Source organism: Centruroides sculpturatus, unplaced genomic scaffold (genome assembly GCF_000671375.1).
Source record: "Centruroides sculpturatus isolate CEXI.00-Female unplaced genomic scaffold, Cexi_2.0 scaffold405, whole genome shotgun sequence".
Taxonomy (NCBI): domain Eukaryota; kingdom Metazoa; phylum Arthropoda; class Arachnida; order Scorpiones; family Buthidae; genus Centruroides; species Centruroides sculpturatus.
Window position 1 is genome coordinate 279,290 of NW_019384578.1, and position 72,089 is coordinate 351,378.

Consider the following 72,089-nt stretch of genomic DNA (forward strand, 5'->3'; position numbering starts at 1 on the left):
ATGGTTTACAACATAAATATCTTTATATTAAAGAATATTGAAGTTCATAACTTTCCGTTTTTTCCAATAAATTCGACCTTACTAAATCATGTTTTGCAAGCAACTAGAACTCAATAGACTCCCAACAACTTGACAACTGTCTTTGTAAATTTGCTTGCAAATTTCGTAGCGATTATTCTCCTGAAAAAAGGAGGCATTTACTCCAGAACTTCGACTATTTATGTTCTATTTTTAGCAAAACACTGTTATTTATTTCATTTACAATAAGAAAAAGTTTGCAAGAGCTCTTGCTCGACTTTCCCGTCACTTGAACAGGAGATTGAAACGACTATTAGCAAGTCAGATAATTTTCAATTAAACTAGGATATAAAGTTTAAATAATAACAAAAGCTTAAAAGGATAAGTAATTTTGTTGAATGGTGATAAAAATTTTTATTTAAAACAATATTTACGTTTAAAACACTATGAGACTAGCTTAAAGTTAAAATTATATGTGACACCATCTGTTATGAATTGTTACTAAAAAATAACTTTTATATTATTAATTATTATAGAAAGGCGAGAAATGGTTAATTTTGGAGATAGCTCAAAAATTTCAGAGGGTCAAATATGACAGGATTACAATACTTTCCCTTACTGTTATAACAGCTAAAAATGTAAAATACTTCTTATAGCTTATATAAAAAAAAGTTGACTTTAATGCTGATATATATTTTTGGGTGAAGTTTTAAAAATTGTAGACCTATAAATTCCTACTGTCGTCAGTCTGTTTGTGTGTCCTTCTCTAATCTCGATAACGGAGTTAGATACATGACCGTAATGACTATATTCTAGCAGGAAAAGTATGATATACAGGGGCAAGACACTATTAATTTGAGGTGGAGAGCATTGCAGCCCGGCATTGTGACGATGTCGCAATAAATAATTGCTCGTTGGAAATTTTTATCTTTTATCTAATTAATTAATAATCTTTCGAATTAAAATAATAGAGCTATTAATTAGTTAGTATCTGAGTAAAGTTAGTTAAAAATTCACTTATTTATTTCAGTTTAGTTATTTTCTAAACTACAACATGAACACAGAAATAAGTTATTTTCAATGACAACGTACAGTACTTTAGATGAGATGTTTATCAGATATGTGAATAGTTTCATCGATTTTAAACTATTTTTATTGCTTAGCTTTAATTTTATATTTTAAGTATATTAATTAAGAATAATGCTTCTGTTTTTCGAATTATGTTCCGCAACATATGACCGTATAGGTTCACTTACGTTCTGAATCAACCGGAATAATCTGACTCGAAATAAATATCCAGAACTGACAGGAATAAATCTATACCTAGGATTTCCACTTTCTCATAAAAATAATGAATATCTCTTTATCTCTTAATAATAAAAATACAATTCACTGCGTAATAATGCGTAGACTTTTGTCAACAGAAAGAAGCAAATTGAAAGGGCTTCAGCCTCCTTTTTCTTTTCAATGTTTGGTCATAAATCACATTTGAGACATACAGTACTTTTTTTCTTTTTTGAAAATTGCCTACCGACGATTAAAGCTTTACACTGCCGGTCTGGGATGGGCTCGGAATAAAATATGGAAGATAAAATATCTTAGGAATTTGTCTGTTGTTAGTGCTAAAAAATTTCTGGGCTCCACCATTTTGGACTTGTCTAAACCCACGATAGTAGGGCTCTCTTAGTGTCCATAGAGAGAAAAAATTATAAAATTTGTTGTCTGTTTCAGTTAATATGTAAAATCGCGATGAAAAAACAAGCATTCATTGGGATCTTCCCTGCCTCGTAAGCACTCGGGTAAGTTATTTTTTTGCTGTTTGTTTATTATTTAATGGTCATTTAGCAATCGCGCCAATCAATCCTCCGTGAAGATATTAATATGAATAATATCTAATTATAAATTATTTGCATTAAATTACTCAAAATAAAAGCCTAAAAACCGCCAGAGCTTTTAAGGCTACTACCACAAAATACTTAATCTATATATATATANGTAAGCAGGTTTTTTATTAAAGAGAACGAAAGTAATACTAATCTTCATTCACATACCACGTATCTATGAAATTTTCATTAATTTTGAAGTAAAATTGATTATCAGTCTCAACTTTAACGATCGTAAAAGCTTGCTGAAATTTAGAATTAAACAAAGAAAAATAAATAGTTGTAGAACCTATCTATACACATTCAGATGGTGTTTATCAGCGGATAATGTATTAAATTGATCAATTGGCTAAGGTCAGCAGCTGAATTTATTACAATATCAACAATAAAATAAGAAAAAATATTAAATTGAGTAAATTTTCATGTATTGTAAGATAACGATCGAAAAAAATTGAAAAACTTCCTATTCTAACTGCTCCATTTCTATAGAACAGCTTCAACTTCGGAATAGGATGAAAAGCGTCGATCTTTCAACATCTTTAATCTTGCATCCATTGACTGTTTGCGAAGAAAAGTGGATTTTATCTTAAATCTTTCCAGATATTATAAGCTTAAGTAGATACAGTCAAACCTCTCTAATCCGCACTCACAAGATCAAAGAATTGTGTGGATTATTGAGGTTGTAGGATTATTGAAACATTACTCTTAAAGGGTTTAAATTGATTTATTAAAAACGTCAGAAATCATATTGTTTTTATGTCAACTATTCGTTTTTCGACGTCTGCTTTTGAAGATAATGCCCGATTTAACAAAGATTGCTCCTTTTTCTTGATAAAACGAAATTTTAATGCTTCACTAAAGGCAATTATATTTTCTTCTTTTCCCTCTTCTTTCACTTTTTTCTCATTGTCTCGTTCATTACTTCAGATTCATTATTGTAATAAACTATCTTCCCAATCTCAGGAACAATTTTCTGTTGCAACTGTTCCTTTAACATTTCTGTTGTGACATTTGTCAAACTCAATGGGTTTATACTATAAACGCACACAGCTTTGTGGCCTTTCACAGGACTGTTTCTGATAGCCCGTAGATGCCTAATTTGACACTATTTCGTAGAACTGTTGTTATATGAAATAGTGTCAGATTAGACAGGTTCGATTATATTGTCATAGAATTAGTTTTCCTTCACTTACAGTCGTCAATTTCCTTCTAATATTTTCAATGGATTTAAGTCTGCCTATATGTCTGATCAAGACAACATATAACCTATACTTCAAGATGACAATTAAACAATTCCTAATTTCACTAGTATGATTTCACTCTTGCGTAAAAGTGAAATTATAATTCTCAAAATAAATACTGAGGTGGAATAGAACAGTATCGATTCATGTTCATATATTCCAGTACGGTAAATCATTTCTCTACCAGGATTAGTTTACCCGAAGAAATAACCCCATTATATATTAGATTTTATTTAAATAACGCATTTAAAAAATTTCCTTCCTCTACTGTACCTAATTTAAAGAATTTTAAAAATGTGTTGATGGTCACTCCGTGTGATAAATCTTTACCTTCGTAGTTATATATATCAAATAGTATAATATAATATAAGGGTTAAAAGTACGAAATATTTTTTGCCCGGGCTTATCTGTAAGTAAAGATATATTTTTCAACCTTCAGAAATTATTGTTAAAATTTTTCGCTCAAATAACAATTTCATTCTCTTAGTTATGTTTAACTCTTAAGAGCAAAATATCTACAATTATAGAATTGTTAATCATGTTTGTAAAAGATGTTATTAACAATGCTATTCTACAATACAATAAGAGATGAAAGTTTTATTAAAGTGTAAATGAACATCATCATATCTTTTGACAATATTCGAAGTTTGATATTCTACAAAAATATAACGTAATTTGAATAGAATAAGTTAAAATTTCTTGCTGTGTTTTACAGACAAATAATAATAACATAATATAAATAAAATAAGATCCAATAAAAATAGCATTATCATGTAAATGTCATAAAGGTTTCTTTCAGAAATTTCAAATAATATAAGAGTGCTTTAAGCACACTTATGCTTTATTTTCACTTGTCCATATTATTAATACCCTCCTTAGATCAACTATATCAGCGGTCTTTCTTTTCTCTCTTTTATATAAGCTACCGACAGGAATTTAACAGGAATGTTCAACTGTTCACATACTACATAGAAATATAGTCATTTTGAAATGAAAAACTAAATTAATAATTTATATAATTGATTTGAAAATTTAATAATTGTTTTGATGTTATATAGATATAAAAAACATTTAGTACCTAATAGCAGTTCCTGATCAGCTGTCAGTTAATAAATTGCCCATAAATTGTCCATTAACTTATAACACTTACTTGACGAGNTCCATATTATTAATACCCTCCTTAGATCAACTATATCAGCGGTCTTTCTTTTCTCTCTTTTATATAAGCTACCGACAGGAATTTAACAGGAATGTTCAACTATTCACATACTACATAGAAATATAGTCATTTTGAAATGAAAAACAAAATTAATAATTTATATAATTGATTTGAAAATTTAATAATTGTTTTGATGTTATTATTACAGAAACAATCAACACGATTGTTGAATTGTAAGACCGTTTATTTCGGAATTTATAGTGTAGAATGTCGTAGAGCCGTTAGATTTCGAGTGTCCGGGAGCACAAAATCCAAGGATTGTTAATATAGTTACGACATCTATTATTACAGAATTGCTAAATGTTTAGCAGCAGATATACCACAAATTATACACTCCGTGTGACCCCGTTTGTAGCGCAATAAGCTTGTCCTCGGCGTAAGGTAAGTATTAATCCGTCAATCGGCACGAATTTTAGACCTAAATGGGTGGATTGCCTAAGAAAAGGGACTGTCGACATTATGGCGGTGTTTGCAGAGGAGTGGCGAAAAGGTAGACATCGAGGTCTTTGGTCCACGACCTAACCCAGACTCCACTGTATTAAAGACGAAGCACGAATTTCATTATTTGAAGATTGGACGATTTCGTCAGTTTCTTAACAACATATCTTTACAAACACCCCTCGCCATAACGTTCACAATTGAACCATTATCTAGTTTGTTCGTCGCATCCAATCATTTACATATCACGCTTCGTTATCGTCACATAACACCAACACTGCTTTCCCAAATCCAACCCCTAGGTCCTCGTCCCGGGAAGTGGAAACGTCACTCGATGATTTCGAGTGGTGGCTAAAGGGGCTCTGGTACACTGGATATGCATACACTAGAGTTGTCTTAATCTTCTCTGTGGAACTTTGTCATCAGAGATGTAAAGATATTTACAAAATTCTAAAATTATATTTTCACTGCAAAGCACGGATGCCGTGTTTAAACTTTTTCACAAAGATGAAGGAATCATCTAATTATCAATAATTTCGATTTTAGGGTACGGAACTGACGGATGATTCCTTTACTCTATTTTTATGGTAAACAGGAAAGAGGTTCGTCTTATTCCCTATTTGCAAAAAATATGACGCTGGAAGTAACGAACCGAATACTTTTGTAGTGTTAATTTGTACTTTTGTTTCCTACGACCCGGACCGCATTAACGCACGAGCATGTTTGGCTTTCCCGTGACCTTTTGAATAGCCTCATATCACTTCTTGCTACTAATATTTTTTTTGAATCTGTAACTCTATTGAAATAGGACTGGAGACATCGTATCTAATAAAAATCGCATTTAAAAATATTTTCTTCGTAAATAAAGTAGCTGTGAACTTTATTCCAACAATGCTAAATATAAATAAATGATAACTCCGCAATGAAGCAATTAAACTTTGAGATATAATTTAGAGATTTCTATAATTATTAATTTATTATATTATATAACTAGCAGGTAAGTCCTGCGTTGCCCGGGCAAAAGATAAAAACAAACATTAAGATTACCATTCTATCATATCATATTGTATTGATAGTATTGATTTATATAACTACAAAGGATATATTACGTAAGGGTTCATCGCACCAAGTGACCAATCTAACACATTTTAAAAGTTCTTTAAAATTACACTCCGGTAACCTCGTATTATGTAATTTTCCTATTCGATTTGAGAAAAAATGTAGACCTATAAATTCCAACTGTTGTTGGTCCGTCTGTCTTTTCATCTGGAGAACGGAGTTAGATAAAAGTCCAGACGATATGGAAAAATGAAGAGCAGGAGACCCGGATTAACTGTAAACGAACTTTTGGTTTCCACCGGAAATCACGTTATTTCAATTCAAATGTTTCCCGGAACAAGTTAGATAGATAACCGACACGACTGTATTGCTAATAGGAAAAGTATGACGTGCGGGAGCAAGACACCACTAAAAGAATTGAGAACACCGTAACGAAAGTTGTAGCCGGCAGTTTGACGACGTCCAAACCCACGACAAACTAAATTACCGGTGTTCGGTTGTTTAAAATTCAATTTGAAATTCATGGCACAAGAATGAAGGAAATATAGTATTAAATTATTACATTTATAAAATGTTATATAAATTTCATAGATAAACATTTAGAAAGTCAATAACTTACATTTTTAAAATTTCACTGTTCTTTATTTTTGAATATAGTAAATGTTTAATAATATGTAAAAATAGAATTATTGTAATAAGATTTTTAATGATATTCAATAAGAAAACTGCTTTATAATGGCGATAAGATTTTTCAACTTCAACACATCACATTGTTTCTGTTTAATTCCAAAATTATCTGTTGTATCATCAGTCATGTAGGATGTTAAATTTTCAACATAAGAGCTGGCTGAAGAATGGATTTCTTGAATTCCATTTATCTTTAATAACTGTTTAATATTGCCTTCATTGACACCTCCGCCTGAAATTATTATTATAAAAGCTAAATTTTAATTTATAAAATAAAAATTTTAAATTAAATTTTTAAAAAATTCTGAGTTTTTCAAACCTGGCATTATTATTATTTTTTTAATTTGATAAAAATTATATACTTCACCTAGTTAAGGCACCTAAAACAAAACCATCTGCACCATTTTCTTTAGCAATTTTAATATCTTCTTTCATTATCTGAAATTCTTCATTAGAATAAGTAAAATCACCACCACGTGGTCGAATCAGTACAAAAATTGGGATCTTTACTTGTAATCTTACAATTTTTAAAAAACCTGATATAAAAATTATGAAATGTGTTAATTGTTATTAATATATGAATAATAATTTTAAGATTATTTACATATGATATTAAAAAGATAAAATTTACAATTTTCATTTGATTATTATAAATTTGAAATTCTGCACCTCTTACATGACAGTTGCAATCTCCTATAGACTAATTAATTCCATAAACAGTCTTCAGTAAGCTACAGGTAACCTCTACCTAGCACAAGTCTTGAATGCAAATGTTGCTTAATTAAACATATTATTAATATCTGCTATAGCCAAGCAGCTTTCTCATATACACTCATGTTTGTGAAAATTGCAACACCATGAAGGAATTGTCGAAAATTAATGAAATTTGTTCCACATATTACTGATAGTGATACAAATAAACGATCAAATTTACAAGACAAAAAACAAAAAGAACGTCACAAATCAGTACTTTGTGTGTCCGCCATGATGAGCGATGAGAGCCTGTACACATCGTGGCATTAAATCATACAGGTTCTGAATGTAATCCTGGGGAATGGCATTCCAGATGGCTTCGACTTGATGCCAAAGTTCAGTCTTATTGCGTGTCCCACCAGCTGTAAGAGTGAGTTGCAGATCAATGAAATCCCAGATATGCTCGATGGGCGACATATCCGGGGAATAAGCAAGCCATGGAAGAAGCGAAACCTGTTGTGCACTGAAGAAGGCTTGTGCAGTCTGAGAAATATGTGTACAAGCATTATCCTGCTGAAATACAGCATCCAGAATGTGTCAAAGAAGGGGGAGGACCTCTGGCTCCACAATTTCCCATATGTAGCGATCACTGTTGAGGTTGCCCACAATGTGCACTAGATGGGATCAACAATTATACCCAATAGCTCCCCACACCATGATGCNTCTATTGCCACTATGACTTTTTTCTTTCTTTGATACCATATTGATTAAATATATAAATCACAAAACTGAAAAAAAGAAGTATAGCACAAACACTCGGAAAAGCAATGCTTAACTCGCGCATGCGTAAAATTTGACACAATATACCGTTACGTTCGTTATCCGAATTTTGTTCGTTATCAGAGACAAAACTTTTGCAAAATAAAAGTTCGTTAACCGATTTGGTCGTTAACCAGGACGTTCGTTAACCGGGGTTCCACTGTAAAAGGTTGGCATTTTGATTTATTTTAACTTTGTGAACAATTTTTTAATCATTTTTATTATTGTCATTTTAATAAGTTTTCTTCAAGCTAACATACTGTTACTTCTGTGGTAGTGTGAAAAAAGATAAGAAAAGACTCGAAAATGTGTTAATTTTTGTAAATAGCCTTAAACTTCAAATTTGTATTATTAGTTTATATTTTAACAACAAATTTTTATAATGCTATAAAAATGAATTTAATAATACAATTTTAATTCTCTATCTTGTGGACATTAATGTAATTAACCATATCAATTTTGGCTTTGACCAAGACTAGAATGATGTCATCCATGGGTGAGAGACAGAGATTACTGTCCTCATCAGGACATATTGTCCATGGAAAATTCCTGGACAGTTGCTGGCCGGGATTCAATCTCATATCCTTAGTGATAGGCTGACACCTTAATTGCCTCAGCCATTCAGCAACCAATTTAATTATATTAAAATTAAGGATTGTTTCAATTGTATCATGATATTTATTCATTTTTATGAAACAATTTTTATTACTTCTGGAAATGGTTAATAAGAATTCATTGTATTTTTTATTTATATTGTATTCACAATTGTAATTATATATATTTTTTTATTTTTTTATTTTAATCAGCTACATAGTGTTCATACTGCCATGTGGCTGAAGTGCATGAAGGTGTTATCCTGCTGCTCTGGGATTTGTAAAATTTCTGAGGACTAACATAGTTTAAAAAATAAACTGAAAACATTCCTAACAAACACTAATTACACAATTGTTAGAGAAATATCTTAAATATAAACCCAATTTAAATTGCTTTCTGACAGTAAAAAAGTTTTATGCTATATAAAGCTTGAATTTAATTTGAATTTATCATTAGAATTTCAATGAGAGTAATGTGAATCAAAAACAACTTTTAACGAGAAATAAGAATTGGTAAATATAATAAAATTTTTTTATAGCTATATCTAAATTTTAATACCGGATAATCAAACAAAAACAATACACACGAGAAATAATGAGTCTGTTGCTGAAAAGATGCTGTGAGTTGAACTTAGTGATGTGAGCTGACTATTTATTGCATTGCTAAATGTGATTTGCAGCATCACCAAATTTCTTAATGCATTTTTCCAGATTTTTATGTTCATTTTATTAGCCTGTGTTTTTTCATTGAATTTATCACAGAAACATTTACTGATTAAATGCAATTAAATGAATGTCATTAAGGATAAAAATCTGCTTATAAAATTAGTTTGTACACTAATTTAAATGGCAAAAAGTTTCAGAACAATCATATTTAAGACTTTATATTCATGTTAATTGAATGAAAACTATTACATAAATGATGTGTAAACATTTATTAATAAAAAATATTTGCTGTAATATAACATATATAATATTTTTGATCATATCAATAAAAAGTAAAAATAATAGTAGTACCTCTGTGAAATGTAACTGGCAAAGGGGAAGCTTCATCTGAAATAATTAAATTTAAGGATTTACTTTTTAAATCAAAGTTAATTACTTTTATAACATAAATAATATTTTCTTAAATAAAAATATATCTAGAAAATAAATCTCATTCTGAGAAGTAATATGAAATGCTTGCATATTTAGATGAATATGTTATTAGAGTTAGACAATTCAAAGAATTGAAATTGGCCTAACTCTAAATGTTCATTTTTCTTCTGCAATGAATAAGTCTTCTGGTCAAAGAAGAAAACAAAAGCATTAACAAGTTAAAGATTTTGGTTATCAAGATGTAGGTTAGTGATAATAGTTGTTCTGACTATATTGAAGATCATTACTTTAGTTTTTCTAGTATTTATTAATAAGTTTTAAAGTAAAGAAATTTATTAATATAGGTGATAAAAATAGATAACTGAGGATAGAGCTTTGGAGAATCACCAATAAGTAGAGAAAATAATTGGAAATAAAAATCAGAAACTTTTATTTTGTGTGTATGCAATATAAAGAAATTATTCTATTGAGCCAAGCCAGAATTTCATTGTTTACATCAAATTTGTGGGATAATTTTTCAAGAAAAATGTTTGGAACTACTCAGTCAAAGACTTTAACAATATCTATGTAGACCAGTGGTTTCCAACCTTTTCTGCAGTATTCCTCCCTCATCAGGGCTCCCATGCAATGGAGCCTCCCCAGCATATATACAAATGCTTATTACTTTATTCAGTATTTATTTTCTTTTATTACAGATTAAATAATACCGATAAGGTTTGATTGAAAATATGAAGAAAAATATAATTGGACTACTAAAAATAAAGATATATCTATCTACGGGCACTTTGCACAAATAAAATGGATAATATCTGTACGTAGTGTACAACAGAAGTTTACTCCTTCTGAATAAAGTTATAATACTGTAATTTAATACCAACAAGATTCAAAACAGCAACCTCAAAGTATAAAAATGGTGAAAGCGAAAAACAAAGAATATAATGCAGTTTTAATATATAGTAATTTCATCACTAATTTTCTTTATTTTCAAGATTATGAACTTAATTATTTTAAATGTATATTAAGACTAACAAATGTGAAAAAAATTTAAAAATACTAAACTTACCAATTAAAAGTTTGCAATTCACTTCATCAACTTTACCTGAACTATTAAAATGAAATAAATTAAATACAAAATATTCTCAGATTTTATTTTTCACTGCAATAAAAAAATGTTTAATTAATATTTAATTGACATTTGTATTGAATATTTTTAATTTTCTAATTAATTACATTAAGTTTAAAAAATAATAAGCTAAATTTAAGTTAAACAATTTATCTTCAAAAATATATATTTTATTTCAGTTTACAAATTTATAGAAAATATAAGTATAATCTTTTATAAATGAAAAAGATATAAAAATTCTTTGAAAATTTCATTGTATCATCTTCATTTTAATTTGATAAAAATTATATACTTCACCTAGTTAAGGCACCTAAAACAAAACCATCTGCACCATTTTCTTTAGCAATTTTAATATCTTCTTTCATTATCTGAAATTCTTCATTAGAATAAGTAAAATCACCACCACGTGGTCGAATCAGTACAAAAATTGGGATCTTTACTTGTAATCTTACAATTTTTAAAAAACCTGATATAAAAATTATGAAATGTGTTAATTGTTATTAATATATGAATAATAATTTTAAGATTATTTACATATGATATTAAAAAGATAAAATTTACAATTTTCATTTGATTATTATAAATTTGAAATTCTGCACCTCTTACATGACAGTTGCAATCTCCTATAGACTAATTAATTCCATAAACAGTCTTCAGTAAGCTACAGGTAACCTCTACCTAGCACAAGTCTTGAATGCAAATGTTGCTTAATTAAACATATTATTAATATCTGCTATAGCCAAGCAGCTTTCTCATATACACTCATGTTTGTGAAAATTGCAACACCATGAAGGAATTGTCGAAAATTAATGAAATTTGTTCCACATATTACTGATAGTGATACAAATAAACGATCAAATTTACAAGACAAAAAACAAAAAGAACGTCACAAATCAGTACTTTGTGTGTCCGCCATGATGAGCGATGAGAGCCTGTACACATCGTGGCATTAAATCATACAGGTTCTGAATGTAATCCTGGGGAATGGCATTCCAGATGGCTTCGACTTGATGCCAAAGTTCAGTCTTATTGCGTGTCCCACCAGCTGTAAGAGTGAGTTGCAGATCAATGAAATCCCAGATATGCTCGATGGGCGACATATCCGGGGAATAAGCAAGCCATGGAAGAAGCGAAACCTGTTGTGCACTGAAGAAGGCTTGTGCAGTCTGAGAAATATGTGTACAAGCATTATCCTGCTGAAATACAGCATCCAGAATGTGTCAAAGAAGGGGGAGGACCTCTGGCTCCACAATTTCCCATATGTAGCGATCACTGTTGAGGTTGCCCACAATGTGCACTAGATGGGATCAACAATTATACCCAATAGCTCCCCACACCATGATGCCAGGCGTTTGTGCAATATGACACTGTGGGAGCAGACGTTACAGAGGGGAACGTCTGCTCCCACAGTGTGTTATCCAGTGTCACATACTCTTCCATCACAGTGACATGTACTCTTTCATCATCGCATTGAGTGAGATTCGTTGGAAAAAACAACTTGTTGCCACTGGGCACGCCACGCGCTGTGTTGCTGAGCCCACTGAAGTCGAAGGCATCTGTGAATCAGCAAGAGGGGAATCCTGCATAGAGGAACCCTTGAATACAGTTTGTGCTGCAGCAGACAGCAACAAACTGTGGAGCTAGACAACAAAACACCTGTAGCCATGCTCCAACATTGTGCTAACACACGAGAGGACACTGTACGGTCTATCACAGCCATGCAGATGAGGTATCTGCTGTCCCGTGCCGTTGTGCTATTGCTTGCCCCACTGCCAGGTTTTTGCCTTATTTGGTTCTCCTCTGTCCATTTCTTCCAAACCACGCATCACTGTTGTGGCATTACACTGTGTACGGGCTGTGATTTCTCAATATGAAAATCCACCCTCTTACATACTGACGATGCGGCCTCGTACGAACTCCGTTAGTTGTTGGTATGGCTTCCTCCACTTTTGACGAGGCATATTGACCACCAATGAAACGTTTACCACTGACAGAGGAAGATAAACGGATTTCAACATATCTTTACAGTCCTTTATGTAACTGGAACAAGCGGCTGATAAGGAGACGGTTCTCGTTCCACGCATGCGCAATTGCTTTGTAATTCTACTCATTTGCATGTCTTACCTCACTTTCCATTTCCTGTAAGTTTGGTTCAATTTGTACAATTCCTTCATGGTGTTGCAATTTTCACAAACACGAGTGTATTTATTTAGAATATGTTAATGGCAAACTTTAATTGTAAGAGATTTAAACTTGTCTTTTTCCCTGATAAATAAAAATATGAATTCTAATTTTATGATTTTAAATCAGAATATATTAAAAAAATTTTTAAAGCCAAGTGCCATAGGTGTAGGGTGCTGAAATGCACTTTTACTGTGAATAATCTATGCTAAAATGAAAGTGCATCTTACATGCCATAAATTATGGTATGTCATAACCATGTGCTAAAATCTGCTATTTCAAGAAGTGTCTAGTCATTTCTTCAGGTGTTAACACATCCTATAATAGACATTTGTTTCAGAATCTGTCTAGTTTTTCTGGTCACTTCTTGAAATGCTAAAGTAGTTTCTGCAGATGTTGAAACCAATGTATATTTCATCTGTCTAATGAAACTAGGCATTTCAAATATATAATGGCTTATTAGCACATGGCATAATTTAAAACATCTGAATGTTTCTATATTTCTGTGTTGCTTCTTCTTTGAATGTGAATTATATGACAATATATATATATGTCAATTACAGCAAAATAATTTTAATAAATACTTAATTTTTGTAAACGTACCAAAAAAAATACATATTTTACATTTTAAATTTAAAAATATTTGATGGCTATAAAATATAGTGGTAAATGAAATAAAGTACAGGAGCATCTTAAAATTATCAAAAAAGTTTCAAAGTATTGGTTCCTCCCAAAATTTTTTCTGGCTACATCACTGGATATTTTGTAACAAAACTGGAAATGACTGTCATATGTTAAATATATCACTCAAAAATCAAAATGTTTAAGGAAAATGCTATTACAGGCAGTCCTCTACTTTTGTACAATTTGCTATTTCGTAAACATTCCATACTTTTGATTTTTATTGATGTATATATGGCAAAACACACATACTTTTATGTAATGATTCTCCCCTTCTCATAAACTATTAGTAACTAGTCCTTCCCCACCTCTCCAACATTAATTATGTCCATTTTTGGTGTCACAGGTTCAGTCTTGAGCAGGAACATCTTGAGTTAGCCTTCATCCATCTTGACAAATTTTTGACCATCATGGAAGAATGTGATCCCAATAGAGAACAAATATCTTATGTATGAAGGGCAATAGAAAAAGAGAACACATTACAAAACTCTATCAAGAAAAGAAAAAGAAGAGTACACTTCAATTATCTCTTGACAAACTTATAAAGAAAACACCAGATACTAATTAATAAAAAAATAAATATTTTTGAAAACCCCTTTTGATGTTTTTTTTAAATTGCTCTATTTTCATAAATTTCAACTTTCATAAACATTTCACAAACCAATTAGGTATGAAAGTAGAGGAACACTTGTATTTTATTTTTATTTATAGTAATTTTAATTGCAAACACGAAATAATAAATCATCAAGCTAGCAATAAAAAAATATATTAGCAACATGCAGCATAAATTTATTTTCTAATGTTGGTAGCATTGTGTGCTACTGTAAATAGACTACTGGGATCAAATTCAGGTGGTCGAAACTTTCTGTAAATTTTTTTGGGTGTAGTCTGTCCCAAAGATGTCAGGCCCTGTACCTAAGCACAGGCTGCCCTATAGTGGGGTTGGACAAGCTTACAATAAGCTTGGAAAAAGGCCTTTTAGTACTGACAGGGCAGAAAGAGTAAAAAACAAAACAAAAAAGAAAAAAAACTGTTATAGAAAAGTTTATATTTATATTCTTCTTAATTTAATATTTTTATATTAAATATTAAATAATACACATTACAAAAGACATCTTATTTTAATATACAGAAAATCTGAATAGTCTTCAAAAATATTTACATATGATAAATGAATGAATGAATTTATGTAACTTTTCAGGTATCTTACCCAAACTTGGTGTCAAACCTCCTTCTGAAAGGCAGGAACATAATTCTAATCGAGAAGCACCTGAATTATTTAAACATCAACACATTAAATTCCTTTCATTTAATTATACAAATATAAATATTTTCAATCTGTTACATTAGAAAAAACCAAATTTACTAATAATTTTAAATATATTGTTTAATCCTAAATTTCACAAATAAATTTTTTTTATCATCAAACCAAAATTACAATCTGTTTGTGTTCCAATTAAAACTAGATATAAAAGAAACTTAAATTTGATGATTTTATTCATGTTTAGTTAAATAAAATAATAGTCTAGTAACTAATGTTAGCTACTTGTTAGTGAATGAATAACTAATATAAATAACTTTTCAACTGAATTTATCACAGATCCTGTTACAAACTTCTCAAAGTAAAATCCAGAGTTCTGTTAGATTAGTTTGGATATAATAAATCAGCTAAAATAAGTCAGGTTAGCAAATTTTAATCTATGGCTGCTAATTAGTGTTACCACCCATCCAGTTTTCACCCGGACAGTCCGGGAATTGACTCACTGTCCGGGTGAACTATTAATTTTGTCCGGGAATTTCATAGAAATTGTGAAATTATGACGAAACAAAGTTTTTGCAAATACTTTTACAAATTTACACTATTTTAACAGCAAAAGAACTCACACTCACTGAAACTCATCTACAATTCTGCCATGTTAGTCTGTTTATTCCAACTTGTGGCGCACAACCTGTCGACCTTTTTTTTTTTTTTGCACGTACGATTGTACATGTCTCCAATATCCAATAGAGCTAAGTCATCTATACCTGTTCTTTCTTAATTTAGGGTTACTTACGTTACTCCTACGCAAGTCCCTAGTCCCTAACTGTAACTGATTTAGAACCAGCTTGCACATTATTCTTCACCTTGTAAAATGACATCGTGCATGCGTCAGGAACTTCTGTTCGAACAAACCTGACCTACCGTCCGGGTCAGTAATTTTGAAAAGGTGGCAACACTACTGCTAATCCACAGAAGCCTGCACTATCTGTAGAAGGTGGTCAAATAATGTTAAAAAAATGTTAGTTTATTCTAACATTTTTTCTTAATAAATATCTTGATATTTTAATATTAAATGTGTATTTAATAAGTCAACAAAACAGAGTACGGACTTATCATCATTTATTAATCATTATTCTTGTTGTTGATATATGGCATCTACTGCAGTAAAACTATATAGATGAGTTAATTTTTATCCATTTAATATAGACAAATTTGCAATGGAGTCAGTATCAAAATAATTGAAAGATAAATTTACTTGGGTTGATCAAATGACACAATAAATTATTGGAGTTAATATAAGATTTGAACACAAAACTCCTACAGCAGTATAACATATATATTATTGAGCAGACAAATTAATATCTAAATTCTCTGTTTCCAAACTCCTGTTAAAACAAATAATGTTCATTAGTAACATTGCGACATCAAAATCAAGCATTCTTAGAACTATATTATAAATTTATTTGAAGGGCAATTATGAGAAATTTAAAGTAGTAACTGTGTGAAGCAGAGAGTAACTCTGTGTTCCCAGCATCTATTTTTGTTTGTTTGTTTTAATGGTGTTGTTCCTTCTGAAGTAAAACAGTTCAGTGATTTTTATATCCTTTATTGCACTTAACAGTTTATTGCAATACGCTCACTACCCTATCCATTTGTTTATTTTCATTGTCGTTTTGCATTTACGAAGTAATATTTTAACATAAAATGTACATCATTATAATATTTCCATCACTCTTTATTGCATATAAAGAAAATGTAATTGATATACAATTTCTAATAGAAGATACTATACAAACTTACTCATTGCATTACTGCTCACAAACACACGCTTTAACGACCTCATTAAGTGGTTTTTTTTTCCAGTAGAGTAATTAAAATTTGTAATGGGTAAAATCATGCTAAAACAGAAATTAAATAGAAGAATAGGCTTTTTTTTTATACTGTTATAATGTTATTTGAAAAAATTGGTCAGGATTATTGAACAAAATGGTATAATTTTTTTCCGTAAGAAGTTGTGGAAAATACTTTTTGGTATTTGAATTGTTTTCAGGATAGCTGTAATTGTAGTTTTAAGAGCTTAAAAATAGTTTGGAAATCTACTGTTTTCAGTATTTAATAAGGATCTTTATTAGTACAAAGGTTAGAAATCACTGATTTGATGATTAAATCATTTACATATTATCAAAAAATATATATAATATATCCATGCACAAGTGCAAAATTAAAATGATAAAACTTAAAAGTACACAGTTTACAGTATATTACAGTATCATTTTCTTATCAGTTATTGGAAATTAACAAATTTAAGAAATAGAATACTGTTGTCTTTCTCAACCCAATGATTAGTGTTACATACATAATTATCATTGATTGCAGAGGTGGATTTATTTGGATCCAGATAAAAATTAAAGCTACAATTTTTTACAATACGTTGCTTCAGTTCTTATCAGGATCCATATAAATCCAACTCTGCAATTAAGGATAATCAAATTACATGATTTAAAATTTTAATTTTGCACTGATTAATAACAAATCCCAATACACCTTTACTCATAATTGATACTATATGAATTTTTATTATATAATAAATAATAACTTACCACCTTTATATGCATTAATTGCAGAAGCAAGCGAATCTACACAAACTTCCAGTTTTACAGACATTATTTTCATCCAAAGCCAAAATAATCATAAAATATTCATATTTTAAACTCCGATTCGGTTAAATAAAACTTTTGTTTTGAATAATTTAAGGATTGACATTTTACTTGCAACTACAACAACCACGTGTTAGCTCGCTCGCTTGCCGCCCCCTGGCGGTGAAGTTAGGCGTTAGCTACGTCGGCTATTTCGCCCCGTGTAGTTGTTTTTCCAGGTATGTGAGTGGAATTGGTTGGAGAAACGGATGGCGATCTCGAGTCGAAGAAGAAACGTTTGGCAAACTCGGTACAAATGTCGAGGGATTGTAGGAGAATGTACAAGGGAGTGTGGACTCTGTGAATGAGGAATGTCGAAAATAAGTAGATGAATTAACCGTTTGTCGGATGAGAGACAAGAAAAAAGTCAGATTGATTTAGTATTTTTGTATTCATTAAAATAGGTCGATAAGGATTGATTAGTGCGTTCGTTTTCGAGTTTAAAAATATCACTGGTGAAGAGGGCAAAAAAAGAGGGCGTTGAGATCACGCTGCTTTGAGGAATACCTCTGCATTGTGTGAGTTCTGTAGCGGTGCGGCTTCTCCATTTAACCATAACCTTTCTGTTATATAAGAAATTTTTTAACCATATGAGAGAATTGCCTTTGAGGCCTTTAGTAATAGCTTTGCGAAGGATGCGATGGTGGTATGATTTTCCATAAATTGTTCTTATATTAATAGTTAGGGGAAGTAGAAACATTCTTCCAAAAGGTGCATTTTTGAGCAAGTACAGTATCCCCGCGTTTTTTTATGCAGCGAGAGTGTAGCGAAATGACGTAACGAGCAGTATTGGCCAATTAGAAACCAGTTTCAGTGTGTTCGCTGTAAAGCGCTTCTCGAGCGCTGCATAAAAAAACGCGAGGTATTGTATGTTGGAGATCTGCTGTCGCTTTTTTGGCAGGAATCCAGTTTTCTCGGTTAGTATGTCTGTGGAAGCAGTGGTATGCTTGCCTGTTTTTTGCTAATTTCCGTTGGAATTTTTTAAGATCACAAATGACAACAAAACGTTTGTGCATAGTTGGCAAATAGAAGCCACGTGCTTGGTTCTATCAAATAGAACTAAAATATTGCTTGGTTATCATTTTGTGTAATTTTGCCCCGAATGCGGGTCCCTTTTGTAGGCAATCGTGCTTAAGTGGTTTTAAAAGATTTGTAAAGTTAATCGTGTCTATTTGTATGTTTCCAGAATTGTACGTAATAAATAACACTTTTGAATGCAAAACTGTCACGAACACTACACTAACAGCATTTCCATCAATGTTACTTTTCTGTTTCAAAGATTTGTCTTCCTAATATATTTGGTGGTCCAGAAGTCAATTAATCATTGTAAAAACTAATTCGAAAGCAAGATCCTTATTATTTGATATGTAAATTACAATGCTTTTACAGATTTAGATCACAGTTTATTAGAACTTTTCTGCTATTAAGTTGATATTAAGTTAGAGAATTATTGTTAACATTACCGCGATTTAAACACTTATTTTGATTTAATAAAAATACGTAATAGAGACTTAAAATGTCTTCACTTGTCGCGGGAACAACTTTTCATTAAATTGTAAATTGGCCAGCCCTTTCTTTCGAAAGATTTATTTGATTTGTACATGAAAAAAGGTAAAGTATAAATCGTTTTCACTATTCTGCTAGCGACTACAACGGATAGGCTAGATATTTATTGGTCAAAAGTACTCGGCTATTGTAACTCGATTACGCAATAAATATCACGATGAACATTTTTGATCGAGTGCAATACGGTTGGGCAACACACGCACTGTACGCTATCCCGCGGTACACTTGTACGTTCTAAGGCGTCATAATCGCATAGAACACAAACTTCGACGACAGAAAAAAAACAAAAGGTCTCACCGAGATTCGAACTCGGATCGCTGGATTCAAAGTCCAGAGTGCTTACCGTTACACCACGAGACCTCCGCCCGAGTCGTCTCTCGAAAGCTCATTTATAATCCAATCGGCGTGCCGACGGACATTACTCGGTTCGTTCATCACACGCAACGGAAATTCGAGTGTCGCAAGAGTTATCGTCCTCCGTCGTATATCGCGCGGGGCGGTATATCCTCGCCTTTCTTCGCGTTAAAATATATGAATTATTATAAAATATGAAACGATTTTTAAAAATTAATATAATATAATAAATTTTCTTTCATTTAAATAAAAATACTAAAGTAAATTTAAAATGCGGGAGTCGGAGTCGACACATTTTTTTTCCAACTCCGACTTCTCTGGCCAGAAATTCCTCCCGACTCCGAAGCCCTGAATTTAATTGTAAAAATCAAAACAATTTTATCGTCTAGATTATTGCGGTTTACAACTAGAGATAATTCATCAAAAATGATTTTAAAAGGAATATTAGTTGCCACCTGCCGTATATTATGACTGGATACGGTTACATCTTTCGTTGTCCGCAGTAAGTACAGTACATTACCATAATAATTCTGGATAGAGAAAGGTTCTGACTTATAAATTCTTACCATTAGCTCAACCCGCCTGTGCGAGACTCTTTCAGAGAGGCAGATTAGGATTCTTGGTTTGCCTCAAGCTCGAAGTAGAAAACTACTTTGAAGGAACATTTTGTTCCGAAGAAAATGATTGGTGGCTGTCTTGCTTAAGGGCATTCGAAGGGAATGGAGCAAAACTTAATGTTATAATTATTTAAGTCTTAAATGTATTTTAAAAGAATACAATCAATAATAATAGTACAATTACTTTAATAAAACTAATAACGGAATTCTAATTACAGATGTGAACCGTACAATGCGGAGATGCGTTCCGCGTGATAGGAAATAGCAGTATCCAGACATGTATTTTCAGGCGATTTCGTGCGAGTTTAAACCTAGCCTAGAAGCTGAAGATAACATATTCTTCTGGACGACAAAATTATAATTTTGTACGAGAACTCGTCGAAATTTTTTCGTTGTGCTATATGGGATTTCACTGTATTTGAAATTATTATGGCAACAAAATTATAAAGGAATTTTACGGATTTCTATTGTTACAATCCTTAGGAATGTTTTTACGATTTTTATATTTTATTATTTAAAATAAAAATGCGATGAATTTAATTGAAAGTGCCCACTTTTCAGAATTCATTACGCAGCATGCCTTGTAATTGTCAAAGAATGGAACTAAAATTTGGTTTTCTACTCTTGGTATTTAAAGTATTTTTTCTTCATTCTTGTATGATTTCTGTGGTTTCAAAGATCTTGAACTTTTTTATTTTTAAATTATTAGGTTGATATAAGTCTCACAATCTGGTTAATCTTTTTTCACCTTTTCAGTAGAACCACTAGACTATACCACCATCACATTTATAACCACTAGATTGCCTGATAAAGAAAAATGCATATTGAAATAATCTTTCTTAAGTATTGTTAGTTTTTAAATCTTTCAAGTAAAAATTTATTATTCCGTCTAACATAATATAATGAAAAGCTATTTAAGTTTTTTTTAATTAAAAAGATTACTTTTTAATTAAAAAACTTGACTTTTTGAGGATCATTCAGATAGTAGCATTCCTTTTAGAATTAAAAAAAAACCAATAAAGGTGAAAAAATTTTATATCTACATAATCTACATACCATAAGTTAATTTTTTTCCACATGTTACCCTGAAAATTTAAGCATTTATTGGTACTGTGTAACAAAGTTTTCCATTTCCTGGTCATACACATTTGCTGACAGTTCATTCAGAAACTTAGTGACTGCTTCTGAAGCTCTTCCTCACTTGCAAAGCATTTTCCTCAAAGGAAAGACGAGTCACTACCAAATCCATGACGATGAATAGTCCAAAACTTCCCACTTGTGACATGAACTCAACAGGAATAACCTTATAACAAGGATCATTTGGAAATTAGCAATCTTGGGAATTATCCAAGAATACTACTTCCCTGTAATTATTATTAGATTTGATTATAATTATGTTAATGTAATGTATTTTAAACAGGATAAGATATCCTTATTTCTAAAAAACACTTCTATCAAAGCTGGAACTAGTTTAGAGTAAATGGCTGGGACCAAGCAAAGCTAATAAAATGTTTTTGAGAACCATAAACTAACAACATTGGAAACTTATGAAATATTCTTACTTGAAGAGCAGGTGAATGTATTAATAATAAAGAAAAAGAAATATTAACAAAGGCATGTCAGTCACTGGCGGATAACCTGATACAGTGATCAAGCTTAGTAAGCTTAGTGAAGCAACTTAGTAAGATATACCAAAGGTTACTAACTTGCATGTTTTTCTTTAGTTGACACCCCTTTTTTATTTTTAGTTTAATAAGAACATTTCTTCACTAGGACTCTCAGTTCAAACCTTTGAATTATACACAGTATATTTAAAACTCCGAAAGAGGTCAAAATGTTTGTTTGAATAAAGTGAAGTGTTGCTGGAAAGAGTTAAAAGGTGTTGTTTATTTTATATCCTTATTTATTTTATTTCACATTAAAAAGTAAGATTCAAATGTTGTAAATGATGATAATTGAAATAGTGTGACAAAAAACTGCTTAAAGTATTATGATTTTTTTCTTCACAAACTTTCATGAATACAATCAAATTAAAAGGTTATATTTGCATAGGTTCTTAGATAAAATAAAATAAATTTTTAATAAATTTCTTAGATAATTTCATACATACATTAATCACAACAGAAAGAAGTACATCGAGTCACCCAATCTATTCCTTTTTACATTTTGTTATTATTAAAGTTATGTTCACTGTTTTACAAAAAGCATTGCTGTTCTGAAATTTTAACAAAGATTTTCTGACGCCATTAAAAATTATCCAAACTTTTTATTTACAAAACTGATTCATTAAAATTAGCTGTACAATAACAGTTTTATGTATTTTGTAGAAAATAACTTCCCCCAAAGCATTAACAGTTTTGACTCGTGAATAAAATGCATTTATATATACATTTTTTTATATTTTCTACAAAAACAAATTTTTTTATCAATACACAGATAATATCTTTGAAAAATAATATCTTAACTGATGAATAATAAATATGTACATGGAATTTTTTCTTCTTTTTAACCCATTTAAACATTATGGTTTTGAGAATTGAGAGGCACATGTTTACACATTGACACATTTACTGTATATATATATTGCCATATGTACACATTTATTTAATAATTATATTAAAGGATTAAATGGGCCCTCAGAACATTTATTATACTATTTGGTTTTGTAGTCGTATCAATCCTGGTTTTAATTACAATAATACGCAACAGGAATTTGCCTTTCGAGCCTGTTTAAATAAAATTACATTTATTTTAATACATAATCATAAAAATAAAAAGTGTAATGATTCATTATCCTAAATTCTATTATTTTATACATTAAGTAAACAGCTATACAAAATTAAATAATACATACAAGATATAGAAAAAACATATTGCATCAGGCTCTATTTTATTATGCTAATATGTAGCCAAAGCAAGTACACAAGAGTATACTCTTGTGTACAGTGGTACTTCAGGTTACGAACGCCCCAGCATACGAAATTTTCAGGATACGACATGAAATTCGAACATATTTTTGCTCCACGATACGAACAAAAACTCACCATACGATGTTATATTAGTTCGCATTTTTCATTTGTTTTTCTTACTACAGTTATTTTTTTAAATGTATTACTTGGCTTTAATTTGAGTATGTTTTTCACGTTGGAACGAATTATTTGGTTTTACATGTAATCGTATGGGAAAAGATGATCCACCTTACGACATTTTCATGATACGATCTCAGTTTCAAAACGGATTAATTTCGTATCCTGAGGTACCACTGTACTTGCTTTGGCTACATATCAATAGTGTGTACACTCTTGTGTACTTGCTTTGGCTACATATCAATAGTGTGTACACTCTTGTGTACTTGCTTTGGCTACATATCAATAGTGTGTACACTCTTGTGTACTTGCTTTGGCTACATATCAATAGTGGACAATTCAATGACAGTTACCAATGACTCCATTTCTCATTGAGTTGAATCCTATCTCAGCTTATATGAAAGATAGTGGAATCACAAAGTGGCAGTGTCTCAAAATTAGCACAGAACATTTTTTTGTCTGGTTAAAATACTCAATAGTGAAGTGGCTAGACACAAAAAAAAAATGGATGGAGAAAACTGTATTAAGTCTTTTTTGTATGAAGTTGCATGCTCAAGGCAACCAACTGTATAAAGGAAGCAGACTCTGAAAACAAGATTGATTGTTTTATTGGATTTATGCAAAAATTTCTGGAATTTTCTACAGTTTCAATAGTATAACATTTACTTCAAAAACAAAAACAGTTTATTTGAGAAAATAACTACCATTACTTTCATGCACCTTCTTCCATTTGTTGGACAGCTCTTGTATTCCTGCTGAATAAAACTCAAGCTATTTTGTCTTGAACTAAGCAAGTGGTTTTCATCTCCTCATTGTCAGTGAACTGCTTTCCACCAAGAGGTGTTGCTTGGAGTGAAAGAAATGATAGTCAGATAGTGCAATGTCTGAGTTATTGATATATGGGGAGTAAGGGAGAACCTCCTAGCTCAGATCAAGCAGCTTCTGCTGGGTCAACCTTCACACATGTGATCTTACAATGTCATGAAGTACAAAATACTCATTTCTCATGTGGTCAAGCTTGGATTGGATTTCACCAGCTGCCACAGCTTGTCATCCAACAGAATGGAAAGCATTCCTGAGTATGGCTTATCTTTGATTCAATATTATTCACCTTTAAATTTACTGAACCAACAATAGATTGGAGACTTGGGATGACATTGTTGCCAAATTGTTGCACCATAAACATAAGGGGCAGTCAAATGAAAATGAGACAGATGGGAAAAAGTAAGTAAACTGTTTATTATTTCAAAAGTAATTGCCATGATTTAATACATTTATCCCACTGTGAGACAAGATGGTCAATGCCTTCATGGAATAATGTTTGCTGTTGCCTATGGAACCATGATTGTACCTAGGTGCGCATCTCTTTGTCCAAAGCAAATTGACGAACATGAATGTCTTTCTTCAGGGCTCTAAAAATATGGAAATCGATGGGGAGATATCAGGACTGTATGGAAGATGTGTAAGGGCTTCCCAGCAAAACTTCTGCAGCATAGTCGAAACACATTGGCAACATGTGGGTGGGCATTATACTACAATGGAATGATGCCATCCGTCAAAATTCCTGGGCATTTGGACTTGATGGTGTGCGTCAAGTTTCACTGGAAAGCCTTTACACATCCTCTATACCAGTGTTTCTCAACCTCTAACAAATTGTCACCCCCTTCAGTAAAACCATTACATAGTATCGCCCCCTTCACTACAAAATTCCAATGCTGAGGGCCAAGACTAATGCCAAATTCGAACTGCATTGAATAGTCTAGTGACTAGTATAATATTTGTTTAATTATTGTACGATATAATGAATAAAATATCTAATTATTCTTAATATAATGTTTTACTATATCGCCCAGAAAATTGTTTTTCTCCCCCCAAAATATAAATTGTTACTAATAGCCCTCAACATGGAAAAATGTCCACATGGGGGCAATATTGCCTTATACCATGTGGACGATAACACTGCTCTATACAGTCCCGATCTCTCTCCATCGGGTAGAAATCACCTCCTATTAGGATAGGATAGCTTTGTATGAGTTCAGGAGGTGATGAATGTCTTCTATGGTGAATGTCTCAATGTTAGTGGTTTCTGGAATGTAGACAGAACATACGTAAAGGTGAGTGTTATTGTCTGTAACAATGTATTCTGTGGGTGTTGGGAGACAAGGCAGACAGTAATGTTTTTGTTCTTGATGATAATACCAGCCTTGATGCAATATCCAGGGTCCTGAGCTGGATAGACTTTCCAGTTATTGAACCTGTCTTTCATGTTGTTAATAGTGTAGGGCTCTTGGATCATCATGATGTCTGTATTGTGTACATTGAAAGTGTGAATGAGGAGGGAGCAGGCAGCTTTGCATTTCTGGGCATTAATTTGATTAATCTGTATAAGTTTATAGCTGCCTATGTTCTTATTGTGAAGGGGTGTATTATTCATAGCTGACCCTACTGACAGCTTGTATTTTCATGCATTTGGTTATGGGGCACTGTTGAGAGAATGTGTTATGTGCTGTCTTGTGTTTACTCCCTTCTGGTTATTGGCCTTTGCACAATTTACACACCACAGTTCCTGACTGTGGACACGGCAAACCTTGTGGTTGCCTACGCAATCAATGACTGTAGTGTTGTTTTTCTGTACATTTATTAGCTAGATGACCATAACCACAGCATTTGTAGCAGTGTGTGAGAGGGATGTAGTTGTCTACAGCTATTGTTGCCCATACTAACATAATGCTGTTGAATTAGCGTGTTCCTGATACTAGGAGGACAATGTGTAATCTAGATGCATCTGTCTAGAACTGTCTAGATCTGTCTTATACCAAATTTGTCATGAGAAAGCATTGGCAAACTTGAAATATTCAAAAAGTATTCACCATACAGAATATCTTTTCACTTTTGATTAAGCACTTCAATACTCTTCATTTATATGCCCCACAATAAACTTATAGATGCTGTCTGTCAGAACAATTTTGAATATTCTAGAGAGGTAAAACTTTCTGGAATTTTTTAGACATCAACTCAAAAAAACAAAAACAACAAAGGTTTTTAAATGGGAAACATTAGTTTTCAAAACATAATCTTTCAGAGTAAAAAATTGTACTTACAGCTAGCTACCTGTCTTAAGTGCAAGAGGCCATGTAGAGAAACAGTTTCCATCCATTTTTTTATGGTGTCCATACGATTATCTTTTGAGTATTTTAATCAGACAAGAAATGTTTTTTTATGCTCTATGACTTTGTAATTTAAACTGTGCCACTATCTTCTGTAGGTGAGTGAGACAGGATATAAAGTAGAGGATTACAAGTATGTATCCTCTACTTTATATGTATAGTAAATTACAGTATAGAATAACCCACTACAAATTACCTATATTTTTGTGCATTCATATATAGCTAATATATAACAGAAAGAAGATATAGTCTCTTGTGTTTTTGTCTACACCCAGTACAGACCCACTATAAGATAAATTAAATAGACATAGTAGGGAAATAGTAAAACCAGCATGAATTATTTATATTTTTTCTGTTTTTAAAACAAAATATTTTCCCAAAAAGTTTCTTGACTTTTAGCTACTAGTATATATGGTATTAGCAATAAATTTTAAAGGTAAAATTACACAATTATTATAAAATTGTTCAGAAATTTAATCAATCATAAATATTTTAATTTTTCTTCCAAAAAGGAAAATTTTATAGGAATAAAACCACAAACATGGTAAAAAGATGAATTAAAAACAATATTAAATGAATTATACAAGTTATTGATTAGTTAGAAATACATGTTTTTCCAAACCCAATTATACATTGTAAAATCAAAGATCTATTTTAAAAATAAATGTTCAGTTTGATGAGGAAACATTTGGGTCTTAAAAATGTTTAATCCAAGCTAATTAGTGACTTCTTTAGTGTTTTTGCATCTTGATAAAATATGGAGCCATATGAAATAAAGCACTATTTATGTAAGATAAAAAAAAGTTCATGTAAATTTTAAAGTAAATAAACTGTCTAAATATTTGAGTAATTGATTATCACTAAAATTAAAAATTTATCAATAACTTTATTATAATTATTTTGTAAAGACTTTTTACCGTTTTATAAAATGCTTTTGATTGAGAACTTAAATCTTCAGATTTTGCAACAAGATCATCCAATTTTTCTCCTCTTTCTAAAACTGCTTCTATGGTGTTATGCTGTAAAGATGAATTAACATGAATTATGTAAAGAACATTAAGTAATAATTTTAATTTAAAAATTTCAACATTTAAACAAATTTTCTTCCTTAAAATAAATATTTAGATTACTAAATTAGGTAAAGAATATCTGTAAAGTAAATCATCCTATTTCTTGTTATAAAAATATACCTTTTCCCAAAACACTTCCTTAAAAAATCAACCCACTTCTAATAAGGAAATAATGAATTAGAGTAGCCTATAAATGCATATATAAACACTGCACGAAAATCAAAATGCTTTAATTTTGACAGCAATTCTAGACAAACTAGAATGAAATACAGTAAAAACTGCTTAGGTGACCACCTGCATTCGATGGAAAGCTGTCAAAACAGCCAAAAATTTCTGGCATGGAATAGTTTATCCATAGAGTCTTCGTATAAGTTACCTGTATTAAACGACCACCTGTGTAACGTGACCGCAGGCATCGATTTTTGGTCCGAAACAACATACAACACCTGTAATAAGCGATTACTTTCGCAAATGTATCTGGTCTAAACTCTTATAAGAACCCATCTCAACAATGTTTCCACCTCCTAATATAATGAATTAGTCTAAACTTTCGTTTGAACCCATCCCGGGCACTTTTCCTACCCTTGAAATTAGGTGCAGGGGTTAATAAATTACTCTAGCAACAAAGGAAATTCATTTCAGTTTGTTGGAAAATGTCCGAAATGCAAAGTGCTGTCATTAGAAGATCGTATTAAAGTTATCACAACAGCAATTAGCGGCGAAGTTTAACTGTGGAAAACAAAATTTATTTTACCGTAGACCTACAGTATTTTCCTTGGGGGTATAAAATATTGTACACTATACAATTAATCGGCTGATCTCTTCGTTTGATAAATTTATTTTTATTTACTTATCTATTTATTTATTTTGAAGCTCATGTACAGTACATGTGCGATAAATAGTTTCTATATCAACCTACCTTATTTCCCCGATATTTTAAGGAAAATAATATCCAAGTCATTTTCGCACGCAAAATATTCAAAAAACAATAAACGCATTAATGCAAAACTCAGTTTTACAGGCAACCTTCCTTTTTCGATTCCGCAATGACAATCGCGGAATGTAATGAAATCGTACAATGAGAAAAAATAATAAAATTGTTTTATTATTATTTAATAATTTTTCTTATTGTACTTAAGAAAATATTAAATATTAAAAAATACAGTATTTTTAAAGTTAAAATAAGATTAAACTAGTGAATACCAAAACCAAAGTGATGTAGAAATACAACGCGCTTGTATATCGATGACGTAATGCACATAACTGAGGAGCAAACAAAAACAACCGAGTTGAATTAATTAAGCCGGAAAAAAGAAAGTGTGCATTATAATCGAGAAAATGTGACTATTGTATTAATCTTTAAAATATTGGTATTAAATCTGTCTTATAAAATCACGACAAACTCCTGTAAATCAAGTTATCCAATAAGAATAAAATACAATACCAATATAGCCGTCGTTGAAAAAATTTACTTTTATTTGCTCACCTCGAGTTTTTCTTAGTAGAATGGCTAAAAAGTGCGCAAAATATGTACGGAAATACAGTATTACAGCACCACCTGTCTAAAAGACCATTTTTTGAAGGAACTGTGGGTGGTCACCATAGACAGGTTTTACTGTATAAAGTTTAAATTTATAAAAAGAAACTTTATAAGTAGGCTGTATGGTTGCCATAGTAAGGGTTTAGAAGAGCTGCTCGTGGCTCACAAGCTGCAAGCAGCTCTTCTAGACCCTTACTACGGACACTGTGGATTATGTAAAAGCAATATTTTACTATCATTATTACCATTATTGACTTTTAAAAGTTTAATAAATTACTAATTCCTATTAAACAATTACAGTAGACCCCCTTATAATGCGGCAAAAAAATTGCGACAGTATTTGTATAAAGACGCTAAAAGGGACTCGTAAAACGCGGTAAAATGTCATCGCAACAGGATTGGTTGAATATGGACCAATAGTAGACGAGCAGCCAAACTACTTACATGCTACGAAGAGTTTAGATGGGTAAGTTGAGTTTACTATTGTCTGTACAATATTAACTTAATTTATTTTAACTTTATTATAATTATATATATACTTTCCGCCATCCAGCACCATGCTACGGAGAGTTTAGGCATGTAAGTTGAGTTTACTATCATCTGTACAGTATGTAAATTAGGTACCGTAAGTCTAATACAGCACTGTAATTTTATACATTTCTTGTGAAAGAAACATTTCTTATTCAATGGCCATAAAAATTATTTATATTAATGATGTCTCCAAAGTTCAACGAATTTTTCGCAGAAAAATAACTTATCAGAAATCGCGGCCGCCGTTTGATGCGCTGCTCCTCGACGAAAACAAGCTTAAGCAATGGCGACATCGAACGGTGCACACTTGGTAAGTAATCCTGCAATTTTTTGTTTATAGCATAGTTTATACAGATTATTCCCAAAAAATTATACATGTTTTGGAAATGTTGAGTCAAATTAGTCTAGAATCAATTAATTTTACGGAAGAAAACCTTTCAAACAGCCGTAGTCAGTAAACTGCACAAGTGACAGGCTGTGGTTGGCTCACATATTTAAGGATTCCTACAATGCGAAATTCGTATAAAGTGGAATGTATCTACCACATTATAGAGGGGTCTACTGTATCACATTATTATTCTTACCAAAATGATTTTCGTCTCATCTAGATCAGCTTGTATCTTTGTCATTGCATCTGCTTCTACAGGATTCTAAAATATTAAAATAAAATCTCTTATTGTTTTATCACCACCAAATTAAAATTGTATATTCTAAAAATCATCTAGAATTTCACACACATCACTGAAAATTAAAAACTTATTTAATCTTAAGTTTCACATCAAATTTCTTTTAGCAGATCCTATGTCAAGCAGTGTTCACTAACAATTAGTACTGCCATCTATTGAACTAGTAAGAAACTGATTGTACTTTTTGTAAATTTTGATAGTGGTTATATATCATATTCTACAAGCTTGTTATATAAAATACTTTATATCAACTGCTTGAATTAGGATTATGGTACCATGCAAAGGTACTAGTTTCAGTGACTGGGCCATAAGCAATTTTCTTGAAGATTATCAGGATTCCAGCATATTATATTAGAATTTTATATATATATTATTTATTTATACAATAATATATGTTACAATGTGAAAGTATATGCTTAATGTCATACATAACATTAGGAAGTGCTTTCAAATAAAAACATTTTAAAGTTATTTGTATTTGAATTTTTTAACAATTTAAATTGGACATGAATGGGAAAATATGAAAAAAAATCACTGCAAAGTGTTAATCTGTCTTTCAATTAACAGGATTGTGGAACTGGAGTCAAAAAGCAATTTTTACAGAGTTGGAATTGGAAAAAATGTACAGATGCCAATTTCAAGTTTGTTACAAACTTATACTTAAATATAAGGCTATACATTTAAGTCTAAAATACAACCTGATCATTTATATTGTGGTATTTAAGTGCTTATGGTATCAATATTGTTTTAGTAGGTAGGTTTTATTATAAATAAAAAATGTCTGAAAAGTTACCATGCAGTGAGAAATTTGTAACAACATTACAAAGTTATATACACAAGATCTGTAAATTGTCCATTCAGTACCAGTTGATCAGTTATGTATAAAGTATTGCATAGAACTTATAGGTCTTGTATGGAATACTATCATTACAAATTTCCTAGTGTACAGTAATGTTTCAGACACCACGTACATGTGGAGCTTTTATGAATGAGTCAAAGTTGAAAATTTAACAATTTTGGCTGTTTTGTGTAAAAACTCTATTAACTAACATTCAAAATTAATAAATAACAAATTATTGAGAACAACAATGCACTGAAAACAAAATTTAAAAAAGTCAAATGCATTTCCAGTAATATAAATTAATTTTTTTAGTAATTAATATTTGAAAAAATTTACCTGATACTTTGCCAGACATGCATCTAATCCAGCAAAGGCAACTGAACTGAAAATAAAATTTATAAGAATAATTTATATAAAATTCAGTACTTTTCAATTAAAAATTTTCAATTTTACAAAATAACAAATTTTCAAAATAACAAAAACAAATAAGAAAACTGACTTACTTTTCTACTTCAGTTTCCCAAGATGATGATGGAACTTGAGAAGCAAAATCATCTAGTATCTTTGAAAAAATATATTTGCTTATATAATTATTTTGTATGATGTACAGTACATAACATTAAGTATGATTATTAAAATGCAGAATAGAATATAACCCAGTATAGAGTTATATTAAGGGAGAGCAAGATTAACTGGTATAAAGCAATCATTGCTAGCTATGAATAAAAAATAGTACTGTGACTGTAGCTATATCCTGTTTTCAGTTATGTAACTTCATACTATGATTGGTTTCAGGTATTTTTTCATTATGGAAGAACATCAAGTTTTCAAACCAAATCGGTTAAAAGAAATTTTTTTTTTTAACTTTCTCGAAGTTTATTTTACTTTGCATGTTGCAAGCTAGAAGAGTGTGACTTGCTGTACTTTAGGGTATGATTAGTCTTCCAAACTGCCGTAACAGTAGCTGCTTTCATAATGCACTTGAAGAAATTTTTTTTTAAAAATAGATATCATGGCATTAACTGAATCAATTGATGCACAATTAACTAGTCTGGTGGACCAGCTAATTCTGCACCACTTGTCATCAGACTAGTTAATGAAAAGAGACAGAGAGTTGAGAAATGTGGTCCAAGGAAATCTAACAAGGAGAGCCTACGGCTTTGGGGTAATGGATTTTGATGATCTTTGGTGTAGAGGTAGTACACGATGTGAGTGTACTGTGAGTGTACCTGTAAAATACTAAAGTGCAATACTCAAGTATAATCGAGAAAATCGAACTTAAAGTTTTGTTAGCACTTTATATATAAATTATACGTATTTCTATTCGAGCGTCCTGTGGCAGAGTGGTAACGAGTCTGATTCGTAAGCTTGAGTTCTCGGGTTCGATTCTCGCGTATAATTTTTTTTTTAATTCATAAATACTTATAATGTATTTATTTATTTACTCATTCATTTATTTCTTATTATTTATTTATTTTAATTTAATTTCTACTATTCCAAGTCTAATATTTTTATACTTTTGTTGACAATAACGGCGCATTCTTGACACCTATGTGTCAACTTTCCCATCTAATTGTTATCACTAACGGTGACCGATCTAATTCTCACTAGGAGCGTTTTTTCTATCGGAGTTCTTTTTCACTCACTCTTTAACAGTTCGTTTCTAAATTTCGACACGAATAGACGTATTTGTGTAGTAAAACTTATTTTGAAAAATTATTTTATAATCAAAAAATGTCGTCAAGAGAAGCAAGTTCTTCACGTTGTGACGAAAAAACTGTTGATGATAACTCTTTATACAGTGATGTAAAATACTAACTTGTAAAGTGCAAAACTCAAATATAACCAAGAAAAACGAATATAATTTATTGAAGCAATATTATATAATTACATATCATTGTCAGATGTACATGATCGTGAATGATACTTATGATAAAAACATTCAAAACAAAAATTCTGTCTACACCAAGAACAACAAATAAATGCTGCTTTTTTAAAAGGTATCATCAACAGTTTTTTCGTCACAACGTGAAGAACTTGCTTCTCTTGACGACATTTTTCGATTATAAAATAATTTTTCAAAATAAGTTTTACTACACAAATACGTCTATTCGTGTCGAAATTTAGAAACGAACTGTTAAAGAGTGAGTGAAAAAGAACTCCGATAGAAAAAACGCTCCTAGTGAGAATTAGATCGGTCACCGTTAGTGATAACAATTAGATGGGAAAGTTGACACATAGGTGTCAAGAATGCGCCGTTATTGTCAACAAAAGTATAAAAATATTAGACTTGGAATAGTAGAAATTAAATTAAAATAAATAAATAATAAGAAATAAATGAATGAGTAAATAAATAAATACATTATAAGTATTTATGAATTAAAAAAAAAATTATACGCGAGAATCGAACCCGAGAACTCAAGCTTATGAATCAGACTCGTTACCACTCTGCCACAGGACGCTCGAATAGAAATACGTATAATTTATATATAAAGTGCTAACAAAACTTTAAGTTCGATTTTCTCGATTATATTTGAGTATTGCACTTTAGTATTTTACAGGTACACTCACAGTACACTCACATCGTGTACTACCTCTACACCAAAGATCATCAAAATCCGTTACCCCAAAGCCGTAGGCTCTCCTTGTAAGACTAAGAAAAACACTTTCATTTGAAGATCTGATAGTGATGCTTTAAAGGAGCCTAATTATAATGATGAAACTGATTCTAGTGACTCAGGATCAGAAACTGATGACAAGAAAGAACTTCGCATAAACATCACATCCTACCTAGTTGTTAAAATTTTTGGAAAGAATGGATCTACCTCATCAGAGTTTTAATATTGTGTGCAACAATGAGTATGATGCATTGCTGAAATGAGAGCCTTAGTCCTTCAGTTTTACTTTAGATATCCATGACAGACAGGTTACATGCTGGAGGAGCACATTGTGCTTTGACTACCCAACAAAGGTTCAAGGTAAGTTGAATTGCAAATTTTATTTTGTAGTATAAACAGTCTTAGTACTTTGTGTTACATTTGAAACTTACATCTCTACATACACTTTTACTGAAATTAAAATGTCTTTGTTTAAATGCAAGTGTGTGTGATTCTAATTTACATAGTCCGATTAACCTGAAAATGGGGTTATCTGGATGAAGAGATGGGTTACAAAATTTCTGATTGTAACTCAATGTATTCACCAAATTTTTCTGAAATAATTTCTGTATTAACCTAAAGCCAGCTTTTTCTGTTGAATTTACTGCAGCATTTACTGTTGAAAAAGAATTTGGTTCCGTCAACATTATTCTCTTCTATATAAGAATATCTAATCAAGTTAAATAGTTAAATAAATCAGATGGTCAAATATAAAGGTATTAAGTTTAAAAATCCTATGATTATCAAAATGGGAAATACCTTATTAGCTCTTAGCAATCTTACCTTACTATCCTTAACAATTAAAAGTTTAAACTACAAACAAAATACTTAGATGAACTTTCATAAATAAAACCAGATGTTAAGAAAATAAAAATTGTGATTTAGTGATCGGAAGAGATGAATGGGTTCATAGAATAACTTGAAACTGTAAGGAAGTATTTATTGATTTAAACTAAAAACATGAATTAACTAACTTTAAAGACTGATATAAAGTCAATCTAAAGTGATAATTGAATGTTTTTTTTTTCTTTTTTCTGTTTGAAAAATGGATTTAATGAATCTGAAATTATATCAATCAAGTAACCTATCAAATAATTTACTTTCTAAAGTTATGGCAATGTAATACAAAAAAAATAATGATAATAATAATAATCTTACAAAAGTTCAAATGTAACCTTTAACAAATAAATAAAATAATATTGTACAATACATATCATTGAGAAGCCTGCAATTCATAAAACATTGTAAATTCTTGCAAAACTTGTCATCTTATACAGCATGCATTAAGTCATTTTTAACTTTTTAAAAACCACCTTAAAATGTTCAAATGTCTGATGTTTGATAACAGAATTTTACTGCATTATATATTTTTGAGATTTCAAAAAAATAAAAACAGTATCTTAAAGAGACATTCATAAGGAAATAACAGAATTTGTATGAGTTAAAAAAAAAATAGTACTTACTTTATTAAGTAATGTATGAGCTACTCGATGTGGATATTCATGATCCGATATCAATGTAGCTGCTAATTTATCACTTCTTACATAAACATGACACATATATTCTGCAAAGATATTTTTCTAAGTAATAGTTCTACATATTTTAAAATATAACCAAAATATAAATTGTTACTAATAGCCCTCAACATGGAAAAATGTCCACATGGGGGCAATATTGCCTTATACCATGTGGACGATAACACTGCTCTATACAGTCCCGATCTCTCTCCATCGGGTAGAAATCACCTCCTATTAGGATAGGATAGCTTTGTATGAGTTCAGGAGGTGATGAATGTCTTCTATGGTGAATGTCTCAATGTTAGTGGTTTCTGGAATGTAGACAGAACATACGTAAAGGTGAGTGTTATTGTCTGTAACAATGTATTCTGTGGGTGTTGGGAGACAAGGCAGACAGTAATGTTTTTGTTCTTGATGATAATACCAGCCTTGATGCAATATCCAGGGTCCTGAGCTGGATAGACTTTCCAGTTATTGAACCTGTCTTTCATGTTGTTAATAGTGTAGGGCTCTTGGATCATCATGATGTCTGTATTGTGTACATTGAAAGTGTGAATGAGGAGGGAGCAGGCAGCTTTGCATTTCTGGGCATTAATTTGATTAATCTGTATAAGTTTATAGCTGCCTATGTTCTTATTGTGAAGGGGTGTATTATTCATAGCTGACCCTACTGACAGCTTGTATTTTCATGCATTTGGTTATGGGGCACTGTTGAGAGAATGTGTTATGTGCTGTCTTGTGTTTACTCCCTTCTGGTTATTGGCCTTTGCACAATTTACACACCACAGTTCCTGACTGTGGACACGGCAAACCTTGTGGTTGCCTACGCAATCAATGACTGTAGTGTTGTTTTTCTGTACATTTATTAGCTAGATGACCATAACCACAGCATTTGTAGCAGTGTGTGAGAGGGATGTAGTTGTCTACAGCTATTGTTGCCCATACTAACATAATGCTGTTGAATTAGCGTGTTCCTGATACTAGGAGGACAATGTGTAATCTAGATGCATCTGTCTAGAACTGTCTAGATCTGTCTTATACCAAATTTGTCATGAGAAAGCATTGGCAAACTTGAAATATTCAAAAAGTATTCACCATACAGAATATCTTTTCACTTTTGATTAAGCACTTCAATACTCTTCATTTATATGCCCCACAATAAACTTATAGATGCTGTCTGTCAGAACAATTTTGAATATTCTAGAGAGGTAAAACTTTCTGGAATTTTTTAGACATCAACTCAAAAAAACAAAAACAACAAAGGTTTTTAAATGGGAAACATTAGTTTTCAAAACATAATCTTTCAGAGTAAAAAATTGTACTTACAGCTAGCTACCTGTCTTAAGTGCAAGAGGCCATGTAGAGAAACAGTTTCCATCCATTTTTTTATGGTGTCCATACGATTATCTTTTGAGTATTTTAATCAGACAAGAAATGTTTTTTTATGCTCTATGACTTTGTAATTTAAACTGTGCCACTATCTTCTGTAGGTGAGTGAGACAGGATATAAAGTAGAGGATTACAAGTATGTATCCTCTACTTTATATGTATAGTAAATTACAGTATAGAATAACCCACTACAAATTACCTATATTTTTGTGCATTCATATATAGCTAATATATAACAGAAAGAAGATATAGTCTCTTGTGTTTTTGTCTACACCCAGTACAGACCCACTATAAGATAAATTAAATAGACATAGTAGGGAAATAGTAAAACCAGCATGAATTATTTATATTTTTTCTGTTTTTAAAACAAAATATTTTCCCAAAAAGTTTCTTGACTTTTAGCTACTAGTATATATGGTATTAGCAATAAATTTTAAAGGTAAAATTACACAATTATTATAAAATTGTTCAGAAATTTAATCAATCATAAATATTTTAATTTTTCTTCCAAAAAGGAAAATTTTATAGGAATAAAACCACAAACATGGTAAAAAGATGAATTAAAAACAATATTAAATGAATTATACAAGTTATTGATTAGTTAGAAATACATGTTTTTCCAAACCCAATTATACATTGTAAAATCAAAGATCTATTTTAAAAATAAATGTTCAGTTTGATGAGGAAACATTTGGGTCTTAAAAATGTTTAATCCAAGCTAATTAGTGACTTCTTTAGTGTTTTTGCATCTTGATAAAATATGGAGCCATATGAAATAAAGCACTATTTATGTAAGATAAAAAAAAGTTCATGTAAATTTTAAAGTAAATAAACTGTCTAAATATTTGAGTAATTGATTATCACTAAAATTAAAAATTTATCAATAACTTTATTATAATTATTTTGTAAAGACTTTTTACCGTTTTATAAAATGCTTTTGATTGAGAACTTAAATCTTCAGATTTTGCAACAAGATCATCCAATTTTTCTCCTCTTTCTAAAACTGCTTCTATGGTGTTATGCTGTAAAGATGAATTAACATGAATTATGTAAAGAACATTAAGTAATAATTTTAATTTAAAAATTTCAACATTTAAACAAATTTTCTTCCTTAAAATAAATATTTAGATTACTAAATTAGGTAAAGAATATCTGTAAAGTAAATCATCCTATTTCNGGACGTACTTTTCCTTTGTTTAAGGGTATTTGGGCAGTTTATTCTCTGTTATATTCTGTACAAGTAAATACTGTACAAGTACAGTACAGTATTTTCTGAGGAAATACTCGTACTTATTTTTTTTAACCCCATTCCCGATAACTCGGCATTTTCACAAACTCGGCCACCCTTCGGTCCACATTAGGTCGCGTTTTCGAGGTTCTACTGTACATCTTTATAATTGCATCTATGTATTAAATAAAATGTGACCGTGGTGATGATGGAATGGATATAAGACACCTGAGATTTTTAAAATATTATGGCTTCTGTTTAGGCTTGATAAAATATAAAATGATAAATTTCATAAAAGAAAAATTGATTTATAAAGATGTATATTTTGCTCTTTTTTCAATAATCACATTATCTACATATATATTGTATATGCACAATAACTTGAGCTCCTGAAGGAATGCATTATACCATTGTGCATTACAGGTAAGTTAGAGTGGTCCTGTGTTTGCAAAGGTAGTATGGTGGCATCATCAAAGCAATTCAAAGTTGTTCATAGCAAGGGCAGAATTATTATTAAAAATGTGATATTGTTTTGTGATGAAGCTGCTGCTTGAAACTTAAGTATCTAGTTAAGCAAGTGATAAAAAGCTGCTGGATTAACAGGAACATCAGTGTATACAGTAAAGAGAATCCAGTGATATATAAACATCTTAAACTCAATAGTTATATTTTAATTAAAATGTCTCAATGTCCTTTTTTTTTACTAAATTGTAAATTTTTTACTATAAATTTGTATCTTCTATTATCAGGACTTATTATACTGGCTTTACAGATAATGCTACAAAGTTTAACAGCAAACAATTTTAACATATAACATATTAAAATATATGTTTAATGTTAATATAACTATTGAGGATGGGTTGCACTGATTTATTTTATATAACAAACAAGATGTTTCTATCTATGGCACATATTCTTCAATAATAAAGCTGTGAATTCAAATTTTTACAAAAAATGTATAACAAAAATCAGATATTTTTAAATTTGCTTGCAATTATTTTGAATAACTATACTTATATGTTCATTAAAAATATTAAATGTAATACTGTATAAATAAATAATGATTAAAGTTATCAAAATTAAACAATATATTTATCCTAATGCTCTAGTGTAGCAATTTATGAAAGCACTTTTTGGTGCATCAAACAATTACTTAACTTGTGTTTTTCAGAAATTTGAATAGGCAATAATTCAAAACTAAATAATTACACATGCAAAATTGGAAATGGCTGCAGTTTCTCAAAGTGTACTAACTGATTTTGTATTTATTAAAGTAGCATATAACAGGGTTTGCTTGTTTTTACAGTTTTATTTCAGTACAAGTATAACCAGTGTTACATGAAACTAGATTTGTATATTCTCATTTTAAATAAAAAGTAAAATGCTTAATAATATAGGTAACTTTGCACAAGTTCACTAATATTAAAATTTATTATTTATAATTAATATTACCTTGCTCTCTTACTGATGTTCTTGTAGGTGCAGGAGTTCTATCGACAAGAATTTGACTAGTGAATTTCATAAATTCTTGTACACTAAAACATGAAAAATAAATAGTTAAATTCCATTTATACACTAATATTAAAAAGATATGTGAACAAATTTAATCAAAATTATCAAAACACATACAAAAAAAAAAAGTTTTGATTCAAAAACAATTCCAAATTTATAATTTACCTAATTATAATATTTTTTAAAACAGTTTTTGCCTTTTTTTAAAAATAATAAAATACATAGATGGGAATACACAGATGTCACTATAAATTCTATAATTTTGAAGCATAGGCTATCAACAACAGAATTTAACTTAATATATATAAAATATAGAAGATACAAAAATGTCTTCACTTCCGCTCTTTTCAACACCAGGAACTAACAAACAACCTTTTATTGTAGGCTACAACTGCTAAAATATGCAAAAATTTTCAATGATAATAAGTGATAAAATCTTGTAAAAACTGTATACTTAATTTAAAAATGGCAGTGTCATAAGTCAGTGCAATAAAAGGCTGTCTCTGCAAAGAGAGACTGTTAGTTCCTGGTGTTGGAAAGGGCAGAAGTAAAGATGTTTTTGTATCTTCTGAATTTTATATATATTGTAAATATGCAGTCTGCTATTTTAAAATTAAATATTAAAAAAAATTAAAATTTAACTTTGTTAAAAATTAAATAAATGAATATATAAAAGCTGGCTAGTACTCTTGTTTAACTTTCTCAACACTCAAACAGGAGGTTAAAGGAAAATTTAAAATAATAAAAGTTTGAAAGGAGTATTTTTAGAATTAAAAGAAATTTTGTTAAATTGTAATAAATTTCTCTTTTAAAAAAAATTTAAGTTTAAAAAACTTTAAGACATCAGCTCAAAGTTAAACTGTCTGTGGTACCATCTGTTATGAGATTTTATTAAAAAATTAATTTTTATATTATTAATTGTTATAAAAAATGCAAAAAGGACTTATTTTTGAGGATAGATGATTGAGTTTTTAAAAAAATTGTAAATGTCAATAACCAGTAAAGTTTTCATTAAATCTATCTCTACTGCAGATAGGACGCACAACATTCCTTTATTTCCCCACTCCTTAACCTTTAAATGTCAAAATTTAATAATATCAATGCCCCATATAGAGAAATAAGTCTGCCAAATTTCAAAATTTTAGGCTCATCCCATTCTGAGATGTGATGCAAAATAGAAGCCACCACAACATACACAATTTTGTACATGTTTTTTAAATCATGGGCTCATGTCACATAAACACTTTGAAAACCACAAAAACCTGGAAAGTCAAAATTTGACCAATTGCCATACTTAATAATACCTAATGTATCTTAAATTTTAACATTATTGTATACAACAAACAACATAACAGTTTAAGAAAATTTACCTGGTATATTAGTATAACTTGGTCTATGTTTTATCATTGTCAATTTGGCCAATTTAGGGCTATACAAGTTTGGCCATGGTTATACCATCTTTATGTCTATAATAATGATTATCATATACTGGTACAAAATAATTATTATGTAAAACAAACATTATTAACTGTAATAAATTAGGATTACAATTTAACATTGCTAACATATTTGCTATCATATCGTAAGTGATTGAAGGGTACATGTTTTTCACATCAAGTGAACCCATTTTATAATTTGGCAATAAAATCAAATATTTGATTATATTGTAAGTATAAATTTAAAACATTTGGCAAATATCATTTCAGTAAAGCACAACAAATTAATCATCAGTTTTAATGTCAAACAAGTGTATTAAGTAAATGCTGCCATTCCTATAAGCTATAATTTATCTTTGTATATATACTGTTCATTTAACAACTCTACATATATGTATTTAATTTTCTAATGTCAAAAACCTTTTCTTAGATATTGTAACATGCAATTACAAATTTATAAAATTAGGGAATTAATGGTAAAATACCTGAGGTGATAAAGACACTAGTCCAGTCATAGTGAACCATCTTCTAAAGATGGGATAAAGTAAGTTTGAAATTTATTAACTCCAAATTGTGGTCAAATATTTAATAATTAAAAAAACTTATAAGTTTTACTTTATTTAGCTTATTAATCTATGTGACAAAAACAACAGAAAATATAAACTATGGCTATAGCGGAAACAAATCCCAGTTAATGAGAAATCTCTCATTTATTTGATAATTTTTCTGAGATTCATAACTTGTGGTCTTTTAAAACTTTTCATGACCTCATTTTCACACTATAGATGCAAAATTTTGAAACTACCAAATAATTTATAAAAACATATCAGAATCAATTCAATGTGGGTACCTTGAAATTGTTTGCTGGTCACAGGGTCAGAATTTGCATGAATGACTAAAATGTGTCTGTCTATCATCAGCAGTTAAATTCAGACACAAAAAGAAAACTAAAACAGTCCTTTTCAATTTATAAAAATTACTTGTACACACAAGAATATATGTTTGTTTCTTTTATAAAATCTGTACCATTCTTAATGTGTATGCAGATTGACATTTTACAATGATAAAATAATCAATGTAATTCCTGAAAGGCACTGTTTCCCAAACTTTTGGTGCATATATGTATATATTTTATGTTTGTTTCAAAATGAAATTTTGTCCCCTTTGTCTTCCACACCTCTATCACCTCTTGCCTTCCAGTGTCCTCTTGAGTCTTCTACCAGTCAAGGGAGCAGTAGCATCCACTTTGAGAACCACTGTTGTACAGGAATCTCAATGTACTACAATCATTCAAAAAGAGAACCCTCTAAATTCAATTCTAGTAAAGCTTTGTGTAGTATGTTGCAAAAACACAATTGTTCTTTTTTTCAAATGAAAAGTATTTTATTCTACCAAACCCTAACACTACCCAATTTCCACATTGTAGGCCTGGCAAAACTTAAACGAGAATAGAAAAAGACTACTTTAATGCCAATAGAGTAGGGTAAAACTACACCTTATAAATATTTATCTCAGAATGAATACATAAAAGTTTATCATCAGTTTTAGCTTAACTTTGTAAAACATTTTCTCCAATCTCATAAAGCAAAATAACTATTCATAATGTCTTACTTTATACAATTTAAAATTATATACAAATAAAAAATAAAATAAAACTTACCTATTTCTTTGAAAAAATCCAAATGAAGAAAGATCATTTGCTGATTTTAAAGTAATAGCTTTTGTAGGATGTTTATATAAAACAGCTAAATAATACAGTTTCACCATGATTTCAAATTCAGAGGTTATCGAGAGGAGAATGAAGTAAATTTAGTCAATTTTATCTGTAAGAAATCAGTTATTACACCCATTTAATTTTGTTGTAAAATTTAAACTAAATTAATTCACAATATTATACTTCATAAAATTAAATTTATTACAATTATAACATTAATTATCAAAATTTTTAAATTTATCAAAGTACATCTGCAAAAATACATACTGTAAAAATTCAATGACAACTTAAAAAATAGTCTATGTAATTTTTTTCAATTAAAAAATATTTTTAAATAAAATATATAAATTAAAAAAATTGATGCTTTTGAAAATTTCTTATTTACATAAAACATTGGCATACTTACTTTAAATCTGATGTTAAGATTGACAAAATTAATAAAGCATGATTTGAACAGTTGACTACTATAATAAATGTGTCCTATTTTTTTATTGATACAATTAGAATTACTGACTATTTTGATTAAGCAGAATTTGAAGAATTATGAGCAAGCAAACATTTGCCAAATACATAGTAGTGTGGCTGATTTACTTGTAATTAAAATACAGTATTTGCTGTTTCCCCTTGTTGGTATAGTGTGCTGAATCAATGGGGACAGACAATTATTCAGCATTCAGTCAATCCAAATCCATAGAACCAGCTTTATGTATTGATCAGACCACACCCAAGAAGTACATGTCTTGATAATGTTTCTCATGCCACAATCTTTTTTTTTTTTAGTCACTTCTTACTGTACAGTGGAATAGAGTTGCTTTCTTCATTATTTTGAGAAATAGTCTGAGGGATCCGATGACAAGGGCGCCCCTCAACAGCGAAAAGAGGAATTAGTGGAGTCACACGACTGGAGAGTTGTTGGACTGTTGTCACGCCATTTTTGAAACTGTGTATCCATTCCGAACGAACAATAAAGTGTATTGTTCTTAATCTCAAACCTTTCTGTGTTGTTGCACATAGTCACAACAAATAGTTTTGGTTTTTCATATTTAAATTTTTCCCATTTTTGAGATCTGTCAACATTGACAGATAGGCAAGTTTAAGAAGACTATCTGGTGAATGGCCACATATAAATTATTAGTTCCTTACTTTTTCTTTACTCTTACAGGCCTGACCTACAGCACCAACAGATATTTTAATGATCTCATTCATTGCTGCATTTGTACTCACACACTCTTCTTGTACACTTTAAATCAAGGATGGCAAACTATGGCATACCAGAAGAATTTGGTTTATTTGTTTACCATGTATTTTCAGTTTATCTTAATTTCAATTTCTTACACTGATTTTATATTTACTGTAGTTCAGTTTATAGTAATCTTTTTTTTCAATTTTTCTTAAATTTATTAAAAAAAAAATATTCAAATTTCTATAAAAACATTCACATATGTCAAAGTATTAAAGTTTGAACAAGTCTTTAAAAATCAAGTGAATATAACTAATAAATTAAATTTATTAAATTTGATCAAACTCTAATGCTTCGACATACACAAACATTTTTATAAGCTTAATTAATATGCCTATTTTTGTGTACATTAATAAAGATTTGCCATCCTGGTTTAAATAGACACAACATGTTTTTCTGCAATCCTGAAGGAATGCAACTTTTGTATATTTTCATTGATATATATTTCTTTTAGTAATAAAAATTACATACTATAGCTTAGCATTTCAATCAATAAGGCAAATGCAACTCTAAATGTGCAATTATTTATTGTGACATCTTCACAATGCCAGGTTGCAATTTTTAATCATATTCTTAATTTATTTAATTTAAAATATATGTTGGAAATTGTAAATGCTAATAATGAGTAAAATCTCCATTAAGTCTGACCCCACTAGAGATATAATACACGACCCCTCTCTCCCTATCCCTTGATCTTTAACCACCGAAATTGAATGGCATAATACCCCTAATACAAGCCTCCCTCCGAAAATTTCCAAAATTTTCAACAAAAAGCACAGGAGTTATTAAACTTCAAAGACAGTGAACAAAACCATGCCCCCCACATACAGGAAAAAAACCCTGAATTTTTTTTGCATTTCTTGACATTTTAATGCCCTGAGTCCAAAAATATAAAAATCCTGAAAAGTCATTTATAGAAACAACCAATGATCACCTGAATGATCAAGATAAAATTTGGCTAATTAAATGATTAATACAAAGTAATTTGTCACTACAGGGAGGTGTTAGGCACCATTTCTTAACTAAATTAATAATTATAATTTTTAATAATTTATTAAATAATTTAGAACTTTCTGGAATAAAAAGAACTGACCCGTGACAGGGCTTAAACCCTCAACCTCTGCTTGCCACCTGGTGCACTTACCAGTTGCACCACCCGGACCCCGAGCATATCTTCACTTTCAGAGGAATTTAAATTTGGATATAACTTACTTGATTAATCATAGCAATGGATTGCCAAACGACGCCTATACCCAGTCATTTTTTGACCAATTGCCATACTTTCTCTCTGTTATATACAACAGAGCCAGGAAAGTAATAAATTACATAAATCATCCTTGATCAAGTTATTACGTATGTATTATTAACTTTAGTAGTCAGAGATTTTTTTGTAAACAAAGGAGAGAAAAGCGTGATTGTTTTGTTATTCTTTTCTCTACCACCATTGATCTGTAAAAAATGCCATAACCCCAATATATTAAAAGGAATGTAGCATAACACTCTTCTGCAGGTAAATATACCCTCATATAAGGTAAATCCAGCATTCAAGTAATTTCTCCAGAAATATGGGAAAGCTTGTCCCCAACGAGTACACTCTTAGAAAAAACTATGTGAAACCAGTTTATGATCAAACAATACCTAAAACCCTGAATGTTGTCGGAGACAAACCTGTAGTGTTTATGCTGGATGAAACAACAGATTCTAGAAAACAGTACCGTGCTAAATGTTCTTGTTGCACCACTGACTGGATACTATGTACAAACAATGTCGTTCAAAATGTACAGTAACAACTTGTAAATAGGAACTCAACTATAGTGTCCCAAGCTTCAATGATATGCTTGCATCAAGTTGTGGCCAAACAGTGTCCAGTACAAAAAGGTTTGGCTTGCCAGATCAAGCATCTTACATGTTGTCAGCATTGTCAAATTTGAAGTGCATCTACAACAACCTAAAGCATGTGACTTGTCTTGCCCATGCCCTACACCGAATATGTGAATGTATTCGTGTATAATATAGCAAGGCCAACAACTTCATTTCGAAAATGAAAGTGGTTCTTCTCAAGTGCCAGTAGTCAGAAGTGCTTGTACCAAGACATAACTGCGCTGCCATTACCACTCAGTCCAGTGGTCACATGTTGGAAGGTCTTGGATTAACACTGTGGTATTCTACTGTGAGAACTTTGAGAAAATTAATACGTTTAACAACAAACTTCCTTCTGGTAATTCTGTGGCAGTCGACAATGTCAAGAAACTGGTCGCTGATCCAGTATAGACCACAGAGCTCTAATCCTAGTATTCGTACAAGTTATTGGTGGATAAAATCGATGAGCTGGAAAGATGTGAAACTGAAATGCAGGATCAGTGGAATGTTTTAAGTCAGATGCTTGATGTACTAGACAGTTTTGCCGTGGACAAACTCAGATCAAGAGTATCAAAAAATCCCGATTTGAAAAATATTTTTGATTGCACCAAACTAGAAGTCCAGGTAAAAATGTGCACCAAACTAGAATTCCAGGTAAAAACATGCCCCCCTAGTTTTGGTCGATGTAGGAAAATCCTTTTCCTTATATAAAGACATCCTATCTTCCAAACGTAAAAACTTCATTTTTAAGAACAATGAAATGGTTACAGTTATAAATTACAATGCTCATCTTTATGTATAAATTTCAAAACATAACTATGTAGTTTGTAAATATAATACTTTGTGTTGGTTTTTGTCTTAATAATACAGCATTTAAAAGCACCCAAATGGGAGAAAAAAGAACACAATCCATTCTAAAAATGCACCCAAAAAATCCGAACCTTAATAATAAAGTATATTTATATTAATCATCTTAAAAAAGGGATTAAAAGGCTTAGTGTTAATTCAATTGAGAAGTCAAACCAAATACAGTGATACCTCAGGATACGAATGCCCCAGCATATGAAATTTTCAGGATACGACATGAAATTCGAACATATTTTTGCTCCACGATACGAACAAAAACTCACCATACGACGTTACATTAGTTCGCATTTTTCATTTGTTTTTCTTACTACAGTTNATAAACCAGCAACGAGTTTCTCAACTTTCCCGGCAACATTTAAAATTTTGGTTTCCATTAATAACTTTAATATAAAAAGTTTATAAGCTAATTTATTATACTTAAATATCATTAAATTGTAATGATTTAGTATTTAGTATCTACAACAGATGGCGCCATCTTAAATTCGAGTTACTTGAGAGTGATTCGTTTTAAATTGCGAGATGGTCACATAATTTCAACATTTTCATCTTACGATCTCAGTTTCGGAACGGATTAATTTCGTATCATGAGGTACCACTGTATCAGAAATGTCATCTGAATAACGTACTGTATTAAATGTATTAATCATTTATTAAAATTATCACAGTAAACCATTTCTGTAAGTTTCTTGACTTTGATCAAAAAAACATTTTATTATTTTCAATGGAGAACATGGATTCTTGATGGTTCCATATAAGTTATGTTCTGAGCAAACTGGCACAATGACTAATACTTCTGGCAATCATACTTTGCATTGTTAATTAATAAATTAATTGACTTATGTCACAATTACTTGAAAGAATGTCTGATGTCCATACATTCTTTCAAGTACAATGTAGTTAACTAAACAATATGAAGTAATTGGCAACATAAAAACAATCTAGTTGTTTAAAAATGAAAAAATTTCTTTGAGAAACAGGTAGATAATGCTGAAAAATAATCAGATGTAATAATTGACTATGGACAAGACTGAAGCTTATTCCTTAATAAATATAAAAATATATAACTCTAAAATTTTATTAAATTTTAGAGTTATATATTTTTTCAAACTGAAAGTGTACTATAACATGACACTTTCAGTTTGAAAAAACATTTCATACTGAAAACACAGACACCAAAAGCTAACAAAACCAATGTTTGGCACCATGATTAACTTGAATTATTGTTATTAATAAAGTTGTTACTGTTTTTAAATATCATTTTTAATTCAAAATTTATTATTAATTTAACAAGTAATAAAGTTTGCAATGGCATAATTATTCACTGATTATTCTAATTATTTGAGAATTGTCACATGACAATTGATGGAAGAGCCAATTAGCAAATGAGTATTCAGAACATCTCTGGTATAAAACTTCTTTAATAGAGTGAAATGATCTATATGTATGTCTAAAAATGGAAAATTGCAGTTCTTACCTTTAGTAATTGTCAGAATATAAGGTGCATAAAACTAATAGTCATGATAGAAGTTCAAATGAATAACAGTTTATTAAAAATACAGTTTATTAATTTGCATGTTTAATATCAGTTTAGAAATTCTTTGAGAGAAATGACAAACTGGTAAAAAAAAACATCTAGAAAAAGTATCAATAATTAATTACCTTACACAAATTCTGTACTAATGTTCTATAATTAAAATTTTACGTATGGAAATTCTGTTTCTAATAACAGTAATAAATGGGCTTTGTACTACATACATAGTTTTTTTGGGCAATCAAACTAGATTGCCTAAGATAGACATACACAAAGACAGAAAACATGCATAGCTTCACAGCTTTTCCTCCTGATAGTCACTTGTACTATGTAAACCATGAAGCAAAAAGAAGACAAGTAATGTAAGAAAGATAAAGGAACTATATTTACAAGAACAGAAAAAAGGGTTATACTTATACAGCTCTACTTGGTGATGAAAAGATTTGAACCTAACATTCTCATTATATAAAGAAATATTTTCCCGAATTAAATAGATACATAAAATTTTGAAAAATAATTCAAATATGAAAAATAAATCATATCATTACAAAATACAGTGGAACCCCGGTTAACGAACTTAATCTGTTTCGCAACTCCGTTTGTTAACTGAAGCAATTTTTCCCATAGAAATTAATGCAAATGCAATTTATCTGTTCTAGCTGCCAATATTTTTCTGATTTTTATTTGTAAAATACTGTAGGTTTACTTTGATGAAAACGTAAGAAAACATAGTATCTATCATTACAGCAACAAACATGTAAACTTAATAGCACTGTACTGTACATACCTTTATTTGTTGTAGCTGATGGCAGAGGGGTGGAGATATACGAAGCTCAATGCTTAGAAGGAAAATCCCCTCCAAAAAAATAATGGGTAGCACTTCATTGGGAAATTCTTTGAGTCGAGGTTTCTTTTGGTAATGAACAAGAAATTGATCTAAAGTTGATTGTCTTACTCTTTTAATCAAAATTTTTCTCAAATGTGATAGCACATTGCCCCTATCACTTTTCTCTTTCTTGTATGCCATATTGATTAAATATATAAATCATGAAACTGAAAAAAGAAGTTTAGCACAAACACTTGGAAAAGCAATACTTAACTCGTGCATGCCTAACAGAAACAAAAATTTGACACAAAAAACTGTTACATTCATTATCCGAATTCCGTCCATTATCCAAGATAAAATTTTTGCAAAATAAAAGTTCGTTAACCAATTTGGTCGTTTACCAGGACGTTCGTTAACCAGAGTTCTACTGTAAATCTAAGAAGTTCAAAAGCAATCTTTCATTCTGAACACAACCACAACTGTCATTACTTGGCAATATATCAACTATACAATTAAACAAAAAGTAGTTCAGATTAAAAATAAAAGTGTAGTTCACAGAAAAACATACAAATGAAGACCCAATCATTAAGGTTATCTTTTGTATTATAATATTTTAATTTATTAAATTCAAAAATATTATAATACAAAAGATAATCTTAATGATTTTTGCTTGCATTTCTATTAGGAAAATAAGAAATAAACTTTAAAATTATTTCAGCATTAGAATATATAAATGTCCCTAATGCTGAAAAAAACATTTTAAATTCAAACAAATAACTACTTTCCAAGGCCAAGATATGTTACAAAATTTAAAAAGTTTGATAATTTCTTAATCTACAGTATTTTAACATTCAAGCATAAATTCACAAACTCAAAATTCACGTAGGCATAACAATATTTATAAATTCTTCAAAATAAATAAATTAATATAAAAAAAAAAGTAATATATTCTTTCAAATAATGAAATGTGTATCTATTTTCAACTTATAAGCCAAGATTTCACCATTCAGTAAAACTGCATTGGCCATAAAAGTAAAAAAAACAACCACTCATACCTTTAAATGTGGCGCAAATTTTACTTTTCTAACATTTTCGGTCATTTTAAACGTCCTTCCTCGGGACAAAAACGCCCGAACTACATTTAAAGGTACGAGCGCTTACAACATACCGAACTATAAATAATTTAAGTCTGCACGGCTTTACGATCACAAATGGCTTATTAAATGTTATCAGGAATGTTTATAGGTTGTGACTAATGATAAGTAAATAGCTTAACAGTAGTTTATTTTTGTTTATTTTGTTAAATCACAGCAGTAGTTTGCATACAATTTACTAATGAGTTTAATACTGCATAATACCCATTATATATTTAATTTCAATGGTTTGAGTGTAATGCCTTTTAATTTTTGCTTTCAATTCTTCTATTAATGCTTCAGTTTTAATTCACAGCTTTCCCAATGAGTATAAATTCATTGAAACTGTCTGAAAGGAATGTATTATAAGAATTTTTGGTAGTAATTACCGTTAGGTAATTTGTACGAATGAAAATACGTAAACAAATCCCCTAAAAGTAACTTCTTCCAAACTGTAAAATATGTTTCAATTACATTTCATTCTACAGGTTATTTTGCTGAAATAATGACTTATTTTTACTTAATACGTTAGTTAATTAAACGCTCATATCTTAAAATTAGTTTAATATTTACCTCGAATTCAATATAAGAACGATTTGTATTCTTAAAACCAAATATAAATTGAACTAAATTATGCACAACACTAAAGGAACAATATTTCCATAAGAAACTTGGTAACGTGGTAGCAGTGTTGCCAAATCGTTCGATAAATTAGCCGACAAACGAATTAATAAAAATCGCCCAAAATTCGCCTTCGTTCGGATGTAAACATCGGTATATAACTGCTAAAAATAGCATTATATTTATTGATAATGTTTAATTTATCTCAATACATAATTATTGATTTAAAGCTTTTGAAATACATTTTATATTTTGTTCTTACTTTCTCATATTTGATATACCTGCCGAAGTATCAATTATTTAGCTGAGGTGTAATGCTGTATTTGAGATTTGTTTACTATAATCTACTTTATATTATGTTATAAAGCATAAATAAATGAAATAAATTTCATTAATTAATGCTTCTAGTCTTTTAAATATTATTTTATTAATATTAGTCTATTCAGTTTACAATCTATTAATAGGACTTATTATATTGATTTAACTTGCGGAAGAAAGGTCGAATCTCTTGGTTCAAAAGAATAAGCTTTTATTTGCACCAGGTGTAAATAAGGCTTCAATCCACTCTTGAGAACTCGGGATCAAATCCACAATCCCAGAAAATTTTCGTGGACAGTCTGTCCGGATATGTCGGACCCCGCTGGCCGCTCCCTTTGTGGGCTTAGTTGGATCGACGATGGATGTGGAGAAAATAGGCTCTTTTAGTGTCCACAGAGCGAAAGGCCTACCAATGGCCTAGTGGATATCTGGTCAAAGGTTTTATTCACTGAATACTGGTGGTTGTGCGGCAACTTAATAAATTTATTTGTAATTTCAGCTGGCAACAAATGCTAAAAGAAAAATACTTTGGTGTGAGTTTTCGATCAGGATAGTCGATGTATATACGCTGTGCAATAAATTCAACATTACACGGAGTCAGTTTCCTTTCTCATTTATTATAGACACGCAATCACCATAGTTGGTTGAGAGTTGCGCCCGATCAATGAACTCGCTACGTGTAGTTTCTCGAGTTTTCTTCAATGTCAGACACAGGAAGAAAACCTAGAAAAACGTAATCTAAACGGGCAGTTTCCCATAGAAAGTGTTTCCAGGAAAATTAGTTTAGTGTTCATACAACAAAATGTACTACGAGTCGACTAGCTATTGTCATTGGGAAGAGCGGGAAGAAAATAACGTGCATTGTCAATATATATATATATATATCTATGTATGTATTATAAAAAAATTATATTAGTGATAATTTTTAAAGTTAATTGACTACAAAGAAATCAATATCGAATATCTAAAAATACCCATCAAGATACAATACCTAAATATATTAAAAACAGAAGTATAAGGAATAAGTCATATGGAACACCATATGGTTTGTTTCTTATATGAGTATGTGAATACTCAGCTATACTACGGAATGGTCTTCTGGTATATCAAGAGTCATAGCAGTCACCCCCCACCAAGTAAAAAAAAATCACTAACTGACTATATGTCAACGAGTTAAAATAGACTATATAGAATGGCTGTAGCGACGTCATGTTTAAAGAAAATTGAATACACATCCGTGATTTTTTTTTTAGTTAAGCGAGCGTGCCATTTGTTTTGTATTGATATAAAGACAATGAGCTAGAATATTCTAACCTGTTGTATAAAAGTGTGCGAAGGAAAGGAAGAGTTTTAACCCTTGACTTAGATGGTGAGAGTCAAAATAACCCTACTGGTATTTTATTTTTATTTTTTTAATTTTGAAAGTAAATTACAAGATATATTTCCTTTTTAACCTTTTATTTAAACGTTTCTAAACAAGACAAAATATTCCGTAGCAATAAGTTAAATGCATTTTTAAACATTCTTAATTTCACTTTCCCGGCTGTTATGTATATATGGATCGTGTCAAATTTGAACCTCGGAGTTTTTTTTTTTTTTTTTTTTTTTTTTTTTTTTTTTTTTGTAAATCTTCATGTTTTGAGACCCGAACCAAAAAAAGTCAAAAAAGAAAAGGAAAAAATATTCTGTGTATGTGTATGTTGGCGTCTATAAGAAACGAAATTTGGCATGATAGCTTGTGTGTAAGGAGCATTGATGTTCCTTATTAATTTGATTTAATAGCATCAATGCTCCTTATTATTATTTAAATTAATAATAGCATTATAGCTCCTTATATTAAGCAAACAAACAATACAAATACTGTACTTCGTAAGGGTTTGCGGGATAGAAATTAAATACAATACTCTCATATCCAGAAATTTACGATATTTTACGACTCTCTTTTATGCGGGAGATCATATAACTTTTGTGATATTTTTAGTTGAACCAATTAGTCTAACTCTGCTACAAACCATCCAGTTATACCTAGGTATCTTATAATAATAAATTTGAATAAATTAAGTTAATCCGAGAGAATGATCATTAAGTCCCTGGGATTAGAATCGACACACAAAATAGAGAATTCGATTTGTGTTCGTACGGAATTAAAACAGAAAAAAATTATAAAATCAATCAGGAAACTTGATATTTCAGATGAAATATGAATTAGTAAGTTATATCTCTGAGAAAATATTAATTCGATAGCGATATCCAAGGATACTTAGCATATTTATGAAATATTCGAAATCATTTGCATATAGCGATCGTCTTCATGCAATACATAAAGTCTAGTATTAGCCAAATGTGTACTTCTGTCGTAATTAACGATCGTTGCTTGTTATATTGTTATAATAAATTTACAAAATTCAGAATTATATTGACTAATTATTACGAGATTACTTGAGCAAACTTGGCAGGGATATATTTATACGGCAACACTTTGATTAGTCAAATCTGTATTAAGTACCGTAATGTTTTTAAATATTTTAAAGACAAAACGAATCATTTTAGATCATATTTAACTCCGCAGAATAGCTACAAGGTCCCTACATTAACTAGAAATTATGTGTATGCATACTCTTTACTCTTCGCGCAAATTTTTATTTGTTTCCAGTTTTTCCAGACATCATCTTCCATATTAACTGCTCGTTTTTACTCTTTCCGTCCAGTGGGTACTAGGAGAGCCTTTCTTCTAGGATAATCTAGGCTGTGGATTCGGTCAGGTTCATAATAGGGCTGCCGGTGATGAGAGACGGACCTCGACATATCGGGACAGACCATCCCCAGAGTGAATTGCCACATTAAAGTTAAATACAGATAAACCCATCTCTGGTATTTGTTGTATTGAAGCGCCTTGATGGTGCTTCAGAATAGGGACTTCAGTACGACAAATACCAGAGATATATTCAATAAGTAAATAAATCAAATAATTAAACAATTAAAGCTGGTCAGTTTAGAAATTGTTAAAGTAGACACTTTAAATCAGACACTGTTCAGATATCGATCTTGATGGATGTTTACATTAAAGCAGTTATTAAATTGCCAAGACGATAACAAATGGACCCATTTCCAGTTTTGAACTGTAAGCATTTATTGTTACATAATCATTTATTAAAGTTAATTAGAAGCGTATTACTTTTCATATTGAGCTGAGAAATTCGGAGAATATTTCTGATGCGTGACTATTAATTAGATCCTTCTGGGAAAGTATAAAACGTGATACCATTAATAAAACACGCGAATATGCTACTGTTTTATTCGATAGATAAAAATAATTTTAAATAAACCAGCAACGAGTTTCTCAACTTTTCCGGCAACATTTAAAATTTTGGTTTCCATTAATAACTTTAATATAAAAAGTTTATAAGCTAATTTATTATACTTAAATATCATTAAATTGTAATGATTTAGTATTTAGTATCTACAACAGATGGCGCCATCTTAAATTCGAGTTACTTGAGAGTGATTCGTTTTAAATTGCGAGATGGTCACATAATTTCAATATTTCTCTTATACAATTAGACACTATAAAATGTCCCATAAGCAGAAATTTCGATTTGGTTCGATCTTTACTTACAGAATGTTCTAAAATTAATTAATTTAATTTTAATTATTAAATTTAATACAAGATGGCGACTTACTCGCTCATCTGTAGCCCAGATTACTTAATAGTTAGATATTTAACTAGCCAGAATATCGCCCAATGGAGCCGACGTTATTTGATTATCAATACATAATTCTGAGTTGGCTTACTGTATAAAATTTAACACAAGAAATTTAAGACAATAAAAATTAATATTTTAAATTTGGGACAATTTTGTAATTTGCTTCTTGTAAAAATAAAAAGTTATAACTTTTTTTTTTTACATTTTAAAAACTTTTTTCGCCGTGTAAACATTAAGACTATAGTTTTTAGCAAAATTATTATGGATTCGGCCAAGCCTACAATGAGGCAATCGTGTAATGAGGGGACAAGGCCCGACATTTAAGGTTGGATCATTGGATCACTCCCGAAAATTTCTGGCGATTTTCGACCCATCCGGACTTAATCCCGGATCACCCAGAGCGATAGGTTCTCATCTTACCACCTCGGTCATTGTTTATAATCTAAATCATGATCATTTTTAAATGAAAGAAGAGGAAGATGATAAAACAATTCTTTTCTTCTCGACCATTTACTTAACTTTTAATCAAATCTGGAATGGGTATGGCAAAGAACTTCGTCGTAACCCCCGACAAGTATCGATTTTCATAGTAATTTCTTTCGATATTCTACTTCTTAATTCTCTACAAAATCTGTCGGTAGACAGTGAAAAAAGATTCTTAACCAGTTTGGGAGGTAAAAATTAACTTGTCACTAATGGAAAAAGAGAAAAAAAAGAGTCTTTCCGATATGAAAGATTTCTTTGACGAATTTTGCTGGTGCAACTCTATATAAGGAGTCAGATATCTTTACGAACATCTTAGCCGATAATCTTCCTTTCTTATCTCTCCTTTCTTCATCAACAAGACAGGTATTGACTTTATATATTAGACTCCCTAGTATTAAATATCATATAGTTTCATAAAAGTTGTGTTATTGGCATCCAAGTATTGTACTTAACTGTAAGATGTACGCAACACGAAACTTACGTAGTGACCGTCATTTATCAGTTTTTTTTTCGCCAGTAAATAGTAAACTTTTTATATTATTTTTTAAATTGTGTTTTGAAGTTGATTGATGAATTATATATTTACCACGAGATGTTGAAATATTTATTAAATGAAATCGAAACTTTCAAACTAAAGACGAAGACATCTACAAGCTGAGAAATCCAATGATCTAAGATGATGTATCATTTTATAAATTAAAAATTATCTTCCTTCTCTGTGAAATATTTACATAAAAAGTAAAATAGAAAATAAAATAAAGAGATTATTCAATATCCAAATATTCAATTATCATTTAATGATTATTAAAAAATAATTTAATAACTTTTAAGAACTGACGATGTTTTTTTGAGGAAGATATTTTAATTTCCTTAATGGATATTAAAATTATCGTGAGGAGAAGTATCCAATTTAAATTCAAAATGTAGATCTATCGATCTGTAGTTACCATCTATGAATTTTTAATGAATTTGCTTACTAGTTTGTATATTTTTTTGTTGGTAATAACCTTCGCTAACGTATCTATTTTAATACTTAGATTCTAGAAAGGTTGATAGTTTTTTTAAGAAAATATAAAAAGTAATCCGAGTTATTAAAATATTAATAAATCAATTAAAATCGAACTACTTTTTGGAAGAAAAAATTTTTTAAAATCCAAAAATTTCCTGTAAATTTGGACGAGGCAATTATTGTTTATTTGTTAAGGCAACGCAACACTTGGGCGATCTGCCTAGGAGGATGCCTTCCGAGAGGTCTTTTTAAGGGTAACTGGCCCCTATTCGGGCGTTACAGACGTGAAGAAAACCCAGAAAACTCCACGTGGTAAGGCGCGAACCCACGACCGAGCTTCTATTGTTAAGGGAACGAAACAGCTCGGCTACTGGTGGGTCACGAGGCAATTAAGGCGTCAATTTAGTGGGTTCTTGAATTTAACCTGGATGAGCAAAAACCCTAAGAATTTTTTTTTTAAATCTCGGATATGGTCCACCAGTAGCCGAGTGGATAAAAATTATTGAACACTGATAGTTGGTGGTCCCGGGTTTACTCCCGAACAATAAGTTGATCACGTCTGATTTTCTAGGTTTTTCCTCCCTTCAACCGAGGTCAGTTTTCTTGTAAAGTTTTCCAGGGAAGCCCCCTCTTTGCAGATCACCCATGTGTTGTGTTGTTACATCTCGTAAATCAACTAACTGTTCCGGATGCCCTAACCCCTTCTCCGTTGTGGGACGGACGAATCCACAATAAATATGGGAAAAAAGGCCCTCTTAACACAGAGCGAAAAAAGCCATAAATGGAAACAAAAATTGTGTAAATCTAAGAAAATTCTTGTTACACTTTAGAACATTGTTTCTGTAAATCCAATTTAGGGTGTATTCTACTGAATTGAGCATTCTTACATCAGCTTTACAAAAAAGTTATGAACACTGTTCTAACGAAACGAATGTATCTTCAGCTTCAACACGCTCATTTAAGTAAAATATTGCGGTAAAATAATCTAATTAATTAATAATTTAAGACAATAAATTAATAAAAAAATAAATAAATGTTTAAAGAAGTGTTTATTTATTTTTTTCATTAGCATTAAAATTAAATTATTAAAAATTTTATTGTGGAACGAAATTTTTAAAATTATTGTTTTTATTAATTTTATTCCTTTTATGATCATTTAAATATAATAAAAATGATAATATATTTAATTAAAAAGTATTTAAATTAAAGTCGAGACGGACGTATGTTTGTCTGTTCGTTAAAATTGTTTATTTCTCGTTATGTTTTATTACTTTTTTTAATAGAATTTTGAAGGAATGAGAATATAAACATGACATTCAAGAGATTAAAATTTGATAAAGAGAAATGCTTTTAAAAAAAGTATATTTTTATACGGGGTTAGTCAAATGATGTGGGAAACTTCGGATAGGGCAGTGTCTTCCGACGAAGTCGCATCCTATTTCCACGTCGTGCGAATCGAATCAACTGTCTGAGGGAGTGTGGCTGAACTTTACTCTATTTTCTGATGGAAGTCTCTCTCTCAGAAGGAGGATTTTGGATCGAAATAAGGAAATGAAACACCTGGGCCATCTGCCGAGGGAATACCTTGACAGATCGGCCAAGTGCTCTGCCAGTTACCCATAGAAAGTCCTCCCGGGAGGACTGTCTATGGAGAAACTGGTTCCTATTTAGGTGTTAACATCGCCATTAATATAGCTGAAAAAGCAAAGCCAACGACCCATTTCATTTGAAACGGGATGTCACTGGTTGCTTATCCAGCCGTATTGACTATTGACTCCGCTTTATCAGACAACTAACTCAATAACTCCGATACTACTTGTAATACCCGAGAACTGCAATGACATTTTTTTTGGTAAATGAAAAATTGAAATAAAGAAATAATAACGTCAGAAAGTTATGAGTAAAGAAAATCCGGAGTGTAAATTTAAAGAAAAATTGTAAGCCTTAAGGCTATTTTCTGTATTGAAAGACTGGCAGATGTTTTCAACAGGATGAAAACAAAAGTTATCCTGGAGAGAATTTGCTTTGTTTCTATTTTATTTTTCTAAATCCTTTACTTAATTTTATTCTATAATTTTTTAAGTAAAACGAATGACAGTTTTACTTACTTATAAAAATTGTCTTAATAAAACTTTTCAAATAGAATAATTAAAGAAAATTATTTTTGTAATTTTAATAAATGCTTGTTTTGTTTGTTTGTTTTTATACGGCAACGGTTTGCTAAAGGGGATGCCTCTTCGAAAGACTTTCTATGAAGAACTAATAACGTGAATGGCCAACCCGTTGTCCAGGTGTGAATCCACGAATAACTACCAACGTTTAGTGGTTTTATCCATTCGGCCATTGTGGGCTAAAGTTTTGTTTAACTTAATAAATTTTTCGGAGGGTCCCGAATATGATGAGTCTCCTCCTTCATCTCTATTATGGATTCTGAACTCACGATGGCAAAATACGTTTTGGCAAAATAATAATCCAATAAAATTTCAGAATAAGAACACAAAATATTTTCTTTCTCGATATTTTTAATTACTGAAAACTTTTTCAATTAGGATTTATAATTTTCGGATAATTATAATGATAATTTTTCGCTCTCGGGGTGTTCTTCGCTTAATTAATGTTATGGTCGACGTGCGAGAAATAATTTTTTCGTGAATTACCACGCCTATGATTCCTCTTAATATTATGAAAGGAACTTAAATATTTTCAATTAAGTTTATTTTAATTTAATAAAGTGAACTCGAAATAAAGCAACTTGGATTTTCTGAATTATAAACAAAATAAGGAATGGAAATAATAATGTATATTGATTTGGATCTTGAGAAGATATAAACAGATATCGTATCTATTCTAATAAATAGTGCCCTCTAATAGTAGGCACCCTGTAATAAACACAAATAAAACAGTATATTTTTATAACCGCCATTGTTATCCAATATAACTTACGCACAGTTTAGTTTACGCGATTTTCTATTATATTTATGCAAATTGTTTCGGTTGATATGTCATTCATTATATATAAAGCAAGAACTGTTATAATAATCGATAATTTTCATTTTAAAAGTTATACTTTTCTTAATAAATGTTTCGAAAAGGTTTATATCGAAATATCACCTTTACACTTTTAAGACGATGACAAAGACGAATAGCGTTTATAAATTATTCTCGTAAGATTAACAACGAATAGAAAGTATTCTCTTCAATTTAACAATCTCATAAGCTGCATATTATCGAGCTATATCTAGTTTCATCCCTCTTTCTCGCTAGAATGGACACGACCTTTTCCAAATCTTTAGAATCAGGATGGTGTCAATCCACTACGAAATCAATTAACTTCTCCTATAAAAGTAGTGGAGAATCTTGTCGAAAATAGTTATATAAATGCAGACGTTATATAAACGAAAAATGTTCACGAGTTATTATAATTCATGAATTTTGAGTTTAAACATTGAAAAATAATTGAATTTTAATATCAATAAGACACTCCATTTTTTTGGGTACTTTTATAAAAATATAGAAAGGATTAAACTAGTAAATTATTTTTAATAAAAAAATATTTAAAGAAGTGAGGGATTGTCATTAAAATAGGTTTAAATTAATGTAAACTCTATTTATAGTAGATTAAATTACTTTTATTTTAATCGAAAGACATCAAAAAGATTTACTAGCGATACAATTCGAAAAATTTCATCTACTTCAATACGTTCAAACAAATATGGAAATTGTCTTAATAAACTTAAGCGTTTCCCTTCNGGATTATTCTGCGATTGTTTCGCTGAATGTAAAACTAAACTTCGATAACTAGCAATTTCTTCTGTAGACACATTTTCTTCTGAAAACAATTGTAGGCCTGGAGGAATGATATCCAATTTGCTAAAACGGGCAGGATTCAATCGCGTAACTTCTTTCTAGAAAGTAATAGAAATTAATGTAAACTCTATTTATAGTAGATTAAATTACTTTTATTTTAATCGAAAGACATCAAAAAGATTTACTAGCGATACAATTCGAAAAATTTCATCTACTTCAATACGTTCAAACAAATATGGAAATTGTCTTAATAAACTTAAGCGTTTCCCTTCGATTAAGAATAAAATTTATGTAAAATTTGAGGAAATAATACTTAATAAACATCTTGAATAATTTTAGATAACATATATTTTATTTTAATCGTAAGGTATCGATTTTCTGTGAATATCCTTTCCGTTGCGAGGATGTTCTTTCGATTTGTTAGCATTAGAAAAGGGCTAAACTTGTTTGATTCACGCTACATTAAATGGACATAAGAGAATTCTTTTCTCGTTTGCCATCGACATTTTGTTCCTCGCAACATTTTCCTAATACGTCTTCGCATCGGCTTCTTTTCTTCCAAATAAATTGATCTCTTCCAATTATTATTTGATGTTGTTGCGTATGGACCGAAACTAATGAAAATTACTTTAAATATAATAAAAAGAAATGCTCATTAAACAATAAAATAAGTATATTACTCCCACTCGAGTGAGGATGCCGCTGAGCATATTTTGCTTCCATTTGTTCTTGTCCAACGACATATTTCTATTAAGATGTTATACGATGCAATCCAACTGTCTTTGTGTCCACCAGTGGCAAATGAATAGAAACCATTGAACACTGATAGTTGATCGTTGGTTCTCTGTCCTTCAGGGAATTTTCCATTTTCATGGTACCCGCGATTAAGTTGTTCCTGAATCTGCCCAATTTTTTAAAATACATCTTAAATTAATTAAAGGATTATATATATATTTCTATAAATGGAAAATTTTCTTATTCTTCAGATGATGGGGGTTTTAGAAAATTAACATTATACGTACGGAATTATCAAAATAAAATTGTTTCCATACAAATATTCACCAACAAGCAAGTGGTGATTTTTAATTTTATTAATTAAATATTTCAGTGTTTGATTTAAAAATATTATTTAATTATGTAAAATTTTCATATTTTTCACTTAAGTTTATTATTATTTTGTTGCTATTCAATTACAATTTTTATTTTCTTTAATTTTTCTCATTGGGTAAACATTCCAGTTTATTTAAAGTGGAGTAATTCCATTAATGTAGTCATTCCTTTAAACAAAAAAACAAACTAAAACTAATCTTCGAGTGTTATTTTTAGCCGTTTTGTTTTTAATTTTCTACTTCGTTTATTTTCCTTAATTTCATTTCGCTTTGTTCAAATTAAATTTATTTGTTAGCAGGTTTTTAAATTACTTTTTTTTCCAAATAAAATATTGTTTTTCATTATTTTGTTACATAAATTTCATAATTTTCTGTTGGAATACTTCATATTTATTCACATTTCATAGTTAACAATAATGATTTTATTCAAAAATTATTACACAGTCGACATACGAATAACGGCCACCCACTGATGGAAATAGGAGGTAGAAAATTGTATTTATTTAAAACTAAAGAAAAACAGCATGAAAATAAAAATTTGACATGGATTATACTTATTTAACTGTGGAATAGCAGCAGTAATCTTACTTTATATTTGTTTTCATTTTTGACTGTTTGTCCTGTGAGCGCTAAGAGGGACTTTCAATTATATACATGGAGGGTTCATCAAAGAGTTAAATTGTTGTCAGTACTTTGTCATATACTCATATACAGTATATGGTCTCATATAGACTAGAGATATATTAATACCCATGTGTCATTTCTTTTTTGTCTTATACGATGTTCTTATGTGATAATTCTATACCGAAAATTCTTGTATATATTCTTCCCTTTAGATATGAATGGAGCAACAATTTGTATACTCGATATATTCGTTTCTAACAAGAAAATCAAACTAATAGATTTTTGGCGAAAATTGTATACTTGTGTGAGCCCTTTCAAGGCTTCTATTAATTGTAGAAAAACTTCATTCGACTTCAGCCGAACCGCATAAAATGTACTCAGAGCAAGCTAGCTAAATACTGACATATCCTTTGTGTAGTTTTTCCAGAATGTCATTGGATTATTCTGCGATTGTTTCGCTGAATGTAAAACTAAACTTCGATAACTAGCAATTTCTTCTGTAGACACATTTTCTTCTGAAAACAATTGTAGCCCTGGAGGAATGATATCCAATTTGCTAAAACGGGCAGGATTCAATCGCGTAACTTCTTTCTAGAAAGTAATAGAAATATGTCGTCCACTCGTACAAGTAATTTTTTAAAGCAATGTCTACAGAGATCTAAAATACTAAAGAATTTCCAAAATGGTTAAAGCCACAATGACTTCGGCGTTACATTACTCCAAAATGCTTATGCGTTACTGGCGAAATTTTGTTATTGATCCAACAAGATGTTGAGAACCGTACAGTTTTTTAAGTCAAATAATTCATTCATTATTAAGCGTACATCGCAACAAATACACAAGCTCACACTGTCTTGTATATCAGAATCTCCGAGACCTGACAAGTAATCTCGAAAGGCTGATTGGTATTGTTTCTCCGAGTTTCAGCAGCACGAACCTTATCCATTCACGTAATGCTGGATTGTTTAAAGCATGAAGTGAAATTCCTGCTTTCACATCGTCCTTTAGCTACGCTTTCCCATCTGTTATATAATACTTTGTGTTAACTTAGTATAACTAATATTTTAAAAACAGTCAAAAGTCACTTATTTTCTTCTCTATCACTTTTTGCTATTAAAGACTGTTTTCTCTCTTCACTTTTAGCTTTAATGATCTTCGTAGAAGAAATATGCTATTTCACGATGAATTTCTTCTCAAATAATACACAAACAGCGCAATATGCACATAGAAGTTTGTAATCGATATACTGTATAATAATCGATAGGAGGCAATCTATGTGGTTAAAGTATCAATTATTACAGCTAATCGATAAAATTCTAAATCAATAACTATTACAAATAGCTTAATTTCAATAATACTGTAATATTCTGTTTCTAAAACCTAAAGAATCCTACAAACTTTATTAATTTAAGATATTAATTAGTGTAGAGATATCAGCATCGGTTCTGATCTATTCGTTTAGTGTAGTTGTTTTGAAACAATTAATTTACATTTAAGAGATTCTTGAAAAAATACATTTGTAATTTTCTTTATAAATTTATGGATTTTTCTTTCCTCAATCTAATCTTACAAAAAAACAGAAATATTAAATTACTGTTCTGTCTGTTTTCTTATCTTAAATAATGAAAAATATGCAAAATTATCGTCGAGGGAATATTAAAAGTAATTAATAAAAGAAACATTTTTCGTTATTCGTTCAGTTTGAAGGGAGCCGAATCGACTCAATAAACTGTATTTACTTTGTCTTTAAACAAAGAGAACTTCTCTTCTCCAAATGTTTTGATTGAACATCCGAGAATATTTACTTTCCATTACATCCAACATATTATTTATTCTTAAATATATATTTTTGAAAGTTTTATTACTTTCTATATTAAATATTTTCAATAATTTTTACAATTTATGTATTAAAAATTTAAATATAAGTGATATTGTATGAAATCACTTTTACCAGAATGAAGAACCTTTTTTCTTTCTTTCTTAACAATGATAATTTAATTTTTTGACGTTATTAATCATTTAATCAGTAACTTTAATTGCATTTAATTTGTTTGGATAAGGAAAGTCATTTTAGAATTATTTTTTTATTGAATATTTTTAGTCGTTTTACTAACTTTTCAGAAAATATTCTTGATATTTTATTTAGAATTTGAGTAAAAATCTGTAATTAGAGATATAATCACAACGTAGAAGTTAGGTTTAATAAAATATTAATTGTAAATTCTGTACATAAACTTGCGGCTGTTTCTTTTCAATCTTGTAGGCAGAATATCAACAAAAAAATGTTTTTTTCCTGTATTATTTTGGGTTTAAAACTTGGTTGGTGGAATAAAGCAACACAATATATATATGAAATCTGCCAAGAGCGTTCCTCCCAGCTGGACTTTATATGGAAAACTGATTCCGATTTAGGTGTTAGACACATGTAAAAACCCAGAAAATTCCACACGTCTAGCCTGTCGGTGGGGAGGAAACTATGACCTTTACTAGTGTTAAGTGATTTTAGCCACTTGGCCAATAATGGGCTAATGCTAGAAGAGTGCAAAACACTTATAATTAGTTTGATGTTAAATTTAATTAATCGTGACAAAATTTATATTTAAAATATTCTATAATCTCATTTTTTTTCATCGTTGAGTGAAGAGAATGAAGATTATAGAAAAATGGAAAATTTTAAGTTTAAAAAATAATTTGTTTTCTAAATGTAATTAATTTGCTTATTTTTACAGTTTTTAATATTTATAGAACGACAAGTTATTTTTCAAATAATATAATAAAATATTAATATTTTTACTTAAATTTTGCTTCCGATGCTTGCATAATTTTATAACATATCAGTAATTTTAACTTTCAGAATATAGTTGTTGGGAATTTTGGTAAGTAACCTTGACTTTTACTATTACGATAGTAATAATTGCTTTCGGAAATGGCGATTTGCACTCGATATAATTTGCATTATAATAATATCGTTTTATGTAAGAGAAAGAAACAGATTGCAGCTCTATTTTCTCTTAGTTCTTCTTTGACTTAACAACTTCATTTTATCATAAATATATACGAATAGTATGCACAGTAATCCTAAGAAAGTTTCCTCTACCTACAGAAAAATCCTTCCCAGAATTGAACCTTTTAAGTGTTAAATACTGAATATGCAATAAATTCTAGTGAATTTTTAAAATAATATATTAGACAAAGTAATTAAATTTAAGACAATTTCATTCAGTACAGAATGTCAAAGAATAGAAAAAAGAAAGTACACGAAAACACGATTAATGATAGAATTTTTGATTTATTAGTGAATAACAACAATAATAATAATGTTAAATTAGCATAGGAAGATCCGCACATTAAGAATTATTAAATACAGTATACGTGTATTCGTAAAAAAGTGATGGGGTTTCGCGGCGTAATTTTCCGTATTTCTTACCTTATACAGTCGTGACATAGCATAATCGGAAGAGCAACTGTCCCAGTGTGACGTATATCGCTAAAAGTTCCTCACGTGCGCACCAGACACACATTCTAGCAGAAGTCCAACTCCTGCCTCCTCGCTCGAGCATGACCGGTGTGATGGTCTCCACAGCACGGGTGATCCTTTCCAGGAGATCCCAGAGAAATCAGAGGATTGGGGTAAATAACTGAGTCTTTAACGTTTCGTCATCAAAAACTTAGGGAGTTAAACCCTCCATTATTTTATTAATACCCTGCATAATTTTACTCCGATTAGCATACAATTCATGGTATTTGCTATTATAGATCTTGGTTTACGCTTTATATTTATGTTTAAATTAATTGCAACATAAATTTCATTTCTAAAGACACGCTTAAACTTTACAAATAATTATCCTTATTTTAATCTCATTTATTTGCGATTTCATTTCATCCGTATGTTTACCTTTAAATAACGTTTTAAGCAATATAAAGCATTATTAAATCATTGATGACAGAATATTATGGACAGTAAAGAATGCTTTAGTAATTTTTAAACTAAAGAATTATCAGAAAATATTCATACGTGTTGTTGCTTAGAGACATAACGTGCAATTTTCCAAAAATTAAAAGCGTCGATTACACCTGGTGTCTCCACTTAATTATAATTACCTCTTAATGATAGTGTGAAATCCATTTTCTTTTTAATAATTATAACTTATATAAATTTATATTTTGTAAGTAACGAATGAGAATCATAATCCAAAATGTCACCCAAACCATAATTTTAGGTTATTTCGAAGTTTACGCACTTTTAACTCTCGCCAGTTATTAATTATAATTTTGTAAATAGTCGTTTATGCAATGATAACACGTCAAATATTAAAGGTCATGAACTTGCAAAATTTGCATTTGATAATGGATTGTGTATAATTAGCGATAGAATAACAAGTGAAGTTGTCTGAGAATTTACTTATAGAAAATTTTTAATAAACCTCCTCCACGTTATTCTATTTCTCAATCACTCATTCCTTCCTCGATTCTTCTTATGTCTTTTCCCATTAATGTATTGTCATTTATGTATTAATACATTAAATAATGTACTAACATAAATGTATTTTCAGAAAGAATCGTATATCTATATTTTATTAAAACTTTCTTATTTGAAATGCACTATATCAGAAGAGGAATCAAATCTAACTTTACGAAGGAACCCCTTTTTAAATTTAGTTTTGATTCTCTGATTCCTTTCTATACTGATACAGAATAAGAATACATTACAAATAGGATGAATTAAATAAAATTTAACAATTTTTATTTAATTAATACAGTTGTTTGTAAGTATTGTCCTTTAATAGAACGAGAGCCTTGTTTTTATCGGCTTTCAGAACGATGATCTGCTCCTCAGCAAGCCATTTCTTGGTTCTTCACACGAGATGTCAGAGATCGTTATCCCTTGTTGTTGATGGAACAAATCTTGAAGGCGGCTTTCCATCTGAAGTATTCTTTGTGGATAACGTTGATGCCGCTAATGAGCCTTTCGATGTCAGGAATCACAGTCTCCGGATGCAATTTGGAAACTCCCGGCTTGCTGAGGAGGACATCATCGTCCTGAAAGCCGATAGAAATAAGGCTCTCGTTTTATTAAAGAAGGATACTTACAGATCACTTATGCAGCAGTACATCAATGACACGGACTGTGAACCCGTAGATGACAACTACCTAAACAAGTTACAATCTCGTGTCTCAAAATTCACATACACTTCCTTGGCCAAGAAGTGGAAGTAAAACAGGGCAGTGAATGCCTCTCCTGACACTCCGAAGTTGTTCGCGTTTGCCAAACTCATAAACCGACACCTTCGCTTAGAAGCTAGGTCTCCAACTAGGCTACTCGAGAAGGCTATACACAACATCACTTCGGACCGTTTAAAGGGTTACATGCATACTCGCAATAAATCCACTGATTTGATTGAGATTTTGCGGCAGTTAGAGGTACTGTAGGTAACGATGCCTACATAACCGTATTTGATTTCATATCCCTTTACCCATCGATACGGCTGCAGTAACACTGCTTCTGCGCCCTTGGTGACCTTTTACTTAGCGAGAATGGGGCCCGTCCGCATCGTAAGCAAATTTTGGAGCTGGCACACCTCATGTAATATATCTTCGTATTTCAATTTAATAACAGCGCATACTTACAAAAACGGGGTGTACCCATGGATAACCCCCTATCAGGGTACCTATGCGAGTTAGTGGTGCGACAGTTAGAAGACCCCTTCAATATAGCCGTTACGTAGTATCGCCCCTTTCACTTCGAAAACAATTTTGCTGGGTTTATTAGTTTAATATTTTACACTGATTTAGACGATCGAAATTCTACAAAGAGATAGATAGGGTTCGACTTAGAGTTGCGGCCCTATAACATATAACAGGCCTCTCTCCTCTCCGTGTAAAAATATAAGCCTCTAGGTTATAGACATATAACGCGGGGTCCTAATCTACAGCTTGTATAGCCTATATGCAAATCCATCTCTGCAAAGAGACGTGGGTTCGGAAGCACACGGAGGATTGTTCGGATAGATGCGTAGTTTATATACCACGGTTTATATGTTGGATTATATTTAATTATTAACAATTTCACCTATTCTGTATACGGATATTTAATTTCCATCTTCGAACATAGTCGAATATGTAACAATTTAATTAATAATAATAATGCATTTATTATAATTCTATCGTCTTCATCTGTTTCACTTAAAGAATTCAATAAGTATAAAATAAACAATAACTTTCTTTAATAATCACTGGAAGAAGAGGTTGAAAATTTCAGGTGACGAATAAAAACACGCATAAAAATCCAATTTCAAACACATTTTTACAGATTACAAGTAAGAAAATGTTTGCTATTTGGTGTCTTACGTCTGGCTGTAACGCTGTATTTTTGTATTTAATGTTTCAATTCGGGACAATCGACGAACAGAAACTTCACCCAAATTCCATTTCCTCGATAATATTGTCTCCTTGGTAAAACAAGTTCAGTTTCTAGAAAATCGAATTTAAATCAAATTGGATATGTCGTATAGTCCGTCACCGAATGAAAATAGAAAGATTATATACATTCGACTTTGGATACTTCATTGAAGTCGAGTGGAAATAAAAACAATCAAAATAAAAAATACAGTCCCGTTGTTCGACGAATAAATGTTATTTAAATTGATTCCGAAAGGTAAATTTATTTTCTAGATTTAACTTGATCCGAAGTCGAATCCTTCTTTGAATCCAATTCTTTACTTTATTCAAATTCGAATGGATGAAATTTTCTAAAATCGATTTTCTTTAATGCAATCAATACAATTTTTTAAATGACAGAAATTATCTAAGAAATAATTTATTTTTCTTTTGGATATCGTCAGTTTTTAAATATTTATAAAAATGAGAGCTTTCTATTCGAATTTTTTCGCTACATTTTCTTTTAAAAACGAAATTATTTATCGCCAAATATAATAATTATTATATAAAATGTCATTAAGTATATGTATAGATGCGCGATTTGATTACGTGTACTTTTTAGCATGTTTCGGATCGATTTATTAAACCTATAAGTGTGTGCAGCACGTGATACAAACGACTCCTTACTTTTCGAGTGTCCACCAGTGACCGAGTGGATTAAAACCACTATACAGGAGCAATTAGTCGCGGGTTCGACTCGAGGATAAGTTTTCTTCACGTATTTAACAATTAAAAATAGAAAGTCCACTCCGGTGGCACCCTCCTTTATAGATCGCTCATATTGCCGTATTCTATGAAACTAACTCAACCCTCATTTTCGAATACGTTATATTAATGCTTATTGTTTGTTTTATGTAATATTGAAATTTCATTAGCAATCTGTTAGAATAAAAATGATTAGTAATTAGCATTACTAAACCAAGAAGGATAACAATTGGTATCATCTTACTGAGACAGGATGCGTGTCAAGTGTTTTTATAGTATATTTTGTTAATCCTACTTTATAGATGGTCAAATATCCGAGAGGAAAGGTGATATTTTATCACTCTAGAGATCCGGAATAGAATCTAGACGGGTCGAAGAACCCAAGAAGTTTTCGGGAGTGGACCATTCGGATGTATCGAGCTCGTTTCTCATCACCCGGCTGCCCCCGTAATGGGCTTGTTGAACAGGATTTCTTAATTCCCATAGTGCAGAAAGGGTTATTAATGATCTCTAACAATCATATGATTAGGTATATTTTAATTACTTTTTAAAATAATAATTAAAGGAAATGTTTGCACTTATTAATACTTACAATTTATAAGTTTATTCTGTTAAACGATGACAGATTTTTGATTAAAGAATGCAAACATATCTGCAAAAATTCGTTCCTCGTAATTTTATGAAATAAATTTGCTTTGCAAATTTTGCGAGCGAAAAGAAAGGTAAGGCAAATAAATCTTTTACTCGAGGTGATGTTAAATAATTCATAAAATTTCCTTAACAACAATTAAGACTTAGGAAAAAAAAAACATAATTAATTATGAATATTCGTATTATTCATGCTAAATAACTTGGATTCTGTGAAGGACACATGAGAAAAACGTTTCAATAAGTTAATACGAATGCAATTTGTTCATTTAATAGTCATCGTATCAATATCGCTCATCAATTTCTTCATCATAATGTTTGCTGCTTAGAAGTTGACTGGATTGACGGAATAAAGTAATACAATACGTGATCGATCTGCCCCTTGATAATGTCTCCCGACAGGACTTTCTACGAAACTGATTCCTGTTAAGTGTTAGACACACGAAGAAAACTTGAAAAACTATAGGTGGCCAGTTCACTGGTAAAGTACGAACCCGCTCTAACAACCAATGTTCAGTGATTTTATCCACTAGGCCACTGATAGACCTATTTAGAAAGGTACTTATATGTTTGAGAGGGTATCTTGAAAATTTAAATTCCATCAATGGCCGAATGGATAAAAAAAACCGTTAATAGTTGGTCGCGGGTTCGCGCTTTACCAACCGTCTGGCCACGTAGAGTTTTCGGGTTTTCTTTAAGTACCTAACACTTCAATCTCTAACCTCAAACATTTCCCGTTGAATGGTTCTCCTGGGAGGCATCCCTTTGACAGATCGCGCGTGTGTTGGTCGTCTTATCCTATCACATCATTAATATTTAAAAATTCAGAAAAATTAGGCTTCAAATGATAAATGTATCGGTGACTCTAGTATTTATAACAAAAAAAATTCACGTATAATATTCATAAAGTTGAAAATGTTAAATTTTGTTTACACTGAAAACAAAGAAAATGAAGATGAAACTTTATCTGATTGTGTATAAATTTCAAACATGTTTAATTTTTTATATTTTAATCAACAAAGTTAACATAAATTTAAACTCGATATTTATGTTTGCATATAAACGTGTCGGAAACTTAAGAACGAATACAATTACTAGCGGTGATATCTAGAAAAAACCTTCGTGACGACCTGCCATAACGTTGTGAGTGCTGCATCGCAGTTCGAGATGGACGTATTCTATCCTGAGAAGTCTGGGTATTGGTAAACACTTTCCATCTATCAACATTCTCCATCTATGTACGGTACAGCTGTTGGGTGTATCTTTTTCACCAAAAACTTATTGGGCAGCAATTTTCGAATTGCATGCCTATAAATTTCCACTGTTTTTTGTCTGTTCTTCATTAATTTTCAAACGCAGTTAGATAGATGAAAATTGAGAATAGATATGAAAAGCTTAGAAACAGCAGGCCCCGATTAATTATATAGGAACTTTCCGTGTTGGACCAGAAGTTACGTAATTTCTTTTGTTTTATTAAGTTACGGCAACGCAATACTTGTCGATCTGTCTAAAGGGATGCCTTCTGAGAGGTCTTTTTAAGGGTAACTGGCCCCTATTTAGGCGTTACAGACGTGGAGAAAACCAGAAAAGGGGTAACTGGCCAGGGGCGAACCCACGACCGAACTCCACGTGTTCGGGGAACGTAAACCTGGTGAAGAAGTTACTTAATTTCAATTCGAAGATTTTCTACAATGGAGTTAACTAGATGACCAGAATGACTCGACTGTTATCAGGAAAATTATGTTGTAGAGGGCAACATACTACTGAAATCGAGAGCATATATTTTAAATTAAATTAATTAACATTCCGGCTTTGTGTCGATGTCATAATAATTTGTCAATGTTTTTTTATTTGCAAAATTCTACAGGTTGTTGTATATTATCCTATATTAAATGTCGAATAGCGCAGTTCTTGCGATATTTACCCGCATTCATCAACAGTTCTTTCAATTCGTGTATAAATGTCCGTTCCTAAGTTTTGGACACGTTTATAATTAATATAAGTAAATAATTATAAATAATTATTCTTAATTAAATATAAAGTATTACATAATTAATAACATTAAATATAAATCTTAAGTTTATAGTAATTTTTATAATTAAAATTTGGGAATTTTGATATTTATATTTTGAAATTTCTGTTTTCGAAAAAAAATTCACAGAAAAAAAAGAAGCAGATTTAAAATTATGTTAAATCTTAGATAAACAAGGAAGAAAAGAGAAGATTTGGTGATTCTATTATGTTAACTCTGAATTATTCATTTGACTTTATTTACTGAATAGAAAATAATGCAATTTGCATGATTATCTAATCCAATAAAGTCATTTATCAGTCTAAATTTTCGAAGTCATAAAACCGAGTAAATTATTTTAGAATTTTTTCGAAAAATTTCTTTAACAACTTAAAAAAAGAAGAAAAAAAAAATGCAAATTAACAGATCCATATTTAATCTCACCAAAGTGGACTTCATTAAGGATTTAAACCGAGTAGTGCCCACCAGTGGCCCAGGGGATAAAACTACCTAATATTAATAACTTGTCGCAGGTTCGCATCTCACAAACT

General features: G+C 30.5%; 2 protein-coding genes and 1 non-coding gene across 3 annotated transcripts; all 3 read right to left on the bottom strand.

The window, feature by feature from the left end:
- Window positions 1–6,495: 6,495 nt before the first annotated feature.
- Window positions 6,496–17,817, bottom strand: LOC111624400 (copper homeostasis protein cutC homolog). Its single transcript, XM_023367230.1, has 7 exons — window positions 17,595–17,817; window positions 14,944–15,003; window positions 11,169–11,337; window positions 10,812–10,852; window positions 9,668–9,703; window positions 6,865–6,912; window positions 6,496–6,798 (listed from the first exon to the last, which is right to left on the bottom strand). The coding sequence occupies exons 1-7, from the start codon at window positions 17,665–17,667 to the stop codon at window positions 6,572–6,574; spliced, it is 654 nt and encodes a 217-aa protein (XP_023222998.1). The 5' UTR covers window positions 17,668–17,817; the 3' UTR covers window positions 6,496–6,571.
- Window positions 17,818–19,544: 1,727 nt separating this feature from the next.
- On the bottom strand, window positions 19,545–19,616 carry Trnaq-uug. The gene has a single exon. It is a non-coding gene; the product is annotated as a tRNA-Gln (tRNA).
- A 2,654-nt stretch (window positions 19,617–22,270) lies between these two features.
- On the bottom strand, window positions 22,271–50,769 carry LOC111624398 (synaptobrevin homolog YKT6-like). Its single transcript, XM_023367228.1, has 9 exons — window positions 50,632–50,769; window positions 42,548–42,710; window positions 39,392–39,474; window positions 35,269–35,369; window positions 31,652–31,710; window positions 31,485–31,530; window positions 30,206–30,271; window positions 27,398–27,499; window positions 22,271–22,953 (listed from the first exon to the last, which is right to left on the bottom strand). Exons 2-9 carry the CDS (start codon window positions 42,652–42,654, stop codon window positions 22,918–22,920), a joined length of 600 nt encoding a protein of 199 aa, XP_023222996.1. The 5' UTR covers window positions 42,655–42,710; window positions 50,632–50,769; the 3' UTR covers window positions 22,271–22,917.
- Window positions 50,770–72,089: the final 21,320 nt, after the last annotated feature.

Bases quoted from the DNA above. Each gene is read 5' to 3' on its own strand.
- LOC111624400 (XM_023367230.1), bottom strand. From the start codon at position 17,667: ATGAAAATAATGTCTGTAAAACTGGAAGTTTGTGTAGATTCGCTTGCT. The intron at 15,004-17,594 runs GTAAGTTATTAT...TAAATAATTCAG, and splicing joins AATTAATGCATATAAAGGTG to GTGCTTCTCGATTAGAATTA. The intron at 10,853-11,168 runs GTGAAGTATATA...TCATTTTAATAG, and splicing joins GTTTTAGGTGCCTTAACTAG to TTCAGGTAAAGTTGATGAAG.
- LOC111624398 (XM_023367228.1), bottom strand. From the start codon at position 42,654: ATGGTGAAACTGTATTATTTAGCTGTTTTATATAAACATCCTACAAAA. The intron at 30,272-31,484 runs GTAAATTTTTTC...TTAATATTTTAG, and splicing joins CATGTCTGGCAAAGTATCAG to AATCCTGTAGAAGCAGATGC. The intron at 22,954-27,397 runs GTAAAAAGTCTT...TTATTTAAACAG, and splicing joins CAAAAGCATTTTATAAAACG to GCTCGAAAGGCAAATTCCTG.